Consider the following 72,089-nt stretch of genomic DNA (forward strand, 5'->3'; position numbering starts at 1 on the left):
ACCGTAAGAGGACTGCATTGACGCAAGAGGAGGCCACTTGAAAGTGGAACGCCTCTCGCTCGCGCGTACGGCATCGAAAAGTGCTTATTACTAAAAAAAAAAAAGAAGCCGAAAAGCGTCCATGGTAGTGCCTGTTCAGCGTGACCAAAGTGGTGTTTCGAAAGCTTCGTCTTGGCAAGGCCGACTTAAAAGCGAGGTCCCAGCGTATCAACATAGGTCAATGGGACTTGAAGTATTTAGGTCAGCATAAAAAAGATTTTGCAGCTAAAATTGGTATAGAAACCTCTTTTACCGTAAAGGACAAACATGTCGGACATGGCGCTTCGCTATAGTGCGTTGTCCTTCAGTTGTAGGTCAGGGTTTGCGCGAATAAACAGTGTTCAATAGATCGAAAAGATGTCCCATTGAACTGTGCGTAAGGTGAAGCTATGATCATGGTAGAGTACCAGTTGCACTTCATAGAATAGTCCGTTTAGGAATAAGTATAGTAAAGCTTTCGGAGTACTCCGGACAGCAAGGTTAGGAATGAGTGAAAAGTGGGAGGATTCTGTACACATGATACCCACGCTGTCTAATGTTCCCACAGCGATAGCTAAATATTTTCTACTCTTTGCTATATGCTCTTATAACGTTTTAGTAAGATAGTACTTCTGGTAAGTAACATTTTAGTGAACAAGATATTGTATTACCATTCCCATTCCTATCTCTGCAGGAAGAGCATTTAAATAAAGGAAATGTTCATTATTTTTATCTAGTTTGCTCTCATGTTATATAAAAAAAAAAGGAAAACGTGAATGCAGGATTATGGTTAAATGCAGAATGGGTCACACGCAGGTTCGCCTGACATGTTTGCGCATTCATAAACCGTTCGGGGTCGCTGGTTTCAAATTCGCGATATACCTTGCTGTACGGTAGAAATTTCATAAGCGCACGAAAGACGTCCACCTTTCCCACTGGCGAACTTAGTTTGCGAATATAACTTCGTAGCTGCCGCAAGCAGAACGAATATAGAAATACTGTAAGTCTGTAAGACTGAACGTTTTATTGGACGCGAATCTACCGTTTAAAGTGTTTGGTTCAGGCAAGTTAATTAACATTGCTGCCCTGAGTGCTTCGAAAGTTTAATTTACCGAGGAATCTTTATTTCTTAACATTTACACAGTTTATCCTTCATACCTGCTCCTGTCTTCTTTTGCAGGAAGTGGACACTTACGCTTCTTCCGTGGAGCAGCAGTCTTATCAACTTGAGGCCTCGACTTCCTTAAATTCTACGTAGTACGTAATGAGTCCACAGATGCAACATTTCCACAACACCAATCTAAAAGCCCCACAGAGCTGGCAGAATTGCCGCTGCTCATTGAACATGCGCGAAGTCTCACTCAGTCCGCCTTTTTGACGGTGCCACGGCGCATGCGCCCTTCCCCTAGCGGGAAAGTCGCGAAACGCTTTGGTAGGGTCTCCGCATGCCTTCTGATCTCGGGGGCTCTTGTTCTGGCGATACCGGTTGTCATCGATCCCCCCGCAAAGCTCCGCTACCCCAACGAAAACTCCACAAGACAGCACAGGGACACGAAAAGGGCCGATTACGGTTACTGGTTGCGTAGTGAGAAGGCGATAGTCCCCACGTGAGAGCTCGCGCCGGACAGGGTAAATAGGAGATCATTGCGATACGGCTTCGTCCTACAGGCGACACGCCGATGATGATGACGACGACGATGACGACGACGTGACATCAAGAACACAGCTCCTTACCATGCTATAGTATTCAAGCCTGGTGGCAAAGGTGATGTCAGTGCATCATGTCATATCCTGCGCATTGTTTTTCATTTTAACGGACCCTTGAACCATTCTGAGTGCTAAAGCCTGTTTCACATGCGTGCGACTGAGCGACGGGGCCCGCGGCGATCGAGCGGCACCCGGACGCTCGGACGCGGCTTCGTTTCCCATGCACCGCTCTTGCGCGGCGCGCGCCTCTGCGCTGCCCAGTGATGGTTGTGGAAAGCGCCCGTTACCCGCGGGTTTCCTTTCTCCGAGTTCGCTTGTTTTGGTGCGTTGGGTTGCGAGTTTCACCAGCCTTCCACTTCGGTGCTCGATTTTCACGCGCCTAAACCTTGAATGATGAAAATGTGCAGTGTATCAGGGTGCAATTAAACAACTTTAGTAGTCACGTTTATTTCTGTTTCAGCTTTCTTATTTTACCACGCAAGTCTTGTTGCACGCTCATACACTTGGCCATGGAAAAGCAAGAGAAAGAATTGGCTTTTGTGGTTTTAAGCTTTCACAGGGCTTTCGGTGGCTTTTGCTCTGGAATGCCGCAAGGCGTTGGTGCGCTGTCTGTGCCGGCAACCGGATGCAAGCGGCCCAGTCGACGATATTGTGTGTTTGTGAAGGAGCTCGTCTCTCTTTTTGCCTATGGGCATTCCAGTAAAGAGGCGGCGGCATTTGTCGCCTTCGGGGTACGTGACCATTCAAAAATTCACACCATCTCCCGCTAAAGGGGACCATGAGGCGATGTGAAGCAGTGTTTCGGCATGTAGAGCCCGCTTTTCAGAGGGGGAGGGGAGGGGAGAGGGAAGGGGAGAGGGTTCGCGCATGCGCAGTAAGGGTGGTCACGCCGCACACCACCACCACCGGATTGAACTCCGCTATAAGATGCTTCACATCTAAAAAAAGAAACGGCAAACTTTTCGGCAGAGTAGTAAACAAGAAAAAAACAGCAGTATGTGCTGCGAACTACAAGTGCGGAGTGCCGTAGGGTCCCCCTGTCCGGACCTATGTTGGTGCCACGATTCGACAAAAATGCAAAAGAACAAAATGACACGTGCAAACGATTTGTCTGCTTTGATGGAAGCGCCGTAGAGAACAACAAAAGGAAAAAAAACGGCACTTCTACACTGCGAGCTCGTTGCAGCGGATGTCTGCTAGGAAACCGGGTTCCTCCTGGCGCGCGCGCCCGTTCCTCTACTCCACCCCTGCAGTCACGTGCTCCCCGCGTCACTGCTCCCCTATTGGTTGACCTTGGGCAGACGCTCGGCCGCGAGCGAATTTTTCCAAATGTAGCGAAGAAGATCGCAGCGTCCTTTGGTCGCTGTTAAAACCTGTTTTAAATGCGAATGCATTTCTTAGTCGAGCTATGTCAGGCGCCGTGCGGCGTCCGCGATCTCTCCGCTCCCGTCCCCCTCTCCCATAGCAACAGCTGCGAGCGTGCGCGCTCCTCCTCGCCCCTAGCAACCGGAGCAGGTGGTGCGGACAGATCAGCGGAGAGTGAGTGTAGAGGAGGAGCGCGCTCGGGCGCGTGAGGGCGCTCGCATCGCGGGAGCTCGGCGGAGCTCCCACGTGTGTGGGAGAGTGTGGGTGAGGGTAGGCGCGTGCTTCGGCGCTTCTCCTCTCGGCGGGCGCCCCACTCTCCCGTGCGCTCGCTCGCAAGCGTATATAAATGGAGCGGAGCGCGCGCTCTACTCTCTCTTGACCCGTTCGCCGGCTTTCGCTGACGCGAGATGGCTGACGTGGAAGACAAGGCTGCGAAGCGAAGAGCGCGTGATGCCGAACGCAAGCGTCTGAAGCGAGCTGCCCACGCCGAACTCCGTGCTCGGGAAGCTGCTGTGAAACGCCAACGCCGCGCACACTCGCGCCCAAAGAAATGCATTCGCATTTCCTCACGATTCCCTTCGGGGAGGTGGGGTGAATTTTTTTGGGGGGGCTCCTGCGACGGCAGCCGCTCTGCCCTTGGAGCAATATCGCTTGCATGTGAAACAGGCTTAAGACCGAGACAGCGATTTATTTCTCTCATTCGCGTTCCCCACTGCTAGCGCTTTCTCCTCCACGCCACCTACTTCCTTAGAAGGCACGTGGACGGTTCTTCACTGTTGATCGTAAGGCTGGGGCACTCTTAAAACGACATTTCCTAGTAACTCATAGGGGTTTTCGCTCGCGCTTTTCGACTACACGCTCTAGCATCCGCACTCCCAGTGCAAGACTATATATAGAGCCACCATGGTGAGTACGACGTCGAGTCCTCTATTCGGTGCGGGCGATTCAAATTGCGCAGCGACACCAGGGACTTTGGGTGGCTGTTTTGGACGCAAAGTATTCATTTATTAGCTCGTAGAAAGCGGTGATATACACCAACGCAGGTAAGAAATCAATCTGACAAAACTTAATGTTTTCCTTCAGTGTCACTTTACATAAGGCAAGTTCCATCGGCAGCAGAAAGCTGCGGGACGACTTTCTGACAGGGTGTCGGAACGAAATGTTTTTCGTTTCGGTTTTAGTTTCGTTCCACCACAAAAAGTTCCGTTCCGTTTCTGTTCCGTAACGGTTCGTAACGGTTTTTTTAATGCAAAAATTTGAAACTAAGGTAATCGTAAAGAATATTGCGTTTGTGATGTAGTTACTTGCCCCCCTCTTAGGAAAGTGGGACAAGGGTGAAACACGTTCTTCAGAGGAGCCGAAGTAACTGTGCCACGAATTCCTACCAACGAGCACAAACCAGTATTAACTTCAAAGTCATAGTATTTATTTTTTCAAAAGACAAATACGAATTTTTTTAGTGGGCTCAATGATTTGTGTCAAGGGAGTGAGCACGATCTCAGAAGCAGCACGTCATTGAGTGTACTCTCTGGTGTGCGAGACCGCTCTTCTGATAAAAAGATCGCCAGGCCTGCGCGGAACACGCAGCACAGTCACAACGAAAGCAGAAAGAGCGGACTTTGTAGAGCCCGTTGGAGAGTCTCTTGGGGCAATAATACAAGTACACATGCAAGGTACCTACTACGCCCTAAATCATCCCAATTTTTCTGAAGTAGAGAAGTTCCCACTATGCAATTTTTCGTCATTCTTCGGAGTCTCGTGGTACACGCTACAGTAAGGCATTATGTGCACTTTGTGCTGTGACTGATGATGATAAAGAATTATGGCTGAGCACTTTGCAGTAGGTGGGAAGCAGTGTTGCGGAATGGGCGCCTCCATTCTATTTCAATTCCACTGCGGGAAATTAGAACTTGCCGCAGCTCCATTCCTTTCAATTCCCTCGGAATGAAAAAACTTAGCCCATTCCGACTCCGGGAATGGCCGGGCAGTTCAGTTGCAATCCTGTAATTCCTCGACGTAGGAAAGGCATCTTGATAGTTTTATCGAGTTAGGAATAAACGCCCCATAAAGCTGATGTCACCAGAAGCACTAGGAACTGGAAAAGTACGCAAAACACGTTGCCAAGGTCGACGAATAGTAGCTTGGTGACATATCTTGTGCAGTACAACGACGCTACTATAATTCACATAGGGGCAGTTCTCCCGCTACCTATAGTATTTGCATGGTCAGCATGTTTGAACGAATGGTGGTGTTTTAATATTGTTTATGCTTAAATGTGGTAATGCTAAAATGACGACATAGCGTATTTTTATGCTGACAAAAGTAGTATTCAAGAAGACTAAGCAGTTTTGCCACGCGTCTGGAGCGGTCGTGAATATGGAGAAAACTAAGATTTGGTTAATGGGGAATAAGACCCTCTAGATCTGCTGGTATTAGTTGGAACAGTGCAGCGCTCGGGCACCTTGTGCCTTTGTATCGAATACGGAACACTGGACCGCACTGCTCGTCAGCACTCACGCTTTTCAAGCGCGCCTCGCAAGCATGGATGGGGTGAGGAGAACATTCTATGCTGGCCTGTGCGCAGGTATGCAATGTCTTCCTTGTCGCAAAGGGTATTTACGTGTGTCAGGTACTAAACTGCTCGTGAGATAAAGATCAGGCCGTGCATTGAGTATTCGCCACTTTCGTGTGGGGGCATCAACGCGAACAAACGCGAAGAGTAATTTGTTTCTCCCTTCAGTATCTGCTGGTATAATGCATTTGCTTGTACACTAACTTATGCCTCGGTTTGTAGTAGGCGCGTTGTTTATAAATGTACCGTACTTGTAATCAGCCAAGCCATTTTAAAAATACTGATTTATTGTTAATTTCGAGGCTCTAGCTGACTTACTAATGTTTGAAGTTTGAAAAACAGCAGGTAGACGAAAACGTGCTCTATTTTAGGAAAAAGACGTAATTCCATTCCCATTTCATGCAAAAGCCGCTTAATTCTATTTCCATTCCATTCCTACAAGCGTTGTCCCCATTCCATTCCGGGGTCGCGAAAATGTAGAATGATTTCGGAGTTATTCCAATTCTGGCGAGGCAACTGCGCAACACTGGTGGGAAGCATTAAACTACAGACTCGTTGCGCTATTAGCATGGTGAGATGACTGGTTGTTATTTTACTCTTCTGGCACGCTATATCACATATAGTAACACGATTCCTTGCCCGACATGATGCATGTAGAGTATTTTTGCGAAGGAGGTACAAGCACCAGCGTGGCACTGCGGTGGAAGACCCGATCTGCCACGCAGAGGGGGTTGAAGTCCCATCCGATCCTACAAATTTGTTTCTCATTTAATTTTTTTTATATCACGTATTAGCGGTCACGGACACCGGCGGCGGCGGACAACTATGACGCCAAAATCAGCTGTTGTGATCTCATAACGGCTTTCGCTGTAACAAACTTCAGCGCCTACAATGCCCTCTCCACTTTGGCCTGCGTGACAGGCGCACAAAAGTCCACTTGCGTTAATATAAGCATCTCTGGTTGCCACTGTTTTTGTTTTTCACACAATTTCAACATATCTTTGCTTTGGAATTTCTGCCTGAGGCACGCGCTAATACTGTACCCTGAGATATGCTCACAATGCATGAGCTGAGTTGCTCCGGATTAGGAAGTTTTCTCGTGAACCGAAAAACGATTGAAAAAATTTCGGTTTCACTCCGGAACGAAATAATAGATAAAGTTTCGGTTACGTTTTTTTCCGGTCGGAAATATCGTTTTTTTTTTCGTTTTTCGTTTTCGGTTTTCGTTCCGTTCCGACACCCTGCTTTCTAAGTGTAATGACCACCAGTCAGCAAAACGAAGGAGACTGACAAAATAACTCTTTAGCACTTCTTCCAAAGCACCGCACACTGCACATACGAACAACAACCAGTAGCAGCGTTTTATTCATACACCAGTTCCACGTTAGACTTTTCTTTCAAACACACACCAGCAGCGAGTATACAACGAAGGCGTCATCAACGAAACACTGCGTAAGGCCGTCGACAAACTGAGTTCACCCCGAACACATACGGCACGCACTTCTGCGGAGAACGAGGGCTTTCACCAGAGGTAGTAGGACCAGTAGATCAGCATGAAGAAGAAGAAGACGGCGGGAAAAGCGATGCGGGACACCTTGTCCAGAAGATTGGTCTTTTGCCACAGCTGGCCCAGCGTGAAGCTGCGCTGGAAGATGCGTCGCCGGCCCGTCTTGATTGGCCTGAGGCAGCGTGAACAGACGCGGAAAATGCCGTATATGAATATCTTTAAACATAAATTTCATATATAAATATTTGACAGTCCTTACAGTGAATATAAAATTGATCATTCTCATTTATGTGAAACGATTTGAGTATGTTCATTGTAGGAGATTAAGAAAGGGAAATTGCTAGCACGAAGCCACGAGGAACTCCGTACGGATTTCTCAGAAGGAAAGCTTCCCAGTTGAAAAATTCGTCGGGGTCCGGGGATCGAACCCGAGACCAACGCCTTTCCGAGCGGTTGCTCTGCCTACTGAGCTAACCGGAAGCTAGCAATTGTCGATTTCTTTTTCTCAACTCTTCCGCCACCTTGAGAGTTTCCGCAGAATTTATTTGCAATAATTTGTTTCCATGTGCTTCGAGTTATCGATGAATTCGCCCTCGCGCTGCTGATTGCTAGCTGCGCGGGCGCGGGCGCGCGCGCTGCAGCGACGCCAGCTGGGCGTCAGTTCCGGTGGCAAATGTCACGAGCTTTGCGGACAAGGCTTTTGCAAATCTCGGCTGGTGCGCGCTTTCACCGAACTAGACAAGAAACGCTCTTGCCTCAAAGCACTTCAGCAGCTAAATTTGGTAAAGAAACAAAGGGTATGATGACGTCCACGGTAAAGCCGACGTTAATTTTGGCCGAATTCAGCTTTTCTCAAGGTTAGTCCTTCCTTAGATAGCTACCGTATTTACTCGTTTACAACCATCACCGGATATTGATGGCTAATGGTTGGCTAAATTGTGGCAGATGAGGACTATAGTGTCGGCCGTCCTCTGCTACAAGAGAAAGATATCTTCCTACAATCAAAATCTAATTATTAAGATTTCCCACGAATTTTTAGTGCAAAAATTGCAACTAGGACAGAGCCTAACGAAACCAGCAGGCGATGAAGCTTAGGAAAGTATAGGAGATATTACTGCTATGCTTTAACTTTAATATAGTAATTGTGACATAAATGGAAATGAATCAGAGTGAATGAGAAATCTGCTTGCCGCAGGTAGGTACCGAACCTACAACCTTCAAGTAACGCGTCCGATTCTCTACCAAAGGAACACGCAAGGGAAGTCACGAAGGCCACACATGCAACACGTGCCAAGGCGGAATTAGTTGACCACTGCCTAACGAAAGGGCACGTATTAGCAGCGGTCGTTTTCCCATCCACTTCATTCGGCATTTGTGCTTGTGTAATCCTGGGAGGGTTAGCGAGCACCGCTCGCAGACATGACGGCAAGTGTGGAACACCCTTTTGTTGCCAGCTGGCGTCGCGTAGCACGTGATCCTATTACGAGCTGGAAGCTGACAAGGGCAGAGATACCCAACATAGCACCTGTGTATGTTCTGCAGCCTGTCCTCGTTGCAATTTCTGTGCTAGAAAGGTTCACAGTACGAAATACCAACTAGGACGAACCAGAAACCCTGCTCGATTAAGTTGTGCGCCATGTTTTATCTCATACCTTGGTGGAGCCACGTTGTTAGTCTCCGGCCTGTGCACGGAGTTGGGCACGCTCAGTGTCACCACGGACGGTGTGACAAGGGCGTGGTTGTGGTTGTTGGCCGTCGCACCGTCAGATGGCGCGCTGCTCCCAGAGGCCATTGCGGTGTCCACGTGCGTGCTGGAGGAAGGAGGTCGCGAGTTGGGGGGAGGCGGTGCCGCCGAACCCACGCCGTCACTCTGCCACGCCTGCGGCGTGATTCGGGCAGAGGGCGTCACCCGTATCGCGGCCGGAAGTGACTCGGTCTTCCGTTTCCGTTCCTGCAGTCGGCTTGGCTTTAGAAGGGAGGAAGTTTGGGCGTGTTGGTAGTTCATCGTACTGCAGAAACCGTAGCGCGAGAAAGAAAAAAAAAAACAGGGACGAGATCAAGGCAGGACAAGCCCTAACTTTCCACTAATGCTTTATCCCAAATCGTGAGCTTATGTAAGCACACATCTGGAACTGTAAAAGGAAAAAAAAAGAAAAACGACCGAAAGAGAGAAGCTGAGCAGCCATGTGTTGTCGTCTACTGCCAAATGAATAAGACAACCAGGGAAATTGTAGTAGCGCCTGATATTGCTAGGACAGCTGATGAATGTGTCAGAACGCTGTTTATTGTCCTGTCTAGGAAAGAGCTTGATTTTTTGGCATAGAAGACACGTGATTGTTTACTTTTTATTTTTACGTCGTTTATAGGCAGTTGTTGTCTACCGCCATATGAATAAGACAATGAGGGAAATTGTAGAAGAGTTTGAGATTTCAAGGGCAGGTGATGGATGTGTAAGCAGGCCGTCTATTGTTTCATCTAGGAAATAGCTTAGTTTTTTCACCATATAAGACACGTGACTGTTAATCTTCTTTCTCTCTGTCGTTTTCTTTTTTTCGTTTTGAACTTCCAGATACGTGTTTATATACGCTCACGGTCAGCAATAAAGCATTTGCTGAAGGTTAGCGCTTGTCCTGTATTCATCTCGTCCACCGTTAGTTTCTCGCGCTGTGGTTCCTGGGATACGGCTTGGCTTTATAACTTCACAGGAGATACCACTTGTGTGCGCGGTCACAGATTTTTCAGACTAATGTTTCCATATTTAGGTATTCGTCAGATACCGCAGCATTCTCCACTTCACCATCTCGTCGGCTCTGATTGAGTAAAAACGCCGGAATTACACAATATGATAATATTACCGAATGTGATGATGTCCAGAATAACATCCTAAATTACTGTTTTATGACAGAAATGGCCAGAGGTATCTAAAATATCTGACACTTCTATCGTTCGGCAAACAGTGGAATCTGAAAATGATGTCGCCACCAGGGTTACGAACTAATCTACAGAGGCACGGATTACCCGGCATGTTTGCAAGCCATTTGTTCCGAATGCTCGTTTCAGGGCATTAATATGAAGCTTTCGTTTCGTTGGCCAGTCCCCTCTCGCATTCACATGATTCTCATACATTCATGCTGTGCAAGCGTGGATGTATAGCCGGGTGATTGTGACAATTGTTTTCGGACCAATGAGACCCCGCGGTCAAATACCGCATCGCCAAGGATGTTTGCTTTGTTTTATTTCTTTATGCGCTCCACCCTTCAGTGAGACCTTGCCTCCGCGCTCGGTGACGTGGGTTTTAGAGAACGCCATGGATGGCGAACTCTGGATGACACCAGCGCAGTTTCCGCAAAAAACAGCTACACTGTAAAGAAATGTGGGCAGCTTGCACTAGCGGCCCAAGGCTGAGTCATAGCGGAGCTAGTGGTCTCCTAGCTAGCCCCGGCTTGGCTCAATCTCAATTAGGCTTAATTAGCATAATTAGGCAACATGAAACTCAAGTATCTCCCGTGGGCTTGATTCTATCACACATAACTAAGTCTTAATTAGAATCAATTTTAATTAGCACCAATTAGAGTTCATTGGGCTTAATTAGGCTCGACTCAGTCAGTAGTAACTAGTATCTTCCTGAGTTTGGCTTCGAAAGCCTCATTGAGAATTCGACTTGGATTGCCCACTTTCTGTGGCCCATACCCGTTCCTGATGATGGTTTTGTGATTACGCGAACAGGCACAACGAAAATCTTAACAGCTGCGATGTGAAAATATGCAGACCGGTCGGTCGATTTGCGTTCATTCGTTCGTATCCAAGTAAACGGTTTCATTACCAGGGCCAGTATCTTCTCGAAGTTGTAGGCGACGGCGTACTCGAGCAACGAGGCGAACACCATGACGAGGCACACGAAGAGCCACACGTCGACGGCCTTCAGGTAGTCGACGGGCGGCAGGGAGCTGCGCGACTGCACCACCTGGGTGGCCAGCGTCAGGATGGAGGTGACGCCCAGGGTGATCCTGGCCGGCACGGCCGACACGTCCAGCCAGAAGGTCAGCCAGGACAGACTGACCACCAGGCCGCTCGGGATGTACGTGTTCACGATGGACGCCGTCAGTCGGCGCACGAAGGTGAAGTTGGCGTACAGGTACGTGTAGTTCTCTGCGGCGAGAGAGGGGGAGGGTATTGAGAGTGAGTTCTGCGCAATCCCGCACGGTGGCGGAAGGGTTCGGAAAGGGATAATTGACAACCACCCGTTTGTGGCACGAAGCCACAAGAAAATTCACATGGGAGAGAGAGAAGGAATACAAGAGTGACAGGGGGGTCAACTAGACTACGTCCACTTTGCTACATTGCTACCCTAGACATGGGGAGGGGAATAAGGAAGTAAATGAGAGGGTGAAAGAGAGACACATTTCATAACACACACACAGAGTGCAGCGTATCCAGGCGTCGCTCAATTCCGTTGCCTTCAAGAACTGCAGGAGGGCTCGTTGGGCTTTCTGAGCTGGTGGCCAGGGTTACAAGATCTTTCCTTGAGTAAAAGGCCACATGGATTTCTCACAAAAGAAAAGTTCTAGTTGAAGAAAAATCGTCTCGTATTTCCTTGTGGCTTCGTGTTACAAACGGGCGATTGTAATTATCCCTTTTCAGAGAGGAAGGGAATACAAGAAAGGCAGAGACGTTGGCAAAGCTTTGCTCAGTTTGCTACCCTACACGTGCGAGGAGGAGAATGCGAGAGTAAAGCAGCGAGAGCAAGAAAGAAAGAGAAAGCATGAGTGTACACTTTCCCAATACATATGCAACGCGGAGTTTCTTACGGCAATACCTAATGCAGACACCGCAGAACTGTACCGAAAAATTACTGCATTGCAAGTGATCTAATATTGGCGAGCTTTAAGGACAGTCCAGTAAGGTAGAAAGGTAAGCGAGGTGGAATCTGAAGAAGAGTTTTCTTGTTCAGTGGGCATAGATATCCTCAGCCATCGGCACGGCATAAGAACCGACTCCGCATATACCTCGGCTTGGTCATTCAAGACTGGGCGATGCGTTTCTCCACTATGGGCATTATGCAGTGACGTCAGCGGCATTGAACATTTTGTTTGGCTTTGTCCACAGTTTGATAAAGAAAGAGTAGCGATGGTCCGAAGCTTGCAAAGGGGTGGTCATAGGCACCGGACATTTGAAGATGTCATTTTTCCTCAATGGCCCGCGGCAACGAGGAGGAGCAGGCAATGAATTTTGATGGCCTTCCAGCGAGACAGCGGGCAGTTCAACACGCGGTGAGAGAGAAAGAGAGAGTACGACTTTACAGATTCCCACAATTCAGGACGTGCTCAGGCGGTACATTTGCTGGCCATGTATAGGCCATTCTAGCCCCGCCTGCTGCATCACCACGATGACCACCACAATCCTTTAACTTCTTTTTGCAGCGTTCGTCAGTGTCTGGAACGACTCTTTGGGAAGTGTAAGTACCCATGATAGAAACGCGTATTTGGCATTAAACGTCGGCAAAACTTTACTTATCCTGATGTGTACAATCCTTCATGTTGGCCTTTCATGTTTTCCTAGAAAAAGCTTTCATCCGGCTATTACGAAATATTTCAACGAAGCTAGATTTCATTGAAAAAAAAAAAACGTGATTCATCTCTCAATTATAGGAATCGGTATAACACGAAAGTGAACCATGTCGTCACTGGAGTATTATTATTATTTATTTGCACTGACGTATGACAGCTTGCACAATGTCTTTGGCAGCTATAGCACCATTTATTTATTTGTTTATTTATTCGTGCCTCAAGGGTCCCGAGGGACATTACATGACGGGTGGGCAAGGGAAAGAGAGAGAGAGAGAGAGAACAAAAAATAAAAAAACAGCAGCAGTTCACAGTTAAAATGATGACGTGGATGCACCCGCGTTGACGCCTTGTGGCATATGTTTATCCCCACGACTAACGTCCATTATCATGATGTAACGCTTGTGGCTGCTGAAGTAGTTAGCATACACCTGGGCATATAGCATATGGTAAATTCCGCGCAAAGATGGCATCAACAAACACATGATAAACACTGGTACTCGATACGCACTCACTCAAAGCGTTCTCATTTGACTAGAGAAATGCCAAGGTGGGCGCTGCCCAGTAATAGGCTAAGCTACGCCTGTGCTCATGCATATACCACACAGCGCTTCAGGAACGTCAGAGGCGCAGTTCATAGTTTGAGCCGTGAATGCGGGAAGGCGTTCCCCTTCCTGTCCTGCTGGCACGTCTCTCGTGGCACCATACCACTGAGTGCGCGAAATTTGCCCGTCGACGTCATTGCCTTTCTGCTCAAACTACCGAAACGCTCCCTTTCGGTGCTCGTTTGTGTCATGTTGCATTACTTCACTTCACCGCTCATAGACGGCGACACCGCCATCGTCAAACAAGAACACTGTGGAAGGGAGAGGTTGTGAGAGATATAAGGCGCGTTTGTGAAGTTTCGTACATGTGTGCTGGTAGCGCACAGGGCAGAGCCCCCGGCACCTGTCGTCGCGGACCGAGAGGTCCTGGGTTCGACTCCCATGTCGTCGAAATTAACGTAACGTTTTGTCCTGGTTTTGCTTTGTCATCTGTTCGCGCGCATTTTATTGACGTCACATCCATGACGGAAATGACGTTAGTGAACCGTGGTGGACCCCGGCATAAAACACTTTCGTGTTAAAATTTTTGTTCTCCACGTCCTTATCAAATTTTTACTTCAAGTACAACGTACTCATATGCTTCCGATATGTTCACTTTCTTGAAGCCTGAGTGTGTGGCCCTGTCAGTAAGGCACTGGCCCTGTGAGTATGTGGTTCTAGGTTCGAATCCCGGAGCCACAAAGAAAAGTTATTTCATTTGATACATTTATTTATCTATAGCTATTCGTCCTATACGTGATAGTGGGATGGATGCAAGGAACAGGTTTCTTACTCAGCAGGCATAGAAACTACTCTGCAATTAAAAAAAAATACGCGCGGAGTCTCTTCCTTAGGTTGAGTAGTAAGATGATGCGCTATAATAATAATTGCGGGAATTTAACGTCCCAAAACAACGATACGGTTACAAGAGACACCGTAGTGGAGGGCTCGAGAAATTTCTACCACCTGGGATTCCTTAGCATGAACATACATCTAAGTGCACGGGCCTCAAACATTCTCGCGTCTGTCGAAAATGCGACATCCGCGGCCGGGATTCGATCCCGCGACCTGCGGGTCAGCAGTCGAGCATCATAACCTCTAGACCACCATGGCGCATGTAAAGTGATGAGCAAGGACATAGTTTCATTGCAATCCTTGCGGTCTTCTCTGGAACGCCGTTGTCGGGCGGCATCGGCACGGAGTCTTTCAATTTCTCACTAGCCTTCGTCCGTGTTTGCAAAGGCCCTTTGTAAAGTGCATGTAGCGACTCTCGAAACGCGTGTTCGGAAGGAAGGAAGAAAGGAAGGAATACGAAAGGGAGAAGGCAGGGAGGTTAACCAGACAGCAGACCGGTTGGCTACCCTACGCCGGGGGAAAGGGAAGAGGAGTGGAAAGATGGGAGTAAATTAAAACGCAGGATAGGCTTACAATTTTGGAGAAAAACGCGACCAAGCACAATACGCACGAAAATCTGCCAATCTTCAAAAGAATTGAAAAATAAGAAACTTGCAGATGCCATATAAGCTTACCTTCTTTGAGAATAGTGGACCTCTAACAAATTTGGAGAAAAATCTAAAACTATTCCGAAAAAAAATATGAAATTCGCAAAGGCTATAGTATTACCTTTGTTGAGGAAAATGGTACAAGTAATGTGGACAAAACATGAAGAATCTTTAAAAAAATTGAGAACCAAGAAGGTTGCAAAGGCTACAACCTCGGAAAATTTTCGATTTTTGAAGTTTCGTTTTATTCCCGCAAATCGACGTGGTGGCGCCCCTACGGCTTACGTAAAATAGTCTATAGCTTAACAGAACTGCAAATTGGGTTAGATGGTGAGGATTCTTTGTGGGCAAAGCGCAAAAAACGTAGACGGAAAAGAAGAGAACGACACAAGACAGGCGCTACACTTCAACTGGTTTCTAATCGCAGAAATCACACGCAAGAAAACTAACAAACAAAGCAACCACGGAAAAACCCACCCTGATAACAAAAGAACGAGCAACACATTCAACTATCTGAATACGAGATTAACGTGCACCGCCAGGGTGCCCTTTCGTCATAAAAACCAGAGGGCACGCGAAGTGGTGGAAACATGGAAATTCATGCATCAGCCAGTCGTCTGTGGCACTATCACATAATGAAATACACTTGTTGGAAAAGGGGTAGGCATGCGCGTGGTGCAGCAAGGTTGTTTGCAAAGGGACACGTCACCCTGGTGGTGCACGGTCCTCTCGTACCCAGATAGTTGAATATGTTGCTCGCTCTATTGTTATCAGGCTTGGTCTTGCCGTGGTTGCCTTGTTTGTTAGTTTTCTTGCGCGTGATTTCTGCGATTAAAAGCCAGTTGAAGTGTAGCGCCTGTCTCGTGTCGTTCTCCTCTTTTCCGTCTACGTTTCTTGCACTTCGCCCACAATGAGTCTATAGCTTTAGTAAATTTTAGATTTACCAAGTCTAGTTTCATTCCCGCAAAATTCATATTGCTTTGATTTCCGACGAAAAAGTCCAGTCTATAGCCTTGGAAAAATTTCGATTCTTCTATATATAAAATTTTTCTCGCAATCGGAACAAGCTCATTTGGACATCATTTGTAAAAAAAAGGTAAGTCTAAAGCCCCACGAAATATTGGATTTTTCAACTTTCGTTTTATTCCCGCAAAGTGGTTTGCCACGGTGCATGGTGCATGGTCTATTGGTAATCACTCTGGTCTGCGGACCGTGAGGGTCCGGGTTCGAAGCCCGCCTCTCCACGAAAGCCTATTTTTTATATTTATTTCTTTTCCCTCCCCCTTCGGCCGCACCTTCTTTCCGTTGTCTATCACCTGACCTCCTACTCTTTCCCCTATGGCGAGGCCTCTTTTTGCACCTTGTCACGTGATATTCGGTGCAACGCATTTAATGCATTTCCGTGGTTTCATGCTTTGCAAGCGTGGGTGCATGGTCTATTGGTTATCACTCTGGTCTGCGGACCGTGAGGGTCCGGGTTCGAAGCCTGCTTTTCCACGAAAGCCTATTTTTTATATTTATTTCTTTTCCCTCCCCCTTCGGCCGCACCTTCTTTCCGTTGTCTATCACCTGACCTCCTACTCTTTCCCCTATGGCGAGGCTTCTTTTTGCACCTTGTCACGTGATATTCGGTGCAACGCATTTAATGCATTTCCGTGGTTTCATGCTTTGCAAGCGTGGGTGCATGGTCTATTGGTTATCACTCTGGTCTGCGGACCGTGAGGGTCCGGGTTCGAAGCCCGCCTCTTCCACGAAAGCCTATTTTTTATATTTATTTCTTTTCCCTCCCCCTTCGGCCGCACCTTCTTTCCGTTGTCTATCACCTGACCTCCTTCTCTTTCCCCTATGGCGAGGCCTCTTTTTGCACCTTGTCACGTGATATTCGGTGCAACGCATTTAATGCATTTCCGTGGTTTCATGCTTTGCAAGCGTGGGTGCATGGTCTATTGGTTATCACTCTGGTCTGCGGACCGTGAGGGTCCGGGTTCGAAGCCCGCTTTTCCACGAAAGCCTATTTTTTATATTTATTTCTTTTCCCTCCCCCTTCGGCCGCACCTTCTTTCCGTTGTCTATCACCTGACCTCCTTCTCTTTCCCCTATGGCGAGGCTTCTTTTTGCACCTTGTCACGTGATATTCGGTGCAACGCATTTAATGCATTTCCGTGGTTTCATGCTTTGCAAGCGTGGGTGCATGGTCTATTGGTTATCACTCTGGTCTGCGGACCGTGAGGGTCCGGGTTCGAAGCCCGCCTCTCCACGAAAGCTATTTTTATATTTATTCTTTCCTCCCCTTCGGCCTCCTACTCTTTACCCTATGGCGAGGCTCTTTTTGCACCTTGTCACGTGATATTCGGTGCAACGCATTTAATGCATTTCCGTGGTTTCATGCTTTGCAAGCGTGGGTGCATGGTCTATTGGTTATCACTCTGGTCTGCGGACCGTGAGGGTCCGGGTTCGAAGCCCGCCTCTCCACGAAAGCCTATTTTTTATATTTATTCTTTTCCCTCCCCCTTCGGCCGCACCTTCTTTCCGTTGTCTATCACCTGACCTCCTTCTCTTTCCCCTATGGCGAGGCCTCTTTTTGCACCTTGTCACGTGATATTCGGTGCAACGCATTTAATGCATTTCCGTGGTTTCATGCTTTGCAAGCGTGGGTGCATGGTCTATTGGTTATCACTCTGGTCTGCGGACCGTGAGGGTCCGGGTTCGAAGCCCGCCTCTCCACGAAAGCCTATTTTTTATATTTATTTCTTTTCCCTCCCCCTTCGGCCGCACCTTCTTTCCGTTGTCTATCACCTGACCTCCTTCTCTTTCCCCTATGGCGAGGCCTCTTTTTGCACCTTGTCACGTGATATTCGGTGCAACGCATTTAATGCATTTCCGTGGTTTCATGTTTTGCAAGCGTGGGTGCATGGTCTATTGGTTATCACTCTGGTCTGCGGACCGTGAGGGTCCGGGTTCGAAGCCTGCTTTTCCACGAAAGCCTATTTTTTATATTTATTTCTTTTCCCTCCCCCTTCGGCCGCACCTTCTTTCCGTTGTATATCACCTGACCTCCTTCTCTTTCCCCTATGGCGAGGCCTCTTTTTGCACCTTGTCACGTGATATTCGGTGCAACGCATTTAATGCATTTCCGTGGTTTCATGTTTTGCAAGCGTGGGTGCATGGTCTATTGGTTATCACTCTGGTCTGCGGACCGTGAGGGTCCGGGTTCGAAGCCTGCTTTTCCACGAAAGCCTATTTTTTATATTTATTTCTTTTCCCTCCCCCTTCGGCCGCACCTTCTTTCCGTTGTATATCACCTGACCTCCTACTCTTTCCCCTATGGCGAGGCCTCTTTTTGCACCTTGTCACGTGATATTCGGTGCAACGCATTTAATGCATTTCCGTGGTTTCATGTTTTGCAAGCGTGGGTGCATGGTCTATTGGTTATCACTCTGGTCTGCGGACCGTGAGGGTCCGGGTTCGAAGCCCGCCTCTCCACGAAAGCTTATTTTTTATATTTATTTCTTTTCCCTCCCCCTTCGGCCGCACCTTCTTTCCGTTGTATATCACCTGACCTCCTTCTCTTTCCCCTATGGCGAGGCCTCTTTTTGCACCTTGTCACGTGATATTCGGTGCAACGCATTTAATGCATTTCCGTGGTTTCATGTTTTGCAAGCGTGGGTGCATGGTCTCATTCTACTTCCGGCCGCGCTAGCGAGCGGACGAAGAATGAACGGCTCCGATGGAGCGGCGATAGCGGCCCGTGCCGGCCGCGGCAACAGGATCACCGTCGACGACGATAAGGATTACGAGATTGTACTGCCTACTTTGCCCACCGGTCGTGTTGTTAACAACACCTTGTTCTTGCACGGAGACGTGCGTGAGAGGCCCTACAGGGTCGAAGACTTCCGAGACGCCCTTGTCACCGCTGGTGTGCTCTCCGACGTGCTGGCGCTGGGGGCGTACCAGATTAACCATGTCTGGGCGGTCACCCTGAACACCGGAGAAGCCACAAAGAAACTCGCCGCCATGAAGGAGTTGAAGGTGAAAGGGCGTCGGTGTGTCATTTTCGACCCCGAAGACCAGCAGGTCAAACTTCGTCTGCATTGGCTGCTCTACGGCGTGCTGGACGAAGACATTCGGACAGCTTTCGCGGCGTTCGGGAACGTAACCGAAGTGACCCGAGAGCGTTGGCGTGTCCAAGGCATGCGTGAAAAGGGCTCAACCACGAGGAGCGTGCTACTCAAGCTGAAGCCTGGTCTCAAGGTGGACGACCTGCCCCACCAGGTTCGTGTCGCCGGCGAGTTGGCCCTCGTGGTGGTTCCCGGGCGAGCAATGCAGTGCCTGCGCTGCCATGGAACGGGGCACGTACGCCGTGACTGCAGGGTGCCCCGGTGTTCAAAGTGCCGGCGCTACGGACACGCGGACGCGGACTGCGTCCGTACGTACGCGTCGGCTACCGGGCTGCCAAGGGCTGACGAGCACAACGAGCTCATGGACGTCGCCGAGGCCGAGGAGGCAGCGAGGGGGACTGACGAGGCGAGAAAGCAGGCGGGTCAACCGGACACGTCGGCGCCTTCCAGCGGTGAAGCCTCGAAAGGGGCTGGCCTGGCTGAACAAGAAGCGTCAGGTGACTCGTCTGGCTCAAAAGGCACCCCGTCGATAACACAGGACCTGCCAGCGTCCTTTGGAGCTGACACCCGCAAGGTACCTGAACCGACGCGCCAAGGAGCGGCGGGCAATGTGCCTGGGTCGAGCGACGCGACGGGGAAAGCGACGGAGAGCTCGCAAGGAACCAAAGGCGGCGAGCAGAAAAGCCCGAGCGAGCCGCAGGCGGAGAGGCCTGGCGGCCAGACGACTACCAACGCCGCCGTGGCGTCGAAGCGCCCGCACCCGCAGACCAGCAACGACGGGACTCAAGCGACGACGCCGGGTGTCGAGGAACCCCCAGCAAAGACTGCCCAAGTACGGCGGTCATCCCTTCGTCCGCGCCCCAACGTTCCGTCCGACAAGCGAGGTGGCCACGCCGAGCCAGTCGGGCAAGTTCAAGTGCCGGCGCCGGACGGCACCGCCGGCGATGGCGTCGTCTAGCCATGCGCTAGACGTGAGAGGTAAGCACAGTGCTGCTGGTCTCTTACCCTTTCGTTAAAATGGCTCCTGCATGTCCGTTAAAAGTTGCAACCCTAAACGTTAGAGGACTGGCAGGGAAAAGAAAGCAAAGCCAGCTTTACCGGCTTTTAACGGAACGCGACACAGACGTGCTGGCGGTGCAGGAAACGAAAGTTGATGGCGAAGAAGAGACCGGCAGCATGGTGCAACGTTTCACGTCTAGGTTTTTTGTTGTAGTCAGCCACGCACTGGGCACATCGGCTGGCTGCGTACTTTTTGTCAAGAAGTTGCCGGAGCTCAGAGTGAACGGTCATTTTTCGTGTCCCACGGGTCGGTGTGTGGCTCTTGACGTTTCTTTAAATAGTGACGAGTGGCGTATTGTCTGTGTGTACGCGCCCAAACAAGGTGGAAGAAAGGGTCCTGTTTTTTCACGGCCTCGAACAACGACTCTGTGCAGAAAAGCAGACAATCTTGTTGGGCGACTTTAACTGCGTTCTCAGTGCACACGACAAGACGAGCACTCGGGGCTTTAGAGAAAAGAGCACTGATGTTTTGACGCGCGTTCTCGAGAACTGGGATCTTGAGGATGTCGCAGAATGTCTTCAACATACGAGTGCGATTAAGTACACGCGTTTCGAAGGGCCTAGTTATGCGCGACTTGACCGCATTTATGTATCCGTTGACATCCTGCCGGCATGTACTAGTTATGCTGTAGTCCCAGTGTCGTTCTCTGATCACTGCTTAGTCGAGTGCTCTATTGGAATAAATAAGCGAAGTAATTCTTTCTCGTGGGATACCTGGAAATTAAATAGCAAGCTCCTGGAGGACGAAAAATTTAATTCAACTGTAATAGAGGAAATTGGCAAATTAGAACCTAGCAAAAGTCTGCACATTTGGCAACAGTGGGAGCTGTGTAAAGAAACTATAAAATTAAAAGCAATTGACCGGGCAACGTGCATTCGGCACGATCAGAGAAACAAAGAGAAGGAAATGAAAGAGCTTCTTGATAAGCTATTAAAGCATGAATGCCGAGCCCCCGGAAAATGGGCGGAAGACATAAGAAAAATAAAACAAAAGATAGAGCAGCTGGACGAACAGCGTTATCGGGGTGCGCTTGTGAGGGCAAGGGCAGAGGACACCGCTGCCGGCGAAATGCCATCGAAACGGGCCTTTGGCTTGGAAAAAGCACGTGCCGAACAGAACCACGTACGCGAAATAGAATGGGGCGGTAACGTATCAACTGATACCGAGGCTATCACGAGAGCATTTACTGAACATTATCGCAAGCTGTTTGCAATGCACGACATAGACTCTCAACATTTCAAGGATGAATTTCTGCCCGTATTACCCCGTCTAGACGATGAAAGAAAAGAGAGTTTGGAGCGTGAAATAACAGTTACTGAAGTTGAGGATGCCATAGACAAGTTAAACCCTGGAAAGTCGCCTGGACCGGACGGATTCACTGCCGCGTTTTATAAAGCATTCAAACACGACATTAGCCCTATCCTGACTGTGATATTTAATGAAGCATATAAATTAAATACGTTGCCTCCATCATACAGGTCATCCCATACTGTTCTCATACCTAAAACCGAGGATGTATACAAACTCCGATCTGTATCAGCATATCGACCCATAGCCCTAACAAATGTAGAGTACAAAATCTACATGAAAGTATTAGCTCGCAGATTGCAGACAGCGATAAAGGACATCGTCGGGACTCACCAAACATGTGGTATTAAAGGCCGATCCATTGTTCTGAATATTCATAAGGCGCGAAGCATTCTCGAGTGCTGTGATTACTCTGATGATCGGGTCGCTATTTTACAGATTGACCTTGAAAAAGCTTTCGACTGTGTTGACCACAGAATTTTGTTTGCTGTTTTAAATCATGTTAACCTTGGTTCTGTTATATGTGAGGGAGTGGCCCTGGCGTACCGAAACTGCACGACGAGGTTGATTGTAAATAAGAGTCTGGGAGCCCCCATTAACGTGCAGCGTTCGGTGCGACAGGGTTGCCCCCTAAGCCCTCTGTTATTTTGTATTTATATAGAAACTCTGTGCAGGAAAATAATTAATAACAATAGCATCCTTGGTTTCCAGTTGCAAGCAGTCGAAGTGAAGCTGTTAGCATATGCAGACGACATTGCTATTTTTACAAGAGATCGGAAGAGTATAACACAGGCCGTCGAAACAGTGCGTGAGTTCAGCAAGGCTACGGGGAGTGGCGTGAACTGGTCCAAGAGCCTTGGGCTCTGGCATGGATCGTGGCCATCGAAGCCGGACCACTTCGCTAATGTGCCTTGGGCTACGACCCCAGGCAAGTACTTGGGAGTTCCGCTGGATTGTTATCGCGAGAGCGACCATTACTGGAAAGAGAAGGTGAAAGATACGCAGGAGAAAGCGGAGAAATGGAAAGGAGCTTCATTATCGATTTTTGCCAGAGCCACCGTTTGCAACCTGTTTTTTATCAGCAAGCTCTGGTACGTGATGCAGGTGCTGCACTGCTCACGAAAGAATGTCCAGAAATTTCACAGAATATTTGCCATGTTTGTCTGGGCTTCTGAGTGGGAACGGTGCAGTCGTACCAACTTGTTTCGTCGGGTCAAAGACGGGGGCCTCGGTTTGGGCCACCTCTTTTTACGCCAGCTGGTCAACCGTTTCTTGTTCTTTAGAGACGTGACAGATCCGTTTCTCCGCACACTCTGTCAATTACGACTGGGTAGATCGCTCCCTGAATTTGTTGTATCCACCGAAGATTGTGTGGGAGGGATCGGGGGTTTTTACAAAGAAATAGTTTCCAGTGTCAGATTCCTATATGTACGTTTTTCACGAGAGTATCTATTCAATGTGAAGCGAAAAGAACTTTATTTTGCCTTATGTGACATTGTTTTTCCAGTGCCGCTGTATCGGTCGTTGTACAGTGGAGGCCCAGGCAGCAAGGTTTTAAAGAGGGTAAAAAAGATGCATGTACAACCGGGTACCAAAACATTTTTCTTTAAGCTGCATTCAGGAACCTTACCAGTAAAAACATTTTTGGCGGGAAAGGGCTGCTTTTTGCTCTGGGGCACGCATTGTATAATTTGTAAGTCACCTGAAACAATAGATCATGTTTTTTTACATTGTTGGGAGGGAGTTTATTTTTGGGATGTGCTGCAGAGAGCTATTAAGAAAGATTTTCCTTTAGACTCGCGCGGTATTCGTTTTTTGAATGTTGAGAACGAAGATGGCGTTCCATTTGATGCAATAATGCTAATGGGCCTCCACTCTTTGTGGCGCTCGAGAATGGCAGGTCAGCATCTTGACAAGGATGCGCGGCCTGCCCGAGCTTATTTCAGAGAGAGTGTTCACTGGTTTATCGAGGTTCACAAAATGGCACCGGAACCACCAGAGTGGCTCTCAAGAGTGGAGCCGCTTGTCACCTTGTCGGAATTTTAACCTGACGATACCAGCACTTTGCCGGTTGATATTTGTGTCCTCATGTAGAGTGTACATATGTGGGAAATTTATAGCAGTGTTGTCTGTGTAATGTGTTTTTACCAAAGCCAGGTAATAAATAAAAAAAAAAAAAAAAAAAAAAATCGGCCATACCACGCTGAATGCGCCGGTTCTCGTCCGATCCCCGAAGCTAAGCAGCATTGGGCTCGGTCAGTACTTGGGAGGGAGACCACCTGGGAACACCGAGTGCTGATGGCACCTTCTTTCTTGCTTTTTTTTTTAGTTATTATCTACAAGGTCTACTTCGGTTCTTTATTTTTATTAGTCACACTTCATTTATTCAACATTGACGCTAGACAAGAGCACATTTGTAGCTACAAGTAGCGTCGTAGAGCGCTGTCTCTCGCCATCGGCCATACCATGCTTTATAATTCTAAAGTGGAACCGGAACCAGCCGAATGGCTGTCAAGACTACAGCCGCTGGTGACATTGCCTGAATTTTAACTTGACGATACCAGCACTATGCTGGTTGATTACATAGTCACCATATGTACTTTGTACATCGGGTGGTTTTTACACCAGTGTTGTGTGTATTATGTGCTGTGTACCAAAGCCAGGTAATAAAGAAAAAGTGGGTGCATGGTCTATTGGATATACTCTGGTCTGCGGACCGTGAGGGTCCGGGTTCGAAGCCCGCCTCTCCACGAAAGCTTATTTTTTATATTTATTTCTTTTCCCTCCCCCTTCGCCAAAACCTTCTTTCCGTGGTCTATCACGTGACCTCCTACTCTTTACCCTATGGCGAGGATTCTTTCTGCACCTTGTCACGTGATCTTCGGTGCAACGCATTCATAGCATTTCCGTGGTTTCAAGTTGTGCAAGCGTGGGTGCATGGTCCATTAGTTATCACTCTGGTCTGCGGACCATGAGGGTCAAGGTTCGAAGCCCGCCTCTCCACGAAAGCTTATTTTTTATATTTATTTCTTTTTCCCTCACCCTTCGGCCGCACCTCCTTTCTACGGTCTATCACCTGACCTCCTCGTTTCCCTATTACGAGGCTTTTTTTTTTCACCTTGTCACGTGATCTTCGGTGCAACGCATTCATATAGTATTTCGATGAATTCATGTTTGCAAGCGTGCTCTGTAGCGCAGTGGTTATGACAGTTCTCTCCAGACCGTGAGTGCAATCCCTTCAGAGGCATGACGCAACACTACGGATTGAACAGATGCAAATATCCGTCACCTCACACCAAACTAAACAAGAAACAGGACATTGCCTGGAGACAACTACCGACACTCCCATATCCGAATTCAGTGATCCTTCGTCTCTATTCCTCTGACGTGCATCCATCCGACGGGTGTAAAGCGTGCGCTGCTAGAGCGACGCTGGAGCACTGGCATTGGAGCGAAATGAAAGCAAAATTGATTTTGCGGGATATAAACCAAACTTTAAAAATTCGATATTTTCTAAGGCTATAGGTTTACCTTCTTTTTGACAAATGAGGTCAAAATGAGCTTGGTCCGATTGAGAGAAAATTTTTATATATAGAACAATCAAGGCTTTCCCAAGGATTATATATTATATATTCCCAAGGACTTTGGAAATTTTTTATTTTTAATGTTTCGTTAGAGTGCCGCAAAATCGATTTTGCTTTCATTTCGGACAAAAAGTCCAGTCTATAGCCTCTGGAAAGCCTCGATTCTTCGATATGTCAAAATTTTCCCGCAATGGGACCAAGTTCATTTTGACCTTATTTGTCAAAAAAAGGTAAGTCGACGTAGTAGATTTTGGATTTTTCAGGTTTTGTGTCATTCCCGCAAAATAGATTTTGCTTTATTTCCGAAGAAATAGTCCAGTCTCAGGAAAGCCTCGATTCTTCGATATGTCAAAATTTTCTCAATCGGACCAAGCTCATTTCAACCTCATTTCTCAAAAAAGGTAAGTCCTTGTACATTTTGGATTTTTCAAGTTTCGATTCATTCCCGCAAAACCATTTTACTTTGATTTCCGACGAAAAAGGCGAGTCTAGAGCATTGGGAAAGTTTCGATTCTTCGATATATCAAAATTTTCTCGCAATCGGACCAAGGTAATTTGGCCTGATTTGTCAAAAGAGGTAAGTCTTTGTAAATCTTGAATTTTCGAAGTTTCGATTCATTCCCGCAAAAACCATATTGCTTTCATTCCCGACAAAAAAACCGAGTCTAGAGCATTGGGAAAGCCTCGATTCTTCGATATATCAAAATTTTCTCGCAATCGGACCAAGGTCCTTTTGGTCTGATTTGTCAAAGAAAGGTAAGTCTATAGCCTTAGTAAATTTTGGATTTTTCAAGTTTCGGTTCATTCCCGGAAAAACCATTTTGCTTTCATTTTCCAGGAAAAAGTAAGTCTAAAGCTTTGGAAAAGCCTCGCTTCTTCGGTATGTAAAAATTTTCTCAATCGGACCAAGCTCATTTCGACCTCATGGAAGTTGTGGAAGGAGAAGAGATTTCTCAAGAAGAGGCATGCGACCCGGGATGGAAGGTGGCATATGGCCGCCGGCCCGGCAAGAGCAGGGAGGCATATTCTTCGACTCAAGACGGTGGAAATACACGCGGTAGACGGTGGAACGGCGGCCGCACTGCTGCACCGCGCGACGCGATACGACGCGTCACTGTTGCTTCGAGGCTCCCTCCATTGCCGAGGGATACTTTTCGTATCGTTGTCCGACCAAGGGATGGCCTGAATGTCAACAAGATCAGTAGAATACGCTTTGAGCAAGCCTTGGCCATGGCAGCGGCCTTGGCTCCTGCCGAAATCGAAGAGGACACAATGTGTCCCAATGGTGTTCAAAACATTTTGTGGTGTGCACCCCGCACGAGAAAAACGCAGACGCTTACGCCAGAGTGCAGCAAATTAGGCTCGGCGAAGGCACGTTCGGGGTGGCGGCGTACCTGGCCCCACCTGAGAATACGTGCAAAGGAATTATAAGAGGAGTCGACGTGGAAGTCACCGAGGCTCAACTCAGAGCGAGAATTGTAAATCATCGCAACCCGAGCGCCTTGGAGGCAAGGCGGATCAAGAACACCACGGCGGTGGTGGTGCTTTTCGAGGGCATGAGGGTGCCCAACTACGTGGCATGCGGCGCAAGCATATTTCGCTGCACGCTCTACCGACGCCACACGGAAGTCTGCTACGAGTGTGGAGAACTGGGACATCGGGCTGACGTGTGTCCCAACCCGGGAAGCAAGTGGTGCCGCACCTGCGGGAAACGATCGCCGACGGAAGATCACCGGTGCGACCCGAAGTGCACTTTGTGCGGTGGCCCGCACCCTACGGCGGCCAAGGAGTGCAGGGACAAATTTCAAGTTCCATATATCGTAAGAAGACGACGGAGGCAACGGAGGCGACGCGCCGAGCAGCTGCAGGAGTTTCATCGGTCACGTGACTCGACCAACGTCAGCACGGCGGGTGGCAGGAGCCGCTCGCGTACGCCAGCTCTGCGGGAGCGCAGCACCGAGAGGAGCCGCTCACGCACGCCAGCAGCGCGGAAGCACGACGCTACAAGGGGCCGCTCTCGATCCAGAGGGTGCTCGGCATCCAGCGTGAGAATCCAGGAGGAGCCTACCTGGGCGGATCGTGTCAAAGGGACGACGAAGAGGGAGCAGCAGAGACCAAAGGAGGTAACGCGGTCGGCTTCGCCAGAGCATGGTAGTAGGTCGCACGTAGATGCATTGCTTAAGGAAGTGAAGGCGCTTAGAGAGGAGGTACGCCGCCTCAAAGCCATCAAGGCAAACCCCAAGCCTTGTGAAATAGAGGCGAACAACCAGTCGCCAGAGGCAGTCGAACTGGTACCCCGCGTAGGTCTCACTAAAGCAAAGCGTAAGGCGCCTCTACCTGAAGAGGAGAGCGACTCGGAAGCATCTGAGGGAGAGGCTCAGCAAAAGAAGATGTTGGAGGAACTACTCAGGATAAGTAGAGAAAATCAGGAAAGTGTAAAGCTTTTGTTGCAAAGAGTAACGGTACTGGAGGAAAAGGCGGCGATTAGGGCCAAAGCCAAGGTCCGAACGCAGAGCAAGACAACGAATCACTCCGAGGATGCTCGGGTGCGGAGCAAGGCATGGTTATGTAGCATCATGGAGGGCGATCACAAAGAGCTGGTAATCTGGCAGTGGAACTGCGCTAGTTTTCAAAGGTGCAAGGCTCCACTGCGGCAATTTTTGGAGATTCAGGTGGAAAAGCCGCAGTTATTGTTATTACAGGAGACACTATGTGATGTCCCTACCCTCCCTGGCTTTAAAACTGTGTCGGTCAGGAACGAGGGAGGAAGAGGACTAGCCCCGATGATAAGCAAAAAGTTAGCCTACATTGAACACCAAATCCAATCCGGACGGAGTAAAATGGAGGCCCTTTTCGTGGAGGTTATACCGCACGGACGGCTCAAGCAGAGCGTCTTTGTACTTAATGTGTATAGCCCGCCGTCAGACCATAGACAGACGTTTAACTGTCTCCTTAGGAAGGCGACGTCGATAGCCAAGCGCTCTCCACTGATAGTTGCCGGGGACTTTAACGCCCCTCATAATGCATGGGGCTATGCGAGACATACGGTAAAAGGAGAGAATCTGGTGAGGATCCTGGATGATCTCGCGTTTACTGTAATCACGGACCCAGGGTTCCCCACTAGGCTGGGCACGTCGGTTGCTCGAGACACAACGCCTGACTTGGCATGTGTGAGGAACGTAGGTAACGTCACGTGGGCCAATAAACAGGAGAACCTGGGCAGTGACCACTTCATAGCAGCGGTAACTTTACAGGTCGACGCCAAACCGACAAGGGTATTTAGAGTCACGGACTGGGACAGTTTAGGACAATTAGGAAGGAGCGCACGGACACATATTCCTCGTTCAGCGAGGTTATCGCCTCGCTCAAGGAGGATGTAGAGAGGGCTACTAAGGTAGTACAACGGAAGCGGAAGTCCCAAGGATGGACCCCCACCTAGCGCACTTGTTGGAGGCCAAATCCTCGATTCTGACGAGGTGGAAAACACAACGGCTAAACCGCAGGCTAAGAAAAAAGGTTGCTGAGCTTAATAGAGAGATAGAGAGATATAGCGTGGAGCTCAATAGGCTACAGTGGGACGAGGTATGCGCGGCAGTAGACGGGTCCATGCGCACAGGAGGGAAGTGGAACCTCTTAAAACACCTCCTGGGTGACGCGCAGACTAAGGGGAATCAAAGGCAAACACTCAGTAAAGTCATCCACAGGCACAAGCAGGAGGGAGGTACTGAACAATCGTTTTTGAATGCGGTCGCGGATAAATACCTCCCCATAGGGCCGACGCAGGACGAGGATTATCCGCAGATCGAGTGCGCGACGGTGGAGGATCTGGACGCGCCCTTCACCGAATCGGAGATAAGGGTGGTGCTGCACAATTTAAATAGCAGATCGGCTCCGGGGCCGGATAAGGTTTCTAACAGACTATTACGGAACTTGGACGATAAGGCAGTGGAACTACTAACTGAGGAGATCAACAGAGTATGGGAGGAAGGAGATGTGCCTGACGAATGGAAAGCGGCCTCGGTGATACTGATTCCAAAACCTGGAAAACCCCTTGATTTGGACAACATGAGACCGATATCGCTAACTTCGTGCATAGGCAAGGTAGCAGAACACGCGATTTTGAACAGGGTTTCCGGGTATATAGAGCGTATGGGCCTCTTTCCACATAATATGATGGGTTTCCGGCACGGGCTATCTACGCAAGATGTTATGCTAATGCTGAAGAAGCAAATCTTTGATAGCGGCACTCGGGACGTAAGGGGGATTCTAGCCCTGGATCTCACTAAGGCGTTTGACACAGTGTTCCATCGATACATACTGCAGGCCACGGCGGGCATGGGCCTGGGAGTCAAATTCCAGGCCTTTGTCAGGTCGTTCCTCATGAACAGAACTGCTACTATTCAAGCGGAGCAGATTCGGTCGAGCGAATACAAATTGGGACCTCGGGGTACCCCCCAGGGTTCAGTTATCTCACCGTTGCTCTTCAACATAGTCATGAAGGGTCTTTCAGACAGGCTGGGTGGCCTCCGGGGCATAGGTCACGCACTTTACGCGGATGACATCACGATTTGGTGCCCAGGGGGTTCCCTAGCGGACATCGAGCAAGCTTTACAAGCGGCCTTGGACGAGACGGAGACCTACCTCGCGGACACGGGTCTCAAGCTGTCTCCGAGTAAGTCGGAGCTGTTACTTTACAGACCGGCAAGGCAAGGAGTTAGAGGTCTAACACCTTTAAACCAGCTCCCCGTGGCGTTATATGCGAGTGGACAGAAAATTCCTAGAGTCGACTCAGTCAAAATCCTAGGGCTGCTCATAGACGCGAGGGGCTGTAATGCCAAAACAATTACCCACGTTACAGCCAAGACAGAGAATATGCTAAGGTTAATCGCTAGGGTGTCCAAACCGCAAGAAGGGGTTAAGTGAGGACAACCTCCTTAGGATGTACCACGCGTTTCTTATGAGCCATATTAATTATGTGGCCGTCAGCTCTAATATGGACTAAAACAGAGAAAAGGAAGTTAAATACGCTCATGCGCAAGAGCATCAAGAAAGTCCTAGGCTTGCCTATTTTCACGAGCTCCGACAGGCTAGATCAACTCGGGATGCACAATAACATAGACGAGATAATAGAGGCGCAGGTCACTGCCCAGGTGGTTAGGCTATCGTCAACAAAGGCTGGCAGGAGAATCCTTGACGAGGTTGGCATGGCTTCTAGGATCATGGAGGAACGGCGGACAACACTGAGTAGGGAAACGAGGGCGACCTACATGGTGGGGCCCTTCCCGCGAAACGTACATCCGCAGTATAACGAGGGTAGACGTAAAGCCCGTGCACGAGCCATCTTGAGGAGAGTTAAAGATGACATGGACTCCGCCGTCTTTGTCGATGCAGCGCAGTACGGGAACAGGAGAATGTTCGCGTTGTCGGTTATAGACGGGCGGGGGAGCTTCGCTCCTCCGCCTCAGTAAGGGCGGCCACCTCGGGTATAGCGGAGCAAATTGCGGTAGCGTTGGCCTTGTCTGACCCAGAGCGTTCCTACATTTACACCGACTCGAGGGAGGCAATCAGAGCTTTCGAATCGGGCAACCTCGCTCGAGAGGCGGCCTCCATTCTAGAGAAGAGGGCTTGTCCCGGCTCTCATTTTATCACTTGGTTTCCTGCACACATGGGGAAGAACGTTCTCGAGGGCTTCCCAAACCTCAACGAGCTGGCCCACGATCGTGCGCGAGAACTCACGCGCCGCGGCGGTCTGGAGGCTCCGGAGGGGCAGGAAGAGACTCAGCAGAATGATCCACTTCTGACATTTAATGAGGTAACAAAGCATTACCAACTTGGCAGGAGAGTCTATCCTCTTCCTCACCCGAAGCTCAGCAGAGCTCAGTCAGCTACTCTGAGAATGTTGCAGACGGGGTCTTTCCCGTCGCGGGGCATTCTCAGTAAGATGTACTCGGACGTTGACCCCGGTTGCCCCGACTGCAGTGAAACCTTTTGCTCCATGGCTCACATGCTCTGGCGATGTCCCGCGTTGCCTCAAACCCTTCTCTCCAGCGAAGCCGAATGGGAGGAGGCCATCAGAAGCACGGCACTCCGACAGCAAGCCCAGGCTATCCAGAGGGCCCAGGAAAGGGCAGAGCGTCACGGCGTTCTGTCCTCTACGTGGGCGCGGCCAGCAGTTACAACGGCCTCCCGTTAGGGGGTCGTAACTCCTCAGGATCCAATAAAGTTCGTTGTCTGTCTGTCTGTTGGTACATCTTTGATTTTTCACGTTTGGATTCATTCCCGCAAAAATTATTTGCTTTCATTTCCGACGAAAAACCCGAGTCTAGAGCATTGGGAAAGCCTGGATTCTTCGATATATCAAAATTTTCTCGCAAGCGGACCAAGGTCATTTTGGCCTGATTTGTCAAAAAAGGTAAGCCTTAGTAAATATTGCATTTTTCAAGTTTCGTTTCATTCGCGCAAAATCGACTTTGCTCTCACTTTCGACGAAAAAGCGCAGTCTATAGCCTTGGGAAAGCCTCGATTCTTCGATATATCATATTTTATCTCTCAATTGTACCAAGCTCATTTGACATGATTTGTCGAAAAAAGTAAGTCTATAGTAAATTTTGGATTTTTCAAGTTTTCTTGCAAGCATGCGCGGAAGTGCATGTTTCTTTTACGTTTCTCCTTGCCACCAGTGGTACAAAAGACTCGCTGGTTTCAATAAAATATCAGTTGTCATTCAGAGTTCTGAGTGCCTTCCTTTCTAAGGTGTCGTCTCACGCTGTAGAATATGGAAGCTAGAAACCAATTCGCCTAACATATTACTTTGTGGTAGAAATAAACTCTCCTAGCGAGGAGACTTCGAACCCGGGATCAAGGTCATAAACTAAACTTTCTTGGCGAGGCGAGCTTCGAACTGGGGCCCTCACGGTCAGCAAACCAGTCATAATCAATAGGCCAGCGCGCACGCTTGCTCGATATGAATTCATGGAGAGACTATGAATGCGTTCACCGAAGATCAAGTGACAAGACGCAAAAGAAGCCTCTTCAAAAGAGAAAGGGAAAGCGGTCAGGTAATAGAAAGGAGGTGTTGCCGATGGGGGAGGGAAAAAGAAATATATATAAAGAAATAAACTTTCTTGGCGAGGCGAGCTTCGAACCGGGGCCCTCACGTTCCACAAACCAGAGTCATAAGCACTACGCCATGCACGCACGCTTGCTCGACATGAATTTATGGAAAGACTATGAATGCGTTGCCCCGAGGATCACGTGACAAGACGCAAAAGAAGCCTCGTCAAAACAGAAAGGGAAGGCGGTCAGGTGATGGAAGTGTTGCCGATGGGGGAGGGAAAAAGAAATAAACTTTCTTGGCGAGGCGAGTTTCGAACCGGGGCCCTCACGGTCCGCAAACCAGAATCATAACTACTAGGCAATGTGCACAGGCTTGCGCGTGATGAATTCATGGAGAGACCATGAATGCGTTGCACCGAAGACCACGTGAGAAGACACAAAAGAAGCCTCGTCAAAAGAGAAAGAGAAGGCGGTCAAGTGATGGAAAGGAGGTATGGCCGAAGGGGGGGGGGGGGTCAAAAGAAATATATATAAATAAATGAACGCAAGCAGATGAGCCTGCAACGCTGCTTGCATTTCAGCGCAGCCGCAATAGTAATACCCGTTTCAGGCGAGTGGGTGGAATAGGCGACGAATGCAGAAGGAGGCTATGTTCCAGCGCGGCCGTCATCGTGTGGCATTCACATGTCTTTGCCTGAAGAACATAGCAACAACAAAACCTTTGTCCAAATTCAAATTCTTTATTTCTGCCTTGTAGAGGCACAGACAGCGCTGGCGCAGAAAAAGCTGTCAGTAACAGCTTGAAAGAGCCGCGGCCTCCTTTTGCTTGTTTTGTTAGTGAAACCCTTGCCGAAACTTAGGAGCAAAGTGTAATGCCTGGCGAAAAGGGCGATAGCTTCGCTCTCTTGTCCAATGGCTTGCACATTTGGACAGACAGACACAAAAAGAACTTCATTGAAGCCCTGACGTGGGCCCCTTATTAAAGCCCTGAATAAGGGCCCCTTATTAAGGCTCTCGCTGTAATAAGGGGCCCTTATACGTGTCAATATGCCGCACCATACATCCGTGGGAGTGACTTATCAATCGTTCTTGTTAAAACCTACTCGGAGGCGTACTACCTACGTGACCCGCCAACTGGTCACAGCAAAAAGAAAAGAAAAAAGAAAGAAAAGAGAAAAAACAATTAATCGACATCTGTGCGTGCGTGTGAATCAGACCTTTATTCGGTTTCGCATGCCTTCGCGTCTCGGCTGCTCTGAGCAACGTGACGCGGCGCGTTTGCCTGTATCGACTAATAGTGGGAGGCGGGTTGCGAAACAGACTTAGGAAACAGGCCTAAGATACGACTATAATAGCCCTTTTAGATTCATCAGTATTTCCGCCCCCCTCCCCTCCCACGACCCCTAATTTTTTCGTCTCGTGTCAGCACATATGCGGGAGCGAGTTCGCGAGGGGAGGGCGCCTCATTTCGACAGCGACTACGCCCCCCAGCGTTATTACACAACACAAGGAAGGAACGAGAAAACTAACAAGTAATTGCTACAAGGTGGTCGACGACGGTGAAGAAAAGATGATTAGGCGTGAGTTCAAAGATGCACGGAAATGGCCCACTTGATAGAAGGATGAAGGAAAAAGTAGCAATGAAGTTGTATCAGGCAGCAAAGGGTGAAATGGAAAGAACAAAAATTTCTTATGACAATGTGAGGGGAAGTTCTCTGCTGTTTGAAGCTAGATCAGGGTGCCTAAGAAAGAGAACCCATGGAAAGAAATCTAAACCAATTCAATGTTCAACTTTAATAAAGAAAGTGGTGGCATTTCCGTCATTGCCGTATTTTGTTCCACATTTAACGAATCGAAGACACATTACCGAACATCCACGCTTCAGTGGCCGAGTGTGCCACGGGAAGCTTGAGGTCGAATTGCAGGGGCTTGATGTCCTCCAGGAGGCGAATGGCGGCCGAGAAGTTGCGCTGCGGACTGCCGGGGTCATCCATCCAGTGCAGGGTGGCCGTGTCCTCGGGCGTGGACACTGTGCAAAAGAAAACAGTCGAAGCGCAAATTAAATGTCCATTAAAGTGAAATAACAAACTGATCGACACTGACAAATTATACTTCGTAAACTCTAGCGCCTAACTTTATCACCCATAGGTTTAATAGTAGAAGATAACACCAATGTTAATTGTATCACGTTTAAATTTCCCGCCGAAGTCCCCGATGGTGACGTCATGAATTTCAAAATGTGATTTTATTCGTAGTTTGATCACATTGGCTCAACGAAATTGCCTGAAACTTTGTATGTTAAGTCACTGTCTCCATCAGAAGACCATTTGCTTCATTTTTACCGATCATGAACTACGTACACCCTAGTAAACGCCGTCAAAATCTATGACGTCACGGCGACCGGTGCAGGAATATCAAGATGGTGTCGCCCCCCGCATTTTTTTTATTTCCGCGTTTTTTTTTCGCTTACGAAGCGTCTTCTCGCGTCAAACGTGATGTTTTTGGTTTTGCGAAAGAGGAATATACAAATTCGAGAATAATTTCTCTGTTCTCTTTATTGTCCCTTTAAGATGACTTGTCCCTGTGCTGCTTGCCTGAGGGTACCCTGAAACGAGTTTGATGCTTTTAACAAAACTATTGAGCACGGTATTGTAGGTCTACTAGTAAGCATACTACTACTCGTAGCTGTGGCGTTAGTAGCAGTAGTAGTATTCGTGATTGTAGGAGTGGTAGCACTGGTAGTATTAGCAGGCAGCAATAGTTGTAGTAGTAGTAGCGGTACCCTAGAACTCTAGAAGCACTGTTAGTAAGCGATCTTTTATGTTGCAGTGGCACAAGAAGCAAAGAAAGCTGGCTAGCACTTTAGTTTCTTACGTCTCCACCCTTCCGGAGCGCCTCTACGAGTAAGTACAATGGCGCGTGTCGCCATGTGTGTCCTGCGAGTGCCATCGTCTTCACAAGACCCAGAGAAACCTGCGTGGTTTGCGTTGATTTGTTTGAAGAGGGAAGGAGGGGGGAGGTTATGGTGGCTTTTGAAAAGTATGCTGCTGGAATCAATGCGAGTATGGCATGTCATATTTATGAAGAGCATAGACAGTTAGGTTCAGAAGGACAGACTAATGGACGGTACCTGGTATGACGTCATTCGCACAACCACGCCAAAAAGCCACACAGCTCTAGGGATGGGCCCCGTCTCCAGTCAGGTATTGTTTGAAATGGAAGAAATAGGCTCTCTACTCATCTCTCTTTTATATGTCGGAACGCTGCGATGCTTGCGACATTGGCTCACTCACTGGACGTTTTTACCGTGTCCATTACGAAGCCCGTCATAAGGTCTATTTTACTTGTGTTTCACTAGCATTTTTATTTGTGAAACTGGCGTGCGATAGTGCGCATCATTAAGGTGTCATGCAAGGAACCCTTTGAAAGTCTTGCGTGGTTCAGTTGTATGCGCGTTTTATCGCTCCTTTCTTTGACAGCGACGATCCATAACCATAAATGTCTAACGCGTACCTGGTTCTAGCATGGCTTTCGGTGTTGGTGCACTGAAGTGCCTTCGGCAATGACTCATCATAGTACAGGGTGTGTCTCTGAATCATCGTCCCGCACTCTCGTCCTGCACTCGCTCTCATCCCGCACATTTCGCGTCACTCTCATCATTTTTAACGATGGTATGTGTTTACGCACTTTAGCGCGCAGGATTTTAGGCCCTCATACAACCACTTAACATCATTGTTGCACCGTGAAGTTCCATATGTCATAATCATCATCGTACCGGTACATGCGTTGAGGAAGCATAGCCAGAATTTTTTTTTCTTGGGTGGGGGGGGGGGGGGTAGTTCAACCATCCTTTTTGTATATTCGTGCGCGCGTTTGTACGCGTATGTGTGCGTGTATATATGCGCATGCGAAACTGAAAAATTTGGGGGGCTTTCCACCCCCCAACACCCCCCTCCCTGGCTACGCCCCTGATGCGTTGCATCGTTTTCACTGTGGCAGTTTGCGAGTGCATTTTTTTTAGTGAAATTGCAGCAGCCAAGCCTGAAGACCTGTCGATTGAGGCGAAACCACGACTAATGGAGTCAGGCTTACTAACACTGCTGGGGTTCCCTATATATATAGCCCGTTTTATACATGGCGTGCCAACGTTGTGGAGTCGTGTGACTTCTTGCAGCAGCTGCGTTCACGCGAAAAAATAGCTCGGTGTTTTTCTGCAGTTATTACTCGAAAGTGTTATCTAGTTAGGTTGATTAAAAATGCAAAGATCAACAATTCATAATAATAATAATTGTTTGGGTTTAACGTCCCTAAACCACGATATGACTATGAGAGACGCAGTAGTGGAGGGCTCCGGAAATTTTGACCACATGTGGTTCTGTAACGTGCGCCTAAACCTAAGTACACGAGCCTCTAGCATTTTCGCCTCCATCGAAAATGCGGGCGCCGAGGCCGGGATTCGATCCCACGACCTGCGGGTCAGCAGTCGAGCACCTTAACCACTAGACCACCATGGCGCGTAAATATTAACAATTCGTTTAGACTGATTAAAAATTAGAGGTTTAATAGCTCCAAGATTAACAAACTGTTCCATACGGCTGTTAATGCGTTGTTGTAACCAAATTCGCGTTTCTCTGCTTACTTGTTTTTTTTTTGTTTTTTTTTGCGGCCCGTCGCGGCGCTTCATGCGCAAGATTCTCCAGAGCATTTACAGCCAATCAAACTGCCCACAAAGCCTGCGGAAATTTACGCTTTGATAACGTAACTGTTTTTTTTTCTTTTTTTTTATGCAGCCAGACCTGTGTTTATTCAATGTGAATATTATCTACGTATTGCATAACCTTGTTATGATTTTCTGTTGTATTTGTTTATTACTGTACATCTGTCGTTACAATGTGCCATTACCTCTGTTATTACAAGCCTTACTGTGAAGCTGCTGCTAAGCGAGGGGGTCACGGCTCTGTCATGCTATGTCTAACAACTTTTAACACGAAAGTCTTTCATTCGGGTGTCCACCAAGCCTTCACTGACGTTATTTCCGTCACGGAGGTTACTTCGGTAAAATGCACACGAACAGACGACAAAGAAGAACCAGAAAAACAGTTTCGGCGATTTCGATGACCTGGGAGTCAAAACCATGAGCTCTCGGTCCCCGACGATAAGTGTCAGGTGCTCTACCCACTGCGCTACCGACGCACATAGACGGGGGGAGGGGGCTTCACGAACTCGCCTTATATCTCTCTCGCCTTCTCCCTCTCAGTGGTCTTGGTTGGCGAGGGCGGTGTCGCCGTCTGGGAGCGGTGAAGTTCTGCACGATGACACTAACGATCGCCGACATGGAGCGCTTCGGTAGTTTCGGCAGAGCGTAACGGAGGCTTTTGGTGCATTATCGTAGGAAGCTCTACGGTCGGTGCAATGCGCCGTAGGCGCTGATTCGGTTCGGCGACGAAGCAAATGTTTTGCCTTTCACATCGTGTTAGCGTATGACGCCTCGTCTTCAGAATAGTGCAGCTTCCGCATTCACCACCGGTGTTTCTTCGTCGTATACTGCTTCGACTACTAAAACTGCTGCAACAAGTAACGGAGAAAGGCAATGGCGTCGACGGGCCAATATGGCACAGTGAGTGCTTTGGCGCAATGAGAGACATGCCAACGGGAAGCGGAACGCCTTCCCGCGTTCACGGCTCAAGCTACGAACTCTGCCTCTCACGTTCCTGAAGCGCTGTGTGGTATATGCATAAGCACAGACGTTGATTACCCTATTAATGGGGAGCACACACCTTGGCGTTTCTGTCGTGAAAGAAAAATGCATATCGAGTACCAGTGCTATGTGCTTGTTGATTTCATCTTTGTGCGGGATTCACCATATGCTAGGTGTATGTTAACTACTTCAGCTACCACAAGGGTGAAATCATGACCATGGACGTTGGTCGTCGGGATGTAGATGTGCTACTAGGCGTCAATGTGAGTGCACCCACGTCAAACGGTACTATAGCTGCCAAACACCGTTAGACATTGTGCAAGCTCTCATATATCAATGTACAATAAACAATCAACTACTCCTTGAACACACGGTTCGCTTTCGTGCTATTCCTATGACGGAGGGATCAACCATGTTTTTTTTTTTACGTACCTTCAATGTCCGTAACTACACAAGGCAGGAATAAAGAATTTGAATTTCAAATTTGAACTTCATGCGTAGCTTCAACAGCGATGCACGCTATGTATGTACTTCAGTAGCGATAGGTAAAGGTGACGCTAGTGGTCGGGTACTTCCGGGGAAAGTACGCTGTCTAGATTCCCCCGTAAACATCGTATACCAGTAATCGTAGTACGGAAACGCAGTATCGTGTATACACCCCAATGGCAAACAGGATGGATGGCGTTCGGTTTCGATTACCACCTCAGTAACGTGAACAATGATATAAAGAAAGTCATATCATTTATGCGTAGGTGCGGCCTCGACAATGGCACGCGGTGTAAACTGCGCTACCCAAACACGCGTCGCACACACCGGCTCGGTCCCTACGCGCGCGGTCATTTCGTCGAAGTGGACGACGGCTGTACACGCAGTGCAGTATAGAGACCAATTGCTTGATGACCAATGGGCACGACCTGTCTTCATGGCTATCGTTTTTCTCTCTCTATTTTTTTTTTGCGTACGCGCTATGCCATTATGTGCCTCAAACTCCATCATTCATCTTTCTGTGTCCTTCTCTCCCTCGGACATCCGGCCCTTCATTCCTTTTGTGCACCTCTGCGGAGTCATTCGTGGAAAAGAACACGCGCCGTACTCTGTAGGGTCCAGGTTATGGTGGTGGTGGTGTGGGGGGTGGGGGTGGAGGGGTGTTGTACGGGACACGTTAATCGACCGTTGTTCATAGCACACTCCGTCTATTTCCGGTGCGCATGATGCAGTGCTGTATCCCTGTGGAGCAAGCCAGCCGAAGGGGTTGTGCCAGTGTTATAGGTCGATTGATAGATTAATTCTCTTACGACGAGCGCTGCGCGTGGCGTGTTCTACAGATGGCCATCTGTGGACGTCTCGCCCCGGCGAACGCGCGCCTGATTGCTGTCACGTGCCCAAGTGCGTCTGTACTTTGAGTTGATAAAGTAGAAGTTGGGGGGAAGATGGAATCTCCAAGACATGAAGAACCCTTGGAGAGCCATCGTTTCGACAAGCAGACTTCTCTTCTTCAAGGCTGTAACAAGTTGCGGCCTTGACGAAGACAAGTCTGCTTGCCGAGACATTGGCTCCAGCGACATCCTGTGTTCCAAGGATTTTAGATGTGAAGCATCTTATAGCGGAGTTCAATCCAGTGGTGGTGGTGGCGGTGGTGTGCGGCGTGACCACCCTTACTGCGCATGCGCAAGCCCTCTCCCTCCCCCTCTCCCCCTTTCCCCCTCTCCCCTCCCCTCTCATCTCCCCCTCTGAAACGCGGGCTCTACATGCCGAAACGCTGCTTCGCATCTCCTCATGGTACCCTTTAGCGGGAGATGGTGTGATTTTTTTCATCTTTACTTGACCTGGGAATTTGTGCAACGCCTCTCCTCTCGTATGTGTAAAATGCCGAACGCGCCTGCATCTATCTTCATGAAGACTTTCTTTATGAAAGCAGACAGTCTGCAGCTAGCAGCAACGGTCTTTCGTGAATATTCGAACGTTCGAAAAACGAACTGAGGGGTTAGTGTTATTCGATTCGCGTTCGATTCGAGAATTCACTGTTCAAGGTTGCGGAGTACCCCTTTCGATTGATATATTGTCAGATAGTCGTGACGGCGAAGAAGAGAGCAGTCGGGCTGTTAAAGATGAAACTCTTTATTGGGCAAATGAAATCAAAAATCAAAGTACGAGCACCACACGCTGTACACTGATAGCGGCAATCACAGTCGTCGGCCGTCGGTAACCTGCTCGTCCGAGAAATGCGTCGGCTTTAGATGCCTCAGCGAACTTTCCAGCGTTATCATGGTGCTCGCGTTAGCTCTATAATATACTCGGTTACTTGCATCCTGTGCGTAATCTTAACAGAATAGTCTAAAACAATCGAGAAGGTTCTAAACATTATGGCACGGCCTGCGACAACCGGTGGTAACAGTTTTTTATGAGCGAAAACCCGATCCCGTCAAACATAAAGGAAAAAGCTCGCGTGGCAGTATAAGAAACACAGCTCCCGATATAACAGCTGGGAAGGGGAACCTTTGAGCTGAGGACTGCGCTGTTCTGAATTGTTGTTCTGCAGGATAGCATTTTCATTACCACTAGAACTGCAAGAAATGAAGCAGCACTCAATTATATATATATATAAAAATGACAGCTTAAGGAAATGAGCATGAAATACAAGATCGACGTAGTAACACAAAAGCTAGACAAAAATACGTGCAGTGTTACTAGCCCACCAGTTCATCTTTAAATGACACTTAAGAAAGAAAAAAAGATTTTTCTCGTAATAGTAAATTACTCTTGCACAACAGCAAAATTATTCGCCCTCATCTTATGTGCGCTGCATCAAAGAAAGGTGTCAGCTCTTCTTTGAACAGGTACGAAAACCTGCTAGCTAGCTGTTCGCTGGTTTGTTTCGAAGGGAATGCCAATAAAGATCATCACATACATAAACCCCGCATTACGCAAACTTCATCGCGTGTTGCGCAATAAAGGACAAGATAGAACTATCGACAAACTCTATATATGCAACTCTTCCACCCCGGTTCTATGTCGACTTCGAATCGAGACCGACCTATGTTCGAGAAAACGCGGTACCACGCTGCGAGTGGCGACCAAAACAAGGGGCGGAGTCGACCTGTTCCCGCGGTGTGACGTATTGACGACGTTCTCGTGACGCTGGGCGTTGAACCAAGGGACAGAGGGGGGCGTTGCAAGAGGAAAGCGAAAGGGAGGGAGGGCAGGTGGGCGACAGGGAAGGCGCAGTGGTGACACTCGCTGGGCTTTCTTGCGTGGGCAGAGTGGGCGGAATGCTCAACTTCGCCCACCTGCTGGCTCTCGTAACAAACAGCACAACAGCTCGCATGGTGCCGGGATGGCAGGCTTCCCTTGTTTTGTAAGAGTGCGCAGCTTATCAAGGTGAAGTAACCTACTCGATTAGTAATGACCATGGTCATCAGTCTACTCATAGGGTGACGCACGCTCCCAGTGGTCTCCAGTAATCTCCAGTAAACAACGGGATGCGCTAGCCGATTGCAGCTGTGGCTCAAATCGTTAGTGTGCTTGAGCCCGCGACTCAAGCGCGTGAATGGTTTAGAGGAAAAAAATAGGAGCCCTATCGGGAAAATGGGGTGAAGCGAAGCTTGGCATGTGCGTGACTGGCCTACTATTTTCCTTTCTTTCTTTCTTTCTTTCTTTCTTTCTTTCTTTATATATATATATATATATATATATATATATATATATATATATATATATATATATATATATATATATATATATATATATATATATATATATATATATATGTATATATATATATATATATATATATATATATATCCCTTAAACGTCATATCTCCTTCATATACATTACACGAGGGTTATTCAAAAAGTAAGGGCCATTTGGTCCCAAAAAAATAAATATTCGTTAGTAAAAGTTTTTATTGGCTGGTTTAGTTTAGCACAAAAACAAACTACTTCTCTTGTCTACATAATCACCCTTAAATTATAAGCACTTTTCTTATCGCTGCGTCAGTTTCTTTAGTCCCTCCGCACAGAAGTATGCCGCCTGGCAATTCATTGCTGTTTGAGTTAGTCGGTAAGCATTTTTGATACCCACCTTGCACACACTTTGTGATATCCGAGCTTTTCAGTTACAATCGTGCAAATTGTAGTGCGGCCGACAAGAGGAAATTCATCCGACAGACCACTAACTGTCAGTCATCCATCTAATCGCAATTCCCGGCCCACTAGTTGAACAGTTTTATGGTTTGGATTCCGGCCCTTCCACCGCTCTTCGTCGTTCACATTTGTGCTGCCACTTGTGAAGTCTCGACACCACTTTTAACAAGAAAGTGTTTTATGCCGGAGTCCACCACGGCTCTACTGACGTATTTCCGTCACGGATATGACGTTGTAAAATATACGATAACGGATGGCAAAAAAAACTAGAAGAAAACGTGCCAATGCCGGGAGTCGAACCTACGACCCCTCGCTCCGCAGCGCGAACCACTTGGCCACAAAGCGCACTTTCTACTAACGGCGAGCTATTTATATACACCATTTACCATTGGCGGTACTCAAGCTCGGTGGCTTCAGCGTGTTCTTGTTATCACTAGCGCGATGGCGCGAAAGCGCGTAGGGCGCGCTTTACAGGTCGTCGCCCCGCGCGCTGCGATGCGAGTGCGCCTCTACAGGGGGTGTCTGTCGTGCGTGTGAGCGCTTATCTCGTTATGGGGGCAGTTTGTACGTCTTGTGCTTTCACCTCAAGTTTCCGTTGACGTTACAGAGAGCACGAAGGTAACTTCGCTCGCTGCAGAGGCCGCGTTTCCGAAAGTAGCGCGCTGCTCACACACGAAGAAGTTCGCGCTCGTCTTGTGTATGTTCTTGAGGTACGTCCTTTCTGCTTTAGAGCGCGCTGCAAGTTTCGAGCTGCTTGTCGTTCTTCGCGCGACATTACAATTTGTTGCTAAAGCATTCATTTCTTCGCCTTTGAGGCGAAACAATGCACAAACGCTCAACTACCTCTGTGAAAACATGTTTCACTTTCGTGTTATACCGATTCCTATGAAAGGGGGATCAGCCATGTCTTTTTTTTCTCCTGCACCTCCTCCCAACCTCTCCTCTTCTCCTCCTTTCCTTCCTCTAACGGGTTGCTAGGTGACGCATGGTGACGTCACCGCTAGGCGAGGTTTTTCTGCGAACATATTGGGTGGATTCAGCGCTGGTGTTCGTGTTCCTTGTTCGTGTCTGTCCTTGATGTATCGCGCTGAATCCACCCAATGTGTTCAACAACTCGCCCTAATGTCAGTTCTTCTGCAGTATTTTTCTGCGAACACCTAACGGCCTAACCTCGGGCTTAAGTAGCTTCGTCGTTAACAAAGTGCTTTTGTACTAACGTAAATGCTAGGTGATTCGCAATATTGAAAAAAAAAATGTTCACCTGACTCATGGCTGGAAGGGAGCCCATCTTTCAAATCTTGCCGTCTTAAATAAAAGGTATTTCCTCCCTCCCCACCGAAGTAAGGCGCGCACACTTTCTATTATGTCATTATCCTTAGAGCACTATCCCATAGTACGTGAACGTGTTCAACAGGGTAATGGCAGACTTACTGAGTCCTACTTTGAGGTAGCAGTTCTGCGTGTCCATTGGGTACTTTTGGAGTTCCATCAGGCAGTCCACTTGAAAGAGATACCTAGATAAAAGAAACGAATAGATTGAGAGGGGTGAGAGGAGTTGTATACGTACTTTTTAATGTGCAGCTTACACTCTACACTCTAAGAAATATTGAAGTATTTGGGGAGTATTCTGCCATACAACTATAATCGTCATCTGGCTTGACCGCGTTTCCTTTCTTGACAACCCGACTCTCGCCACTCTCCTATCGAGAATGCTAGTCACGCTGATAGCGCGCACGCCGTTCGCTACCGGGTAGTACCAGGACCGCGGTGATAACGCAAGGAAAGCACGCGACATTGACGATTTTAGTTGCGCAGCAGAAATACTCCCCAAATACTCCGTTTTTTCCTAAAGTGTAGAGTGTAAGAGAAAAAAAAAAGGCGTATTTGGGGCGTCTTTCTGCCACGCAACGATTATCGTCGCTGATCTCGGGTGTCTTTCCTCACGTTATCTCTGCGCTCCCGGCACATCGAGATCATGATCGGCTTGAGTGCTACCAGCGTGACGTAGCGAATTTCATACGAAAGTGGCGAGCGTCGAGTTACTACTGCTACTACTACCACAGCGACAGAACGGGGTTGCCTAAGACAGCTTCGCTGCAAAAAGAAACCACAAATACGTCCTTTTCTTTTAGAGTGCGTAGTGTACACCGAAGCGTGCACATAGAGCAATAGAGGCCGTCATGAGCGCTACCAGTTAAGTAATGCCCGTTCGCGAAGCCCGTGAAGAGATCGATGATCGGCCGCGTCACATCACACAGTGTTTGAAAAATTGGCGCAACACCTCAAGCGAGATAATATTAAGAAAGGAAATAGACTGGTCACCATGGCAACCGGTAAACAGTCCACCCGCTTATCGCGCGTAGGACCACGGTATCGAATATTTCAACCTTTTTAACGGTGGCAGCAAATGACAAAGGCGTCGTTGCCTCGTGCTGATAGTTGTACGCCGGGGTTAGCTTGAATAGCGTGACGGAACTTTCTATTTTTGGTAAGACCTAAAATGGTGCTCTGGACGACATCTTCGCGCGAAATTGCGAGAGCTGACGAGGAAAGTTTCACGAAATAACACAACCATGTCATTTCATTATTCACGCCAAAAGAAAAAGAAGGAAGAAGACGGGGGTGCCTGCTGACATTTGCCATAGAAGATCATTTCCGCCTCCCTCGTGGAAGGCCTGTAATCGGAGAGTCATCGTGTGGCACTGTTTCGAAACACGGGACATCATGAGTGATTTCCAGCAAAACACGCACGTCCACACCCGAAGGCTCACCGTATGTAGCTTAAGTTGCGGAACAGCAAACATCAATGAATTGCGGCAATTTTCCATGACGGGAACGGGTGCACCCATGAAGGAAGGAAACATTAGGCGTGACTTTGCTATTCCGAACACCAATGGGCAGCGGAGCTGAGGGGAAGCCTCAGCAAAGTTGTGCAAAGCTAGACGAAGAATAGCGTGGTTTAGCAAAGCAGGATCAAAGCTAAGCAACGTTCCTCCTCTCCCTGGCCTCACTCATTCCTTGCCTTGACACTTCATTGCTTTACTATGCTTTACAGTCACCGTCAAATTTCCGTCACCCATTCCGTCACCCTAAAACTTTCGATTTGGCTCACTCTTACACTGACCGTTTCCCTTACCCTTTCCCTCATCCTTGCTATTACTAGGCTTTCCCTCTCGCTAGAGTTACTGTATATGCTACCTTTAGGTAGCAGAGTTGCGCATCTGTCTTCCAACGCCGCTAGCAACCATGCATTGCGGAGAAGCTGCCGCTTGGGCCAATTTTTTTATTTCTTGACGCCGCCGCTGCAACGAACTGAATTAACACTCGCCATCGAAAGCCAATGTTTATTGCCGGTCTTCGACACGCCAGACAGGTTAATCGGCGTCACGGTAGGCATGTCACCTGCAAAAACGAAGTGCGACTTCACCGCATAGCTGTGGTTGCTAGCCGGACCTATACGCAACTCTGCTACCTAAAGGTAGCATATACAGTGACTCTACCTCTCGCTATACAGCTGCCCCCTCTTGCGACTTGACCATGCGGCGAACATCGCTGCCGACGGACCAAGCTCGACTTTAAAGTGACTGACAACCGAATTTTCTCCACCCAGTTTTTTACGGCGCTACAGAAAGCTCACCCTTCGTAGTGTTTGTAGCTGCGTCGGTTGATCCCAAAAGCGCGTGGTTATTTTATAAGCAGTATTTTTCGATCTGAAAAGCCCCCAAACTGTACGTAGACGTATTGTAGATTGTATGAGCGGTAAACAGCAGGAATATAAGGAAAGAACTTGACAGGAACGACGCTCAACTTACAACTGTACTTTATCGGACATTTTTCTCACCCGACAGCCCGGAACCGCGCATGTGCAGCCACCTTATCACAATACAGGCCGACAGGAAGGTTACTTAACAGAACTTATATGTGCCGCCTTTTAACTATTTGGAAAGCCTATTTATCTATCATTCAACGCTACCGAGGGAACACTGACATACATAGTTGAGTTTGCTTTAATCTGTCCAGCTTCCGTGATCTCCCTGACCAGTCTGCGTTCTGATTTGCAAAGAACATTGGTGCTCGTAAACTGCGAATTGCACCCACAATCTTTGCAGTGCAGACACGTGCGTGCCACCCGCGAGAGCCTTCAACATCGGCCCGTCTGGCCAATGTACACTTTTTCGCTCATACAATCTACAATATGTTGCACCAACTGGCCCAGCATGCCACCATACTGCAAGTAGACGTTCTCCAGCCATGCTCTGAAGCGATAGCGATGCCGATAGCTCTCCTCGCATTATGCTTAAGGCTCTGCTTCCACAGGAGCGAAATTGTTGTTGACCCCCTTCATATTGACATTTTCGACCGTTTTGGAATATAAAAAAAATGGCCGCGTATCTGCGTGCTTCCCTGCAAATGTCGTCGAAAGACGATAGTCTTCTGCCGGCTGTACTACATGAGTCCTGGTCCCAACCGTGGCCACCAGTGATGCTGTTCCCAGGGCCACTGCCAGGTGACAGCACGATATCGTCGGCAGAGGGATTTCTCGTGCATTACGTCGCCTTTACAGCGCAGCCTAAGAAACACTGGGGGTCTCTAGAATTACGTATCTATGTATTTTCTAGTAAATGAACACATCACATTCATGTTGCGCCTCAGATATGCATAATATTTGCTTTTGCAGTTGTGGGACTACAATCTTCAGCGGTAGCACACGCGTAGTTCGGCTCTCTAGCCTCCCCTTCATTGCCAAGAAAAGTTGTCCGCGAGTATAGGCCCTCAGCTAACAACGTTCATGCCGCCACTCATGAGCATCGGATCATACGTCAAGCAAAGGCGGCGCCACTGCTCTGCTCAGTGCAAACGAAGGCATATCTGCACGTTTTAAGTTAGAAGAGATCATAGTAAAAAAAAAGTGTGCTGCATTTTAACGCTAATATATAGACAATAAATAGCGTACACCAGTAAAAGGTCACGTGATTGTCTACAAGTGTACCTTCACTTTTCTGCCGCCAGAGGCGCCAAAAGTAATTTGGAGTGAAGAAATTAATATATAAATCCGCGCTTAACGAGAAAAGAGAGGCCGTTTCAGACAATGCAATAGACAATCCTTCTATTAGTGGGGTTACCTCAATTCGTGTTCTGAGCGGTTGTCGGTCCCTTTAAAGGGCCCCGACACCAAAATGAAAACCTCGAGATGTTTGTGTTGTTTTATTGTCCTGTATACGTGGGCACTTCTGGCCGATTACTAGTGGCGAACGTTAGCTTTAAGGGAGTTTAATTTGGTTTTACAGTAAGCACGAGTGCTCATCTAAGTTAGCAGCGCCTCGTGACATCGCCACTAGTATGACGTTCATGAAGGCCCTGTGTGACGTTCCACAAAAAAAAGCGAGTATTGTCGGCGTCGCGGAAGATTCGCGGGGCGCCCCTCTCGCTCTGTTGCCGGGCTGCTCTCAAGGTGGTTTTGACTGCTTACGCCAGGTACGCTTTTAGATGTGAAGCATCTTATAGCGGAGTTCAATCCGGTGGTGGTGGTGTGCGGCGTGACCACCGTTACTGCGCATGCGCAAGCCCTCTCCACACACCTCCTCTCCCTCTCCACTCCGCTCCCCCTCTCCACTCCCCATTTCCTCTCCCCTTCCCCTTCTCCCCTTCCCCCTCTCCGCTTCCCCTCCACTCTCACTTTTCACCCTCTCCACTTCCCCTCTCCCCTCCCCTTTGCCTCTCTCCCATCCCCTCTCCACTCCCCCTCTGAAACGCGGGCTCTACATGCCGAAAGGCTGCTTCGCATCGCGTCATGGTCCCCTTTAGCGGGAGATGGTGTGATTTTTCTTTTTCCTGAGGGGACACGCTCTTAACAGGCTTAACTCGTACCGAAGCACCTAGATCGTTTCATTCGTTAGCGCTCGCGGGGCCCTGATTTGAAAACTGCGCTGTCAGCGTCACCAAAGCTTGAGCGCATGCTGGCCTTAGGCGCGCTCCGCTGTGGGGCGCCGGTTTCTTACAATTTTAAGCGGCGTTTCGAAGTGACGCTAAAATTGGTCACAATTAGCGACGCTAGCATAAATTATACGATACGTTAGAGCATTTACGATTAGATTTCGGCATTACCACCCACAAGGCTACAAATGTTCGCTTGTGACAAAAAGTCACAAGCAAAAATTTCACTGGCAAGGCTCCTTTAACATCTCCGCTGTAAAAACCAGGAGGGAACGTCACGTGACAATCTTGAAGCCTCGTCTAAAGGAAAATTTAAGGGAGAAATAGGCCATAGTGTCATGAAAGGCAAGCGCTGCTTTTGGTAGGCTCGCTTCGCTTGCGTCTGCCGCGGGCGCTGCGGGGGCCTAATCCTACCCACGAGGCATCGCGCGCTGTTCGTGAGGGTCAATTTTAGTTTTCGATAAGGCATCTAAGATTTTGGCCTTAATAATAAGCCTGAATGATTAAAAAAACCACTCGCCTCGACGACCGGTAGAGGTGTCCGGTATCGAGCACCTTGACGAACGTGTTGGGCACCGAGTGCTCGAAGAGGTAGCCGTTCTTGGAGTTGACGAAGATCAGGTCGGGCTTCCAGAGGGCCGCGCGCACTTCGTCGGGCAGCACGCGCGAGGCGTGCCTGCGCGGCCCCTCGGCGCTCGTGTTGGCAGAGGAGGCGATGTCGTCCAGGAAGCGGCTCAGGTTCAGTCGGTCGTCGCGCCACAGGTCCACAACGAACATGTGGATGCGGAACGCCTGCGAGAAGACGCCCAGTCGTACAACTTGACTGTTAATAGGGCGTGGTAAATTAGCGGATTAAAGTAAACCGCCAACTTTCATACTCCGAAAACACATGAGACCCTCAAGAAGCTGTCACCGCTGACCTTGGGCGCAGCCAGGAATGTATTTCGGGGTTTTCAACCACCCTTAATGTATGTTCGTGTGCGCCTTTGTATGTGTGCGTGCATATACGCATACACATGCAAATTTGAAAGATTTTTGGGGGTTTGAACACCCAGTAAAGATGAAACGTTGAGTGGAGGGACTTTCTAGAATACGGGGGTTACATGGCGAGACACAGTCGCCACAAAAAAGAAAGGTGGCTGATCCGTCTGTCATAGGAATCGGTATAACACGAAAGTGAAACGTGTCGTCACAGTACTTGATTGTTTATAGTGCACTGGTATATGAGAGCTTGCACAATGTCTACTCTTGTTTAGCAGATATAGCACCGCTTGATGTGGACGCACCCACGTTGACGCCTATAGTGGCACATCTCCGTATCGACGACTAACGCCCTAATATGACGTATTTCCGTGACGGAAATACGTCATGAAAGTCTTGGTGGACCCCGACATAAAAAAAAGCCGGCAGATCCCACGCATTGTGGGAATCGATGTAATGCGAAGCAGCCAGCAAAGAGCTGCATACATCGTCTTGTATGTCATTGAGGAAAATGCGTGTCATGGTTTTCATGTTAACTCCTATTATTTATGTTCGTCACACAGTAACGTCGCGCAGTACCAACTTGGGGGTCGATCAACCTAGAGAAACGGCCGCCAGGGCACCATGAGCGTGGCACGTAAGTCATGCTGTACATGGCATGCGTGTCATGATTTTCATGATAACTCGTGTTATTTATGTTCGTCACACGGTCACGTCGCAAGATACCAATTTTGGTGTATATCAATCTAGCGAAACGGCCGCCAGCGCCCCATGAGTGTGGCACGTAAGTCATGCTGTACATGACATGCGTGTCATGATTTTCATGTTAACTCGTGTTATTTATGTTCGTCACGCGGTCACGTCAGAAGAGACCAATATTGGTGTATATCAAGCTAGAGAAACGGCCGCCAGCGTACCATTAGCGTGGCACGTAAGTCATGCTGTACATGACATGCGTGTCATGATTTTCATGATAACTCGTGTTATTTATGTTCGTCACACGGTCACGTCGGTAGAGACCAATATTGGTGTATATCAATCTAGCGAAACGGCCGCCGGCACCCAATGAGCGTGGCACGTAAGTCATGCTGTACATGACGTGCGTGTCACGATTTTCATGATAACTCGTGTTATTTATGTTCGTCACACGGTCACGTCGGAAGAGACCAATATTGGTGTATATCAATCTAGCGAAACGGCCGCCAGCACCCAATGAGCGTGGCACGTAAGTCATGCTGTACATGACATGCGTGTCATGATTTTCATGATAACTCGTGTTATTTATGTTCGTCACACGGTCACGTCGCAAGATACCAATTTCGGTGCATATCAATCTAGCGAAACGGCCGCCAGCGCCCTATGAGCGTCGCACGTAAGTCATGCTGTACATGACATGCGTGTCATGATTTTCATGATAACTCGTGTTATTTATGTTCGTCACACGGTCACGTCGCAAGATACCAATTTCGGTGCATATCAATCTAGCGAAACGGCCGCCAGCGCCCCATGAGCGTGGCACGTAAGTCATGCTGTACATGACGTGCGTGTCATGATTTTCATGATAACTCGTGTTATTTATGTTCGTCACACGGTCACGTCGGTAGAGACCAATATTGGTGTATATCAATCTAGCGAAACGGCCGCCAGCACCCAATGAGCGTGGCACGTAAGTCATGCTGTACATGACGTGCGTGTCATGATTTTCATGATAACTCGTGTTATTTATGTTCGTCACACGGTCACGTCGCAAGATACCAATTTCGGTGCATATCAATCTAGCGAAACGGCCGCCAGCGCCCCATGAGCGTCGCACGTAAGTCATGCTGTACATGACATGCGTGTCATGATTTTCATGATAACTCGTGTTATTTATGTTCGTCACACGGTCCCATCGCAAGACGCCAATTTTGGTGTATATCAAGCTAGCGAAACGGCCGCCAGCGCACCATGAGCGTAGCATGTAAATCATGCTGTACATGACATTCGTGTCATGATTTTCATGTTATGACTTGTCATTTATGTTCGCCATACAGTCATGTTACACCATACCAATTTTGGTGCACATTCGATTAACCAAGCGACCAGGAGAGCACGAAGTCGTAGGCGGCTAGATAGATAGATAGATAGATAGATAGATAGATAGATAGATAGATAGATAGATAGATAGATAGATAGATAGATAGATAGATAGATAGATAGATAGATAGATAGATAGATACGGTCAAAGTCGCAGAAGTTCGCTAAGAAATGCTTCGCATTTAAAACTTTCATGTTAAAACTCTGCGCATCAATATGATAAGTCACTACTATAATAGCCTTGTGTCTTCGGTTATTCTTTGTCTAAAGGAACAGGAGGCAACGCTACTCTCTACGTCTCCGGTAAGACGGTATTTCATTTCGTAAGAATATCACGCTTACAGAGACGCTATAACTTGCTCATAATTGTCCCGTGTCCTCCTGGTAAAACACTCAACCACTGGTTGATGCGTAAACTTGGCTTCTCCTGTCTACGTCATCCTTAAGTCGTTATTTCGAAAAGAGTTGTACCAGTAACGACGAGAAAAAAGAAAACGAATGGTTACTCAAATCAATTTGTTTAGGTTATAGGAAGAACGAAGTTATCTCGTACTGACCATGTTCTCTTCGCTGATATCGTCGATATCCATGACCTGGAAGGACACATAGATTTGTACTGGCCCGCCTGCAAAGAAAAAGAAAACAGACCGCACCGTCCTGGCTAGAGCTTTCGCTTATGCCGGGGGTCACGACCCATGGATCTTTACCATATAGAATTCGTCGCGTAGTGTAAACTACAAGCTTAATAATAATAATAATAATAATAATAATAATAATAATAATAATAATAATAATAATAATAATAATAATAATAATAATAATAATAATAATAACTTGTTATACACATAGATTGATCATACACGTCCAGAAATAGAACATGATAATTAATAATAATAAGATTTGGGGTTTTACGTGCCACAACCACGATATGATTATGAGGCACGCCGTAGTCGAGGGCTCCGCACGTTTCGACCATGTGGTGTTCTTTAACGTGCGCTAACATCGCACAGTACACGGGCCTTTATCATTTTGCCTCCATCGATATGCAACCACTGGGATCGAACCCACAAAGTTCAGGTCTGCAGTCAAGCACAATAACCGCTGTACTACAGCGACGGAAAATTTGCAAGCTTAGATGAGAATATAAAATCCTTGAGAATACATTTTTGGATTGAATTAGACAAACATGGCCGACACGGACGCTTGCTAGAAAAGATCGTTAACCAGCACCAGCGACAACGATTGTCGGACAACACTTCTGTCATGCGGCTTCCTGGAGTCGAATCTAGCAGTAAAAAGAGTTGCGCCGTTCCGACGATATTTACCCAATCAAGTAGCCTACTTTTCCGTTCTGATTATACTATGAGATTCGAACCAAGACCTGACGACAATGAATGATAGAATAAACTTCACTTCACTTCTTCAGTTTATTACCTTAAAGACCCCACGAAGGGGGCATTACATAAGGGGTGGATATACAGAATAACAACGACAGAATCCCTGAGTGGAAACCGTATTGGTTTCCCCTCGTGATTTCTTGCAGCACTCCTGACACCCCAAAGACGCCACCCGTTGCACGCGAACGGCTTGCAGTAGTGGAAGCCATAAAGAAGCGCTACAAAGCAAAAAATAAACAAGGTGGGCTGATGTACCAAAGCACACGCGCAATAGACGTTGTGTTCGCGATCGAACCAGGGGTTGCTAGGCGGAGGCTTAACAACTTGGCGACGTGGATGTCCCTCTTTAGGAGACGAATTCGTGGGTCGTTCTCAGGGAATGTGTTTTCCAAACGTCATGTGTTGCGTGGAAATCAGCAGTAGTTTACAGGTACCTTGCTGCTTAACTCTGCTTGCTAACTAGCTCTCATATATTGTTCCTAAGTGACACTAGGACTCGATGGTCCGTCTTTGTCCAGTGCCAATGATGGCAAGTTAAGCCAATGAAAGAACAGGGGACACTATTTGTAGTCTTTAGGTGAAGTGCAGCAGTCCTTTCCATTTGTGCCATAATTGCTACACTACAGATAGAGACTGCAAATAATGTCCCCTATAACTTTCGCGGCTTCGTCGTCTGTTGGTTTCATTGGATTGTGTCTAACAAAGAAACGGTCCCCTGATCCAATCCCCTTCTTTCGTTCAAAAATGGTAGTGGTACTTTTCATCTCCAATCAAAATCATTCTAAGCGTTCCGCAACGCGGAATTCATTGCTGTTAGCAAATCTCTAAGTGGCCTCGTCAGCAACCAATGGGAGAATGGCACAGTTTTTGGCTCTCGCCAAGTCAAATTTAACCGGCTTCGGCTTATATAAGAATCACTACTACTCACAGAAGCACCTAGCCTGCGGATTAAATCTGCGTGGCCCTCTCTATAAGAACACAGGCGTACGTTACTCGAATTCCCGGCTAGCGAGGGGCGGAGGGGGGGGGGGTCGACACAGTTGGTGACGAGAATGAGGTGGAGCAAAAAAATTCTTTCATTATTGTGATCAAAATTTGGGAGTTTGTTAGTACAAGGCTCATTCCATACTCATACTATTTGTCTGGAAACTCGACATGCGCTGTCTCCGTATATTCGCAATACAGGGAGGCAGTATATTGCGTCCGTGCGCTTCGAGTTCTCCATTATTTCACCCTCCTGCTTCCAATTGCTAGCCTCCTGGTTAGCTCAATTTGTAGAGCGACCACCCCGGAAAGGCTTCGGTCTCTGGTTCGATCGGACCAGGACAGATTTTTCGGCTATTTAGAAGCTTTCTGTCTGGGAAATACGTATGGATTTCCTTGTGGCTTCGTGCTACCGATGGATGGTTGACAAGTTCCCTTTCTTAACCTATCCGCCACCCTGCGGGATTCCGGAGAACCGATTTGCAATACAAAGGAACATACTCATCGGTTAACTGCCTTTCTTCAGAGCCTGCACCTCTGCACTGCGCTGCTCTGATTAAAAAGAACCGTCTTGTAGGCTCGCGGCAAGGAACATGCTTGTAAACAGGAGGTACTACCTGTTGCGGATGTCGGTGCCTCGGAGCCATGGTAGTTGGGCGGCACCACTTCGTTCAGGATTGGATTCGATCGGCACCTGGTGGGAGAACGAATCGAAAACTATAGAGACCCAGCAAGGCGTGGCCGATCGCGTTTAGAAGACGTTGACTATCTGTGTGTTCTCTCTCATTCGATAAGAACGCTCTTAATTGGACTTCCGTTTGGGAGGTACAGACAAGCTCAATATGACTTACAACACGGTAGCGCGTGGCCTCACGAGTTAAAAGACTGCGCATGGCTTCCACTGGCCCTTATTTCCGTAACTAAACGCTGTTCTTGCGCTTGGGTATGATCCCAAGTAAGAAAATATCATTGAGTTGTTGAAATAAATAAAGGGGACATGAAGCGATGCGAAGCAGCGCTTCGGCATGTCTTGCCCGCGTTTCAGAGGGGGAGTGGAGAGAGGGAGAGGACAGGCAAAGTGGGGAGGGGAGAGGGGAAGTGGAGAGAGGGGGAGGGGAGAGGGAGATGGGAAGTGGAGAGGGGAGGAGAGGGGAAGCGAAGAGGGAGAGATGGGAGAGGGGGAGGGGAGAGAGGGGAAGTGGTGGTGTGTGGAGAGGGTATGCGCATGCGCAGTAAGGGTGGACCCGCCACACACCACCGATGTGAACTCTGCCATAAGATGCTTCGCATCTAAAACACGTTGACGCCACATGCAATCTTTGAACTCGTGAGGCCACGCGCTCCCGTGTTGCAAGTCATAATGAGCGCGACTGTACGCTCCCTAATGTTCGACGGAAGCGCCCATGCGTACAAGGATGTGTATGGATGTACGTCTTATGGCATATAGGTTCCTACGGAACGTCCGATTTAGGGCGGTTTTCATTTTACATTAGGGAATGCAGAGAGCTCGGCGATTCAAACGCGATACTCGGTGCGCGTGGCTGCTGACGGTGAAAGTGATGGTGAGGGAGGGAGCGTTTGTGACGCATGGCGACTGCCCCCGGTGACAGTTGTTCAGTCTGTGGTTCTCGGTGGATGCGGCGGAGAGCTGCAATACTTCCTAGCGTACGCCCGCCAGCTCCAGCCGCTTCGTGCGGTGCGGCACGGCACTTGAACGCAGTGTTTTGAAGCCACGGCAAGCAGCGCCAAAAAACAACACACTGAACGGCTGTCTACCGGATGCCGTCACCCTGTATCACGAATGCTCTCGCCCTCACCGCCAGCAGCCACACGCTCCGATGTGCCCTTTAGCAGTGGACCACTCTGTACATCCTTATCGGGACGTCCGATATGGGACGTTCCTTTCGGGAACGTACGTCCCTCTCCGACGTTCTTGCAAAACATGAGCGAAAGTCTCTTCATATCGGGTTTTCACTAGGGGCTTTGATTTCCTTCCGATCCTGATTCTGAATATATAATGTTCTTCTTCTTCTCACGGTTCTATAATAATGACCGCAGTGTTAATTGACCATTGCTAATAATGACCATAGTGTTATTGATGCCTTTGACCCCCCCTCCACGTTATGTAACGCCCTGAAAGGGGTCTTGAAAGCAAAAAAAAGGATGATGATCGATAGGAAAGTTCTATCATTCAACAGGGATATACACTTTAATGAGGTATCGCCCAATGTACCAGGGTTGCCACTGACATTCGAGTAAATGTCGCCAAACGACGCGCAAAAAGGCGCCAAAAGTCGCCATTTTTTTACAAATTTCGCCAAAAAAGTCGCCATTCTAGATATGTGCGACATAGCTTGTAATAAAAATTTCCACTCACGTATAGAACCGTAGAATACAGTACCATCCAAGACCCTTAAATTATATTGACGTTTCTCAATACCAGTCGTTTCGCCCGCTTCACCATGGGAGTGCATAGTGCTACTTCTCCGACTAGCCGCAAGATGTGCGTGGTGGCGCAAGGGTGAATGGAGGAAACGCTAAGATATCCTTCCATCCCCGTCCGCTCGTTTCAGTGGTAAAAGTGTGGTAAAGCTTGGACGAAAACCGTGAAAGCATTGTTTGTAGACAGCTTTACGCAGCCTTGTATGAATTAAAAGTATTAAAAGGTTTATTGAAAGTAAGACGACATAATTCTTGCACGACCGATCATTAGTGAGTCTTACACCTTTTAAGTGTGTAATATGATAAAGGACGCCACCGACCCTTTTTTATAGTCACTTATATCTACGCGTGTCAATCCGACGCGTTATTAATGAACAGGTAGACAATGTAAAATGTTATATAGCAATTGTTCTCTCTGCACACGCTCACCGAGAACAGTGGACAATGCCTCAATAAATATTTTTTAACTGCACAAACAGCCGCGTATCCGCCTCTCTTCACTATTCCAAAACAGTCTTTACGAGCTAAATTGGGGGTACTGCAACTAAGTCGCCAAGCTGTTCAGAACAGTTGGGGCTTTGGCGGAACAAATAGTCAGAACATGCGGCCAACCTGTCGTCTATAGCCCCTTCAGAAGCGAAACTTTAGAGAAGCTTAAAGCACCTAAAGCCATAAACTTATAATCAAACACTGCCCCCTCGCGGCTTTCAAGGCAGTCCGCTGGCTTACATTTTGCTAGAATGTCGCTGGGGGGCGTTCCAGTACCTCCTGCATCTAAATGAATTGAGGAGGTACAGACGAGTTACAGGATGGACATACCGAATGACGCGTAATGTGCACATTCTACTCGTGAGTCTAAAGCCATGAAAAATACGGAGAATGTTACCGCTCATTCGTTGGGAAAACACTGAGCTTAGGATGCATAACTCAGTGGAGACATAAGGCGAAAATCGCCAAAAATTCGCCATGTCGCCATTCATAATTTTAGGTCGCCACGGGCCTCTCAAATTCGCCAACTTGGCGAAAAGTAGCCACCATTGGCAACCCTGCTATGTACTCACGGGGTCTCGTGAACAGCCGCGCAAGCGTTGTCGTACGCCGACGCCGCTGAGAACAGGCACGCCAGCAGGAACACGAGCAGCAAGACGACCAGGCACGACAGGCGGGACGGGAAAGGAGCGACACACAAGATGGCGGCCGGCGACCGGACGACGATGCGCCGTTGGCGTTCGGGGCGTGCCCGCAACGGGCGGCTGTGGGGCGTCACGTGACGCTCCAGGGCGGTACGCGCTTCGGCAGCGCGCGGCGCAACGTCATGCCGGCCGCCTGCTTCAGCACGTCGCACGTCTTCGTCGTCGTCGCCAAGGGGTGAAGTTGCGAGCGCCCACGCCTCGTCAACGTCCCATCTGGCCCTATCCCTCGTGGTCCGCACCCCCGCTGGACACTTGAAGTCGTTCCTCTCCTACCTGGTGCTGGTCAACAGCTGCTGACGTATCTGCAAGGAGGCCGGACGGAAGCTAATCAGGGGGGAATTCGGAGAACTTGGCGAACAGCGAGATACTGAACAGGGCCAAAAAAAAAACAGCAATACAGTCTCCCGTATGTATTCGCCTAACATGACTCGAAGGCGAAAGTCATCTTTTTCTTCTTCTCAGTCAACTGGATTGATCCCCCTCCCCGGAAAGATTTCTGCGCCCAGCGTGGTTTAGCACTGCCTCCGGGATCGAAGGCCTTGTAAGTCTTCTGCACCTCGCGTGCCTCCGGGATCGGCCCACCTTTGAACAGGCGACGATGTCACAGGACATGACATTGAGTGACGTCACGATGACGTCACGAATTTTGTCGATCTGTGACGTCATAGGGTGACGACATCACATGGGTTTTTGCGTCACTGGCGTTGCCGACGACGCGTTGCCGCGTTGCCGCCGACGCCGACGGTCACCTTTCGTGTTTGATGAAGCATCTAAGGATTTTGCCTTAAAAGAGGAGTAAGAAAACAACCATGGGATGGTGCTTCGACCGAATGCTTTATTTTTAAACACAGCAGTGTAGCCGCTATTGCATGTTTATTTTTTTGTGTTCTACCAACATATGCTATTTTTTCAAGCAAGTGATTTGGTCATAAGTTAGTACACCGTCCTACAGTTCTTTCCGGTGTCCTGAGCCTTGCGCTAGTCAATATTTGGCTGTTTGACTAGAAACTAGCGTCAGCTCGATATGAGGGCAACAAACCCGTCCGTAAACGTTTGCCACAAAAATACGCTATTAATTCAGTTCCTTGTTTTAAGATAACGCCTTTTAGGTACTCGAGCGAAAAAGTAACTGTAACAATAATGCATCTCGGAGCGAACGTTGGAAATGCAAATCTCGTTCATGGGATTTTTAACAGCGGACCTGTTCAAGCTCTCCATTCTGCCGTATCGCGTTAACAAAAACTATCATCATAATGATTGGCCTTTAACTTTCTAGAGCGTGCAACGCAATAACTCGTCCGGCGCGCGTTCTCTTCGTCCTCTTCTTCATCTTCTGCTTCGCTCCACCAACACGTGCTCCCGCACGCGCTCTCCCGCTTCGCCGATCTGTCCGGCGTGGGATGCAATAACTCGGATGGACGAGAGAACGAGCACGGAGAGAGAGAAACAAAGATATAAAAATAAAGAGAGAGAAAGAGAGAGAGAAATATAGAGAAAGAAAGGGAAGAAATAAAAACAAGATAGAAATACGGAGACAGAAGTACCTAGAGAGATAAAGAGATAGGGAGAAACAGGCAGGAAAAAGAGATAGAAAAAACAGACTGAAGACAGAGAGAGAAAGAACTAGAGGGAGATAGAAAGAGATAAAAAGCAAAGAGAAAGAAAGGGAAGACAATGAAAAGAAAAGACAGAAAAGAGAGAAAGAAAAAGAAGTAGACAGAGAGACATAGAAAGAAACAGAGACAAGAAAGAGATAGAAAAACAAAGAGAAAGAGAGACAGTGAAAGAAAGCGATGAAAAAAAAAGAAAAAAAAATGGAGAGAAACAAGGAATGCCCCAAGTTCCGCTGTTCCTTCCGCAGCGTGGCACCACTAGTGGGAAGCTGATTTAATTTATTTTTCCTCGTTGACTACGCATTCGTAGTCACCGGCTACATTTCGTACGTATCCACCTGCATTAAAGGCTGTATCTTGTATATTATTACACGACAGCTGAAGAGCCATCTACACTCGTCGTTCGCGAACGGTCACCCGCCGATGCCCAATCACCGATGACGTGACGCAGCTTCGCTAATCTTGAGAAAAAAAAAACAGGGTAATCAATACTGCGACAAAGTCAAATTACCGCAGATGAAGACGGACACACACGAACGAGGCAGACAAGGACAGCAGCCTGTCCACGTCTGCCTCTTCATTGCGCGTCCCGTCTTCACTTGCGCAAATTTGACTTTGTTACAATGCAAGACTTGCAGTACAACGTAAGGCATACAATGTGACTTTGTTACAATTCCCAACAGTCTGTCCTACTGAAGTGTACAGTACGGCCCACTGTTAAAGAGAACACTACAATGAGCACCTTTCATTTTTTCTGGCCCTCTAACAGCAAGTGGACAGGGAAGCATTGTTCATGCACTGCACAAGCCTGTCAAAAAGAGGCAGAACTGTCAACCACCAGTAGTTTTATGCAAACCTAAGCCACTGTGTTTTTTGAAGAGAGTGAGATATAAACATGCCCTGCACGCAAGTGTTCCATCTAACAGTGGAACCGTCTGTACAATGCTACAGGGCGACAGATCACAACTTCCAACTGTTCGATTCTTGAATGCGCGCTCATAACAAACAGCTATATTTGCAGAAATATGACCTTTTTTTTTTGGTTCGATGCGAGTGGTAATTAGTATCAGATGATTTCGAAGAGAAATCGAACAGCAGCAGGTTTTCAATATTGCAAGTTATAGGCGGTAACGTACGTTACGTTTTCAAATTTGCCATTATTATTATTATTATTATTATTATTATTATTATTATTATTATTATTATTATTATTATTATTATTATTATTATTATTATTATTATTATTATTATTCATTATTATATTATTATTATTATTTGGATACGCAGGGACACAGAGGAAATGGGGAGGGAGCAAGCTGATGACTACCTGTTTCCGGAGCCCTGCTAACTTCCATGCCCAAAAGCGATTTGGCCTCGCGTTTGTAGCCATACCTGGCCCATATAAGCCCCTATAACACGCTTTTAAAACCGTTAAAAATAGGATCAGGTAGTACGCCCCTTAAACCATGAAGTGTGGCTTTGCAGCATTTCGAACTTCACCTGACTAGATGGTTTCACGGCATAGCCGGACAACGCTGCAGCGAAATTCTTTGTTCAAGCGAGTTTCATGCAGCACAGTACGTCTATTGGCTCGTTTCGAATGCCATCGAAATTTCGGAAACATTAAATTCGTATCGAAGCGCTTAGAATGTTCGTCCGAATATTCACTCGAATATTCGTTCGGATATTCGCTCGATTATTCGTTCGGATATTCGCTCGATTATTCGCACGGGCAACGTTGTAGACGTTACTGAAAAAAAGTAACTAAATGCGTTACTCGTTTCACTATAAAAAAAGGCACGCGTTGCCGCCCTACGATACCTACAAAAAATACAACGCGTTACCGTTACAGTTACCGAAAAAAAGTAACGGACGTTACCTCTGCCGTTACTCCGCAATCATAAGTTTTAATCAATATGTCTTTGCTGCAGGAACCCACCAATAAGCATTTTTTAAATCTCAACTTTAAGTTTCACATAAAACTTCTAACCCAAATAACGATTATGCCCAAAATGCTGATTTAACGGGAATTATATGCACTAATATACCGGACCTTCACATTGTTATAGTGGCTTTATGTTGCCTGTAGAGTTACATGTGTTGGCTTCTGACTCTGGCACATAGTGGAGTCATTTTTCTAAATATGACTGCATACCCAATATGAGATTCACTCGTCAACGCTATCCGCAAAGAAATCATCACTGAACTCTCAAGAAATTTACAGTAATTCTGACGGTGTGCTTCTACTAGCAAAATAGATGCGCAAATTTAGTAGTAAAGTAGTAAAGGAATGCTTTAAGGACCTAGTCACGGAAAAAAAATATCTGTGCATAAACATTTTTGTTCACTTCAACCTGTATAATTACCGCAAAAATTGCGAGCGTTTATGTGAGGGTGTTCAAGATCAGCCTCGCTCGCTCAGGAGTTCAATAATCGGAAACTTAGCTGCAGCGGCAGATAGGAAGAAGCAAAATTTATTTTCAAAACAAAGCTGATAAGCCTTATCAACTTTGTAGCAACTATAATAAAATGTCGCATTTTTCGACATTTTATTATAGTTGATACATAATAGTTGCTACAAAGTTGATAAGGCTTATCAACTTTGTTTAGAAAATAAATTTTGCTTCTTTCTATCTGCAACTGCAGCTAAGTTTCTGGTTATTAGACATTGTTCAAAAATAGTTTCCTTAGCTCTACAAGTTTCAAACAATGGTACTCCACTCTTTGCTGAGCATACATTTCATACAAAAATGTGTTTTTTTTAACGGCGATATTTGTGTTTTGCATCTTCGTGAAATTTTGAGAGCGACAGGTTATGAAATTGCTCCCTCCGTATTGAATATGTACGATATTTTTTCCCTCGTAAATTATGAAATTAATATGAAAACTAAGGTCCCTTTCGGGTCACTGGGTGGTTGGTTGGTTGGTTGAAAAAACTTTATTTGGGTCCTGCAAGGCGCGCGTCAGCGCGCAGCGGGCGACTCCCACATCGGGACCGTCAGACCAAGCCTGCCGGCCGCTCCGCGGGCCTGCTGGACGGCCCAGAGCTGGTCAGCCAGGAGGGAGCTGCGGAGGGCCGCCTCCCACCGTGGTACGTGCATAAAATATAAAATACTCAATCAAACCTAAAATATTCATTTTTGGATCCGTGTCGATCTCTCGTGGTATCACCCGTTTGCGATAACCACGCAAATGGGCGATTCGTCGCAGTTAGTCTCCTAACCGTGGCGGTAACCACGGTTAGGAGACTAACTGCGTTATGTCTGCCGTGTAGCTACCTGCAATCGTGGTTAGCCGTAACCGTAGTTACCTTATCCGCGGTTAAGGCTGTTCGTGTGACAGCGGTATTAATGGTCTTTGGTTGAAACAGAGGGACGCCTACCAAGATAGTCAGTAAAAATGTATTTTCTTTTTTTGCGTTGCAAGAAAAAATCTGATGTTTCGCGTCCCACTCGCATTCTTTTTCAGGGTTTTCTTCCTGCCGTGGGGTCACGCCTATTCTCCATGATGTGCAGAATTCCGCTGAGGCACACTCTCAATCGGCAGCGCATCTGTAGACCGGTTGGCGTTACCGGCTGTCGCCTGGATGGGTCAGGATTCTATAAAAAGCCGCTTATAGTAATTGGCCTCTAAGTCGACGACGCGGGAGTTGTAAAATTCGATGCGGCGGTCGCTCACCACGATGTGCTCAGCCTGTGTACTCCTTGTCACTCGATCTTGCGGACGTCGTTTTTATGTTGTCGCAGCCTCTCGGGGAAGTTCACTGTTTCCCCCACGTAGGAAGCGCGACGATCAGCACGTGGTATGGAGTAAACCAGCTCTTGCACATTTTCTTCGGGCGGCCTGTCTTTTTTGCCACGAAAAGGTGCAAGTGCCAGCAATCCGCCTACTACAATCCACTTCCACGAAAAGCATGTCCGTACAGTTTCTCATGGCGGATTCCGCGGCTTTCTTCAAGCTCTGTGTGGCGATGGCACAACCCTCCTCACAGGGAGTCGGCGCGTCCGAAGAAATTGGTCCCCGCAATTTAAACAAAAAAAAAGTGATTCCGCCCGCGTTTTCTTTCTCAGTGCCTGGCAGGCCGACAGCAGTCCGACGCTGCGACAAAAGAGTTCGTCGGGGCGAGCTATGGGAAAATGGCACCTACAGGATAAAAAGTAACGAGTAACGTGACACCACACGTTACCGAAAAATGTTAACGTAAGTACGCTACCCGTTACAGTTCCGAAATTGCAACGAGTACGTTACTAAGTTACCGAAATAAGTAACGCGTTACCGGTAACGCCGTTACTTGTAACGCATTACCGCCAGCACTGCGCACGGGCCTACAAAGAGCGCTCGCGTTTAAACCCATCAGTGCACGTATCCGCGTAACCATAGTCTGTGCAATCGATCTGCTCTTTCATTTTTTTTTCTTTACCGACATACGCACGATAATCGCTTACCCGTCGATGCCAGATGGAGCCCTCAAACTGCTCGTTACGCTTAATCGTAATCCGAAAAAAAAAAAGGTTGCGCAAACCACACGTACCGTACGGGCGGACGAACTTCGCAAGAGCAGCGACACGACTGCCGAACATTGCTCCGGCAATAACAGGAATGACAATCAATGAACAAACTGAAGAATTCTGTGTACGTTCACTATAGGACGGCGTACATTGCATTTCCCGTGTTTTGCCTGCTCCCCCCCCCCCTCCAAAAAAAGAAAAGAACCAAAACCCTTTTATAAGGTACACGTCAACATACGCGGTGACCCCTAATTTCGACTTCCATCTACCTGTAAAATAAGGGCGAGAAAGAAACGCGCTTCTTAGAACAGCACTCGACGCTATTTCAAAAGAGCTTCAGATCAATATGTACACTCGATCAGAGTCTCTAGAGGTCAATTTTTCTTTTAATTTTTATCGCGAATATGTATGTACATATGAACTATAGGGTGAGAGAGACGAAAAGACTTCATCGGACTTCAGCCTGCGGGTACGTGGGCGTTCAAGGTTCGTGTGGTATGGGATGGGCAGGAGGTGAAGAGCTATAGGAGTGTGTAATCGATTGATCCGACGAAAGAAGGAAATCGATTGATTTGCTCGCCGAAGCATGCCACCCCGTGAGCGGCGACGGTTTGAATTGACCACTCGCCGTTCGATATCGGGCCGACGACTATTTGTCTGCAGAGCATCGCAGGCGCGCTTCTTCATTTCCGAATGTCGTGTACTACGCCTCGGTGTAAGTGCGCAGCCGCACGCACGAGTGCGTGCGGACACACACACACAGATAACAAAGGCACACGCACACAGACGGATACGGCATCGTGTGCCGCCCTTGACTATTTATAAGAACGGTGCGCAGGTTTGAACATGCCAGAGGTAGCTATGGTTAGTCGCTCGCAAGAGTCGATCAATATGGTAAACTTCAAATGTCGACGTATTGTATCGTACTGCCAGTCGTCTCCTGACAAACATAAAAGAAATGTGGCTCGTGTGGAGTCAACTTTTTCTCTTATCTCTGAAAGGAATAACACGACTGTTACGGCGAGTACGTATAACAGAGGCGAGATTTTGTCCTGTTGATTCTATTATTGTGATACCATTCATATGGACACTCGAGGCAAATGTTTGCCGTCGGCGTCGCCGTCATGTTCCGTATAAAGTCCAAATCGATAACGTCGCGCCGCGCGTCGTATGTTCTATTGTGGTGCGAAATCATGCGAAGGTTGCAGACGGGCGCGGCTCAAGCGCGCTGGCTGGCTCCGTCGCTCTGAGGAGCACGAAAAAGTGTTATTTTTTGGGGGGAGGGGGCTGTGTCGTTTGCGCAGGAACTACGAACTTTGACCAAATGGGCCTGGTCGTGCGTAAGCCAGCGCGTGCGACCATGCCCGTTTGATTTATCTCGCCAGAGATCAGCAGACGGCTCATACCATTGGACCTGCTGTGCTCACCCCTTACTTCGCGCTGAAGCGACAGACAGTGCGAAAAGCGCTTCGCTCACTGGAGCGACCATATTCTGGAGGAAAGAATCGTAGAGCCAAAACGACACGAGGACAGAAAGGTACACGGGACCGCGTTCTCTTACGCCAGCGTTTTGTAGAGTTAGGCAAAATCGGATGCTAATGAAATTAGCGGGCAGCCTTTCTTCGTATGACATTCCACTTTATTGCTATCACATTCATTGCTTCGCTGCTGACCGGAAAGTCGCGGAAGCGAATTCTGGCCGCATTTCTGATGGAGGCGGAAAGTGACTGAGGCCCGTGTACTTAGATTTAGGTGCATGTTATGGAACCCAAGGTGGACGAAATTTCCGGAGCCCTGCACTATGGCGTCTTTCATTATTATCATATGGTGATTTTGGGACGTTGAACCCCAACAAATATTATTATTCGTTGCTTCGCATTCATTTGTTTGGGGGAGGATTAGTACACGGACCGAGAACAAAAAGAATAAGACAGCTTTCGTCTTCGTGTCGTCATTAGGCGAATGCATCCCTGTTAGTTTTTTACCTATGAGGCAGTCCGCTTGCACTCGACGTAAACATTCGTCCACTCCATTCGGCGCCTACGGCTATACTCGCGGACTACTTTTCTTGGCAATGAAGGGAAAGCTACGGAGGCGGAGCGTCTGCACATGTACTGATACGCGAAGTAGTCCGGTTTGACGCGCGTCTCGTAAAACCGTGGAAAGGGATGGCTAGCGTTGGGCATTTCGACGCAAACGCTGTTTGCGTCTAATGTACGGGTAAAAGGCGCGACTTTTTCAAGCACGCAAAACGCAAATGACAACGTAAAAAATAAAAGAAATACAAATATCTCGCTTGTGTGCGCTGCGTTCTGTCTCAAAAAGATACATATAGAAAATAAAGGAGTATTTTATATATCTCACGCAGAAAATACGGACGCACTTGTGGGACTACATTCATTAGCGGTCGGATACGTGCACTGTGGCTCTGTAGCCTTCGCTTCATTGCCAAGAAAAGTTGTCCGCGAGTATACATATCGTTAATCAGGTGTGGGAACACTCGCCGTGAGCCACAAGAGCCAACCTTCACGCAACGCAGCATGCGTTGGGAAATGGCGCTAGCGTAAGTGCCGCGTCAGCGTTGACAGTCTTGTTTCAAACAACTACACAAGCTGCTAACTTCGGACACGGCAATATCTACTGCACAAGGGTTCTGATACCGCACAATCAGGGCTGGGCAAAGATACTTTGAAATTGTATCGCGATACGATACAAGATACTCAGGCAAGAAGTATTGCAGATACAGATACAAGATACTGCCGCAATAATTGTATCCGATACGATACTTGGCAATTGTATCTTAAGATACTTCGATACATTCTCAAATTTGTTATTATAGATCCATATAATGCAGCAGCAAATGCCTATGCACGAAAATGTCTGCTTCAAAATTCGTTAACTGTGACCCATTTTGTTTCACTTGAATGAAATGTCTGTTAGTATCTCAAAAGTTTTGCCCTTCTTGCTCAAAGTACATTAGTTTCCTTCCAAAATAACTTATTGGGGTTTGTTTTAGCTTCTTCACAGGACATCTCAGATTCTCTTTGTACACTTCGCTGACAGCGGTACTTGCTTTGCACAGCTTGCTGACCATCTAACAGGTTGCCATATAATCACAATAACTTCAATAATTAAGAAGCCTTTTCACGACGGCGCAAATACCGGTGTGGAATTTTACCTTGTCCGTAAAAAGACAGCTTGCACAATACCGTATATCCGGACAGGTGTGCAGCAGCAACAACGCTGGTAGCGGCACTTTCTTTAATTTTTTTTTTGGGGGGGGCGCATGGTGCATCAGGGGTTTGAGCCATTTCGATAGCGGCCTGGCCCACACACATGATCGTCTTCGTCTCATTTGTTTTTATCTTCTGAATAGGTATGTTCGTGAGCTGCACAGACATGACTGGTCTCAAGCATTCCTTTCGTGAGGAACACGTGGTCACCATGTGCTAAAACATAACCGTGGAACAAAAACTCTATATCTCAGAATCCGTGTCCAGATATCAGTCATTCTGTACATCGCTATCGATGTTTCTCGAATCCTCGCTCCAAATCCCCTTCACCTTAATATGAGATATGGGAAAGGCTTCCTTTCAAACGTCATTTTGTTCAAACTCTCTCCCACCATCTTCACTGTCCCGGCCCTTGCAACTAAATTTCGCGACTGCGGCCTGCTGGCTATAAGCTCAGTTTGAGACCCCTGGTGTATACGTAGATGACGTAAAACTGCAATGAATTTTCACATTCTACTTATCTGCCGGCGCAAAGGATTCTTTGTTGATATACTCACTAACGTGCAATCTTTTTAGCAATTTTTCTTCAACGAGAGAATATGTGCAACACAGAAACGTCTCAGCCGTATTGTATAGTTCCACAAAAACGTCGCAGGACACCGCCGCTATTCGCGCTATTGCCACTTATAGCTCCCATTACATGGCAATTAGTAATGCGAAAAATATTTAAGAAAGCCTGAAACAAGAAAACAAATAAAAATAAAATTGAGAGGTGGTTGTGTATAAAACATTCACATTGAATGCGCACAGAAACACAACAGAGACGGCGCCCTTAATAGCTATGAGCATGAATTATCGTCAACTTACCTGTTGAGACAATAGAAAATTCAGTGCCTATACGGAAAATTGCCTGAAACGACTCGTTGGGACGCTCATGAGCAAAACAGAGCATTCAGCAAAACTTCTCGAATCCCCTTCCTAGCATCTTTAAGATGGCTCCTAATGATTTTCATTATTATAATGCAAACTCAATTTCGCTATTTTCCTAAGCCGTAAGCAGAATGTTTTGTACTGTTTACTCAAGGTACGCCCACATAATTATATATTTGTTTGCAAAATCGCCTTGGCAACGTGTAAATGTGTAAACTGTAGTGGAAATAAAGTAGACAGAAGAATAAAGCAGATATCTTATTTTCGGAGCGCGTTGCAAAAGACATACTGCAGTGACCAGACCGGAAAAACAGTGCAGAGACTTAGGTAATGTAAGGGATGCAAAATGACAGCTAAGCACTTCTGCTAATAATCAAATTATGATTTCATAAATTCTTTTGAATAAATGTAGGAAGAAGTGAAAACTACGGTACGCCAAGATAGTTTCTGTTAGGTAAACGTTTGCACTTTTAGATCTAGCATCAGTACCAGTGGTGCTATCCCTGTTAGATTCTTATTTGCGTATAAGTTAATTCATAGCATGCAAGTCAAACTGACATCCACGATATCCTTCAACTCGCTGATATGTAAAATCCACGTGACGCAAAGGAACCCCATTCATGCACGCATCACATTTCGTTACGCCGCAAGACGCAAGAGTACACGCAAGAGAATCTTCAATAACGACACTGTAGCAACATCAGAATTTGCGCGATAGACGCGGCGCAGGACAGTGGCTAAGAGCAAGTGTCGCGGCATTGGCGCAACTAAAAAAAAAGAAAGAAATCGAGCAAACAAAAGGTACATGGGCTGGGCGTAGACGTCCGCGCGCTTGTCTTCCTCGTCTTCTGCCCTCACTGGGGTACTCTGGCGGAAAAATAAAATTGCGTCACTGCCCTAAGACTTATTCAGATGGCCTAGTGGCACCAGTACCAGCTTGAGAAGCGGAGCTTGGTCAGTGATTGTTGTTTCGCACGGTTATGTTGCGATAGAAGTATCTTGTATCTTATGATACACGATACATTATTGAATGTATCGGAAATACAGATACAGATACTCGTTTTGTGAGACGTATCGCGATACAGATACAAGATACCCAAAGAGTATCTAAGATAGTATCTAAGATACATGTATCTTCGATACTGCCCAGCACTGCGCACAATCTACCGATTCATTTCTGGTGTAGCAGCACCACATGAAGTAAAGTGGGAGGAAATCTCGACATGTTAGGGTAAATACCAGAATTGAGTAGGTGCTTATTTTAGCGGTCTATACACTTTCCCCTTGTTTTTTCTTGTACTTTCCGTGCTGTTATTACACGTAAAACCACTCACACTTGCCAGCACATCCTTTCGTACTTTTGAACGCACTGTTGAAAGCCGTTCCAGTGTTGCGTGGGCGAAGTTGGCAGTCCGAAGTTATAGAAACATGTCGAGGGGCAGCATGACAGGCTTTGCTACTCACTCACAAATCAGAACAACGTGCATGTCAGCACTCTCATTAAGGACGCCACCGAGTAATGTCGAGGTGAGTGATTAGGTTGCTGCGTACAAGTTCTCGATCGAAATGATTGAAAGGCTGACGTCCATGTACTGCGATGTGTTGTTCCTCGCCAATACCGGCACTCTAAACTGTAGGTTTTGATGAGGCAATCACTTAACAAGGCAAAGTATTGCGCTGGGTCGTTGTTCGTGATTAAAAACTGCAAAAAGTGTATTATACGAGGCTGTTCAAAAGGCACACGAAACAAGACACACGCAGCGCTGCGTGTGCGTTTTTTGTGTCTGCATATTCTACGTCTTCGTGTGGCGCTGTTTTCAATTAATAACATACACTTCTAAATGTTGTGATGAAAAAAACCGTAAACAGGGGGTTGGTGCTCAAGCCGACGTTTCGACAAGTGGACTTGTCTTCTTCAAGGCTGCCAGTCATCTAAACGTTCCTTTTTTTTAGATACTTTGACAGCATAAAAGGAAATCGTGTGGGTGACATTGCGAGTACAAAGCAAGTGCTAAGTAAATGCAGAACTCGGATAAAATACTAATGAAAAATTTCAGAACCGCCACGGTATTCTAGTGGTTATGGCGCTCGAATGCTGACCCGAAGATGGCGGGACAGATTCCGGCCGCGGCGGGCGCATTTTCGATGGAGGCGAAAACGCTTGAGGCCCACTGCACGTTTAAAAAACTCCCGGCGGTCGAAATTTCCGGTGCCCTCCACTACGGCGTCTATCATAATGACATCGTGGCTTTGGGACGATAAACCCCAACAATTATTATTATTATAGAAATGTTGTGACTGGCTTTTCCAACAACTACAGGAAATTCCCGCCGGGATTACGTCTCTTATGCATCCCACAGTGAGGGACACTTCGCAGCCAGCTTCAGCGCGTTACGCACGTTGCAGTGAGATTATTTATCAGTGTTATCGGCGAATGGAGGGCACAGCAGGGCGATTGAGGTAATGACAAAGCTGATGCCACTGGATTTCGATAATACTCTCAAAGGCCAGTTAGGATACCAAACTGCAACCAGGACGGTCCACGAGTCGGTGTCACCGAGTTTGAAGCGTGACGTGGCATTTTCGCGTACGAAGCAGCAACACCTCGAACAGCCAGTGGTTTGTACTTATGGCACGCGATTTGCTCAGCGGGCCCCTAATTCAACGACCAGCTTAGGTTCCAGCTTGGAGTACTCGTTGCCATAGTCCTGCGCAGAGTTCTCAAAGGAGGGGGGGGGTATCTTGGCGCCCCCCCCCTCCCCCACTGGTCGATTCTGAAAGAAAACATGCTTCGCAATGGAGGGGAAAATAAAAATGGAATGGTGCCGTGCTTCTCACAACGGCCTGCCTTTGGTCCCCAGCATTCCGGACGAAAAGGTAGGAAGTAAACTGCTCTTAGGATGCAGCATCAGAGGTATTTGGCCGCCATTATCGTCAAAAAACCTGCGTAGCCATAACCTTGCACTTTAAACAGTCACGGTACGTGTTCGACTGAGTGAAGGTACGGGACAGTCTTGGCGCCTGCCTTCAATGATTACGGGGGACAGCCCCCCCCCCCTCCCTCCTGTACGCCTTCGGGAACTATGCAACTTTCAGGAGAGACAGAATTAGCGTCAAAAGTTTAGAGACCACGAGGAACAAGAAAAGAGCTGAATATTCCCTGTGCTTGGGCAGGCACCCTTCAATTTAGATTTCCACCACCACCATCGTCATCACAATAATGATCATCATCGTCAGCCTGACTGCGCCCACTGCCGGGTAAAGGCTTCTCCCATGTTCCGCCAATCAAGCCGATCCCGTGCTTGGCGCAACCACATTACACTCGCAAACTTCTTAATCTCATCTGCCCACCCAACTTTCTGTCTCCCCCTTGCGCGTCTGCCTTCTCTTGGAATCCAGTCAGTTACTCTTAATGATCAGCGGTTATCTTGCCTACGCGCTACACGCCCTGCCAATATACATTTTTGTAGCGTTAACTACACTTGCCTAGCCAGAGCCGATTTCGCGAGGATCGTCATGAGCCGTGCTGCGCATGGGCGAAGATCAGTGATGTCGCACAGCTGGCCCACCGGACCCGGCATCTCACGCGCTCTCCGCCCCCGCCGCGCGCGGCTCGCCGCTGCTTGTCTGCGCGTTCGGGAGGAGTGGCGTCGTACCCGCGGCAGACAAACTGGCGCCGGCGCGCTCGCAGACTCCGCCACCGCCGCGCGCGACTCGCCGCCGCCGGTCTGCGCTTTCCAGAGGAGTGACGTCGTAGCCTTGGCAGACGTATTGGCGCCAGAGCGCGCGCAGATATTCACCTTCGCTGTGCAGTCGCCGTCTGACACTGAGCTGAGCCGCTTGATAGCGCCTCTTACTGGCGTTTGCAGGTGGGTAACGCCATGGAGAAGGAGAGCGCAAATGCTGCTCAACGGCGCAGCAGAGCCGAGAAGCTTATCTCAACGGATCCCGAAGTAGTTACCTGGCAATTAGCGGTTCAGCGTACGAAGAATGAACAGAAGAAGGCCAATAATCCTAGACAATCTGGAAAGCTAAGAATAATCAATTGAACCTTTGCTAACGCTACGTATATCCTGGCATAGCCAAGCTAAGCCACTGCAAATGTTTTTTTTTTCTTCTTGATGTCCACTAAGATGTCCTTAACACCCGTTTGTTCCATGACCCACTCTGCTCTCTTCCTGTTCCTTAAGGTTACGCCTATCACTTCCCTCTCGATTGCTCACTGCGTCGCCCTCAATTTAAGCTGCACCCTCTTTGTCAGCCTCTAGGTTTCTGCTCCGTAGGTGAGTACTAGCAAGATGCAGCTGTTATATACCTTCCTCTTGAAGGTAGTGGTAAACTACCGTTCATGATTTGAGAATGCTTGCCGAATGTGCCCCACCGCATTCTTATTCTTTTAGTTATTTCCGTCAGTTTCGGGCCTGTTCTAAATTTAGATTTCCAGTCTGTTCTAAGACTTGTTAACATCTAAGAACATGTACTGTGAAGCATGACCGAATAAAGGCACAAATTGTCGGGAAATTCAAAGTTTTCTCAGACCTAGCGGTCTCTAAACTTTTGACGCTAACTGTACAGAGCTGTCGTGCTGTCAGGATCTTCGTCGCCCTTTCTATTTTGGGTCGCAGCTGTCAAGCCGTCGACGTCGTGACCACATACAATGCTGATAAAAACCTGTTCTTCTAGTCTACGGTGGTTGTTCTCTCTTTTTGTGTGTGCGTGTGTGCGTTCTCGTTGTTCACCCGGGTTCCCTCTCATCATTTTGTGGTCCGCTTGCACGCGTGAAAAAAAGCTTGTCCGTCTGTCCTCTCTTTGTGTCGTCTGCACGATTCTGTTGTCTGCTGTGACACGTGATAAAGAGGGCCATTTGAACGAAAGCTGCTGAGGGGCCTAACCGCGGTCACTCATTTGGCTAAGTGCACTGTCGGGTGCCCAACAGCAGGAACAGTGGTGGTCAGGGAGAACGTATATAGAAAATACAAGAACAAACGGCACTTTTTGTCAGGATGAAAGGC

At 47.8% G+C, this 72,089-nt stretch overlaps 1 protein-coding gene and 1 pseudogene across 1 annotated transcript; one reads left to right on the plus strand and one right to left on the minus strand.

Annotated features, from left to right (window-relative positions):
• Nucleotides 1–7,005: 7,005 nt before the first annotated feature.
• Nucleotides 7,006–57,023, minus strand: LOC119399140 (gamma-aminobutyric acid receptor subunit rho-1). Its single transcript, XM_037665956.2, has 9 exons — nucleotides 56,662–57,023; nucleotides 53,776–53,852; nucleotides 51,335–51,402; nucleotides 48,241–48,512; nucleotides 43,218–43,300; nucleotides 33,813–33,974; nucleotides 10,993–11,318; nucleotides 8,822–9,120; nucleotides 7,006–7,341 (listed from the first exon to the last, which is right to left on the minus strand). The coding sequence occupies exons 3-9, from the start codon at nucleotides 51,365–51,367 to the stop codon at nucleotides 7,185–7,187; spliced, it is 1,332 nt and encodes a 443-aa protein (XP_037521884.2). The 5' UTR covers nucleotides 51,368–51,402; nucleotides 53,776–53,852; nucleotides 56,662–57,023; the 3' UTR covers nucleotides 7,006–7,184.
• LOC119401025 (5S ribosomal RNA) lies at nucleotides 23,491–23,609 on the plus strand (annotated as a pseudogene).
• Nucleotides 57,024–72,089: the final 15,066 nt, after the last annotated feature.

Source organism: Rhipicephalus sanguineus, chromosome 7 (assembly GCF_013339695.2).
Source record: "Rhipicephalus sanguineus isolate Rsan-2018 chromosome 7, BIME_Rsan_1.4, whole genome shotgun sequence".
Taxonomy (NCBI): Eukaryota; Metazoa; Arthropoda; class Arachnida; order Ixodida; family Ixodidae; genus Rhipicephalus; species Rhipicephalus sanguineus.

Coding starts and splice junctions, on each gene's coding strand:
- LOC119399140 (XM_037665956.2), bottom strand. CDS start 51,367: ATGGATATCGACGATATCAGCGAAGAGAACATG. Junction 11,319..33,812: donor CACTGAAGCGTGGATGTTCG/GTAATGTGTCTT, acceptor CTCTCGCCGCAG/AGAACTACACGTACCTGTAC. Junction 7,342..8,821: donor AACAACGTGGCTCCACCAAG/GTATGAGATAAA, acceptor ACGCTGCCTCAG/GCCAATCAAGACGGGCCGGC.